Source organism: Peromyscus eremicus, chromosome 8a (assembly GCF_949786415.1).
Source record: "Peromyscus eremicus chromosome 8a, PerEre_H2_v1, whole genome shotgun sequence".
Taxonomy (NCBI): domain Eukaryota; kingdom Metazoa; phylum Chordata; class Mammalia; order Rodentia; family Cricetidae; genus Peromyscus; species Peromyscus eremicus.
The window spans coordinates 46,246,056-46,317,424 of NC_081423.1; the positions used below are offsets into that span (position 1 = coordinate 46,246,056).

The window sequence follows — 71,369 nt, forward strand, 5'->3', positions numbered from 1 at the left end:
TTTCTCTGTGTAGCTTTGCGCCTTTCCTGGAACTTTCTTTGGAGACCAGGCTGGCCTCGAACTCACAGAGATCCGCCTGCCTCTGCCTCCTGAGTGCTGGGATTAAAGTCATGCGCCACCACTGCCCGGCAGATCAATAGCTCTTAAGATCAGGAAAGGAACCGGGCGGTGGTGGCGCATGCCTTTAATCTCAGCACTCGGGAGGCAGAGGCAGGCGGATCTCTGTGAGTTCGAGGCCAGCCTGGTCTCCAAAGAAAGTTCCAGGAAAGGCGCAAAGCTACACAGAGAAACCCTGTCTCAAAAAACCAAAAAAAAAAAAAAAAAAGATCAGGAAAGGAGGGGCAGCCCTGACTTATGTAGCCTCTGCTATTTTACAGCACACTCTATAGAGAAGTGTCTTAGTTAGGGTTTCTGTTACTGTGGAGAGACACCATGACCATGGCAACTCATATAAAGGAAAACATTTAATTGATGCTGGCTTATGTTTCAGAGGTTCAGTCCATTATCATCATGGCAGGAAGCATGGTGGCACATAGACAGACATGATGCTGGAGAGGTAGCTGAGAGTTCTACATCTGAATTGGCAGGCAGTAAGGGGAGAGAGAGACTTGGCCTGGCTTGAGCTTCTAAAACCTCAAACCCCACCCCCCAGTGACACCTCCTCCAACAAAGCCACACCTACTCCAACAAGGCCATACCTCCTGATAGTGCTACTCCTTATGAGCCTATGGGGGCCATTTTCATTCAAGCCACAAGTGAATGTGAACCTAGCTAAGCCTCTTAGATGCTAACTTACAGGGACAGAGGGACCTGTGAAAAAGTCCATGGAGGTGTAATCAGTGACTCCAGCATGTTAGCAATGAGTTTCTTCTATAGACACAAGGAAACAAAGTGAAGAGGAGGTGTAGCCATAAGTTTCTCTGGTCCCATCTGGCTCTGTAGTCCTGTAGCAACTTACAAAATAATCACTCAGAGGCTTAATATTAATTACCAATTGCATGGCCTATGTCAGGCTTCTTGCTAGCTATCTCATAACTTAACCAATTTCTATTAATCTATAAGTTGCCACATGACTGTGGCATTACTGGTCTGCTGGCATCTTGCTGCTCCTTCTGTGGCTACTGGCGTCTCTCCCCTCTCCTTTCTCTTCCTGTTTATCTGCTTGGATTTTCTGCCTGCCTCTAAGCTGCCTTGCCAATCAACCAATCAGAGCAACACATATTCACAAAATACAGAAAGACATCCCACAGCAAGGCGGGGGGACACCTATCCAACTTGATTTGATTGTGTGTCTACCTTTGATATACTTAACCAGAGTCACAGGGCCATGGAGGAAAACACATCAAGACTGAACGATGTGTGTGCTGTGTCACATCCTAGAAGGGAACATTAACCATGAGTTAAACTTCAGCCCTAATCATTTTCCCTGATATTTTTCTGCTTTCATATATAACAAGTGTGAAGGCCAAAGAAATATATCTAAGGCCATTTGGCCAATGACTTGGGGCGGGGGCAGAGAGGCAGGTAGAAGAGCCATGCATGTAGGAGAGGTTGAATAGAGGCTCAGCATGTCTTCTGTGCATTTTGGGGTTGTTACACTAAACGGCTGCTTAAAGATGTCTGGGGAACATGTGTAGAACTTTCCCTGACCTGACCGTTATCTATGCCCCCCCCCACCTCCAGCCCCAAGGCCTCTCCACCCTTCATGGTTTTGTACACCGTCCCGACCTTATTTGGAACATCCTACTCCAGAAAGTGTCCCCTTGTCATAGTTTGTGCTTTGGTTCTTTCCCTAAGAAACTATGTCCTCTAGGACTCACACGCTAGAAATTAGAGCCCCCAAGCCACATTTTGACAGCATTTGGAGGTGGCATCTTTGTAGGGTGACTGGGGCATGAGGATCTGCTCTTGTGAGTGGGCTAGTCCCCCCATAGATTAATGTGTTAAAGGGCTGTCAAGGGAGTGGTTTTGCTACGGAATGAACATTCTCTGACATGCTTGCTCACATAAGTTTGCCATTTAGGATGCAAGAAGAATCCCTCATCAGTGACAATGCAGATGTCAACGTTAGGCTCTTGAACGAACGTCCTAGTCTCCAGAACCAAGAGCTAATGAACTTCAGTTCTCTGTTTCCAAGTTTCCAGTGGTTTGTTATAGCACTAGAAATCAGACTAAGACACCTGGACGACTTGACTCTCGTGTCCCAACTTCTGTGCTTTGTAAAGTGGGAACCAGGACAGTAGATTTGTGGGGTTTTCCTGTGGGGTAAGTTTATGAAAAGGGTTGAGAAAGAGGTTCCTGGCATGGAATAGTCTAGAACCTCTGGACAACAAATTCATTCTGTCTGGAGTGAAGGAAGAAGGCCACGTTCAGTACCTGCCTTTTGGAGGTCACGAGATGCCAGGGATGAGGCCAGTTCACAGTGCACCCCTGCTCGGCTCGACCCCTCTCGCAGCCGATAGAAGCATGTGGTGAGGCTACACACACAAGCATCTGACTTGTGAGGAATTTGCTACCCACAGAGGAAGGAAAAATGCATCTCCCTGGAGCCAGTAGTCAAAGGCCAGGCAAGCCCGTGGGAGGCGAACAACTCAGGCTATAGATTTCTTTTCTTGGTTTGGAGTCTTGCCAGAGGTAACAGAGACACAGACCAGATACGCATCATGGTCCCCTAAAGCACCATGTGCACAAGCAGGCACCATTCTGAGTGGTCCTAGCCTATCCAGTGGTCTGTCATGCCTCTAGGCCCTGGGCCATTTCACACGATATTTATCTGTATAGACATCTGGGCCCAGATACAAGCAGCTGAGCATCCTTCACTCTACAGGAAGGTCGTGGGTTGTGCTTTTTGAAGTTTGTGGGAATCCTAGGACAGTTATCTGCCTGTCTGTTACACTTCTGATCCTATCTCTGCCAGACCTTTGAACACAAGACTGTCCAGTGACTTTCTCAGCCCTGCCAGCTCAACACAAACCTCCCATCTTGGTCTTGACATCAACATTTTCCCAGTTCCTAACATCTGAGCCTCTCTGTGCCCCTCCACACCACCATTTCACACGCTCCTTCCCTTGTTGGAACATCCTTCCCCCGTGTGAAAAGGAGCTTGTTAGAAATACCGAGTGAATGAAATCGAACAAACAAAAAAACAAAAACAAAACTGGGCAGTCACCACTTTAATCCCAGCACTCAGGAGGCGGAGGCAGGTGGATCTCTGTGAGTTCCAGTCTGGTTTACAGAGCGAGATCCAGGACAGCCAGAGATACACAATGAAAACCTGTCTTGAAATGCGCACCCCCCCCCCCAAAAAAAAGGGAACACTGAGTTAAGACCTGGAACTGTGTCATGATGATCCACAATAAAGAGAGCGCTCAGTGAATCCATGGTGTAACTGACCCAGGAGCTGCCAAATGAGAAGGCACTGAGGAAGGACTGGAGTCTAGAGAGAGCTAAGAGTCCAGACATGCAAGCAGAACAGTGAGAGGTCTGCACGGGCTTTGGTTGCAGACGCTGGCGCTGGAGAATCCTGGGGACTGTGAGGAAGGCCAGGTAGTTGCTTTGATGGTAGATCAAGTGCTTGTTTGAGTCTCGAAGGGCAGCTCCATCCTCCTTCTGGACAAGTTGAGGACTGGCCTGAGAGCAGTGGGAAGGATGAACAAGAATGTTTCCCAGTGAGAAACCTTCAGCGGAATCGTGACTGGGGCAGAGGAGTAACTGCAGAGCAGGCCAGTCTCTCTCTCAAGTGCTGTCCAAAGACTTTGAAGATGGAAATCTCTCTACAGCTGCTCTCAGAGTACCTTAACGGGCCAGCTCTTTGTTTCCACCCCAGGTCTGAGTCAGCCGTGTGCATCCTTACTGGCTTTCTAGGTGATCCTAGCACAGAGGAAGTGGACTCTTGAGCTCGCTTCTCTTTGGAACTGGTCCGGTCTGGTTCAGAGTATCTGCTTGTTGGAAGTGAGATGAAAGCCGGTGTCTTCCTCATTCTCTGAGTCTGGACATCCTAAATGAGGTCGTTTACAGCGTGCCTGGCTTCAGACTTCCTGTCTAGGACAGGGATGGTTACCCTAACACTCACCTTTAATGACCATCTGCAGCCAGCCGGACCCCGAGGAAAGGCATAAGGTTCAGGGCAGGAAGCATGGCAACTGTCGATGTCACAATGCCTCTCCTCCTTTTGGATGACCGGCTACTAGACCACCTCAGGCCAGCAGCAAGATCATGGCTGGCTGCAACAGACAGAGGACAGCAGGGGACCTGGGATCTAGTGTTCAGGGGACAACAGGAGACAAAGAATAATCCCTGGGCCAAGAAGCAGCCAAGATATCAAGACGAGGATGTGGAATTTCAGGGACCTCTCAGGTACCATTGACCGGGCCCTCCTCCTAAACCAGACACTTGTGTTGACTAAGAGAGAAGGCTAGGCACATATCCAGATTCTATGGGTCATGCCCTTTTCAGAAGGACAGTTCTGCCACTTGGTGAAAGGAGTGTCCAGTTCTCAGCATTCCTTACCTTCTCCAGTTCACAGTCCACATCACCTGTCACCACTGAGACGTCTAGCCAACATATACTGATGTTTAAAGTCTGACCCTGTCCTCAGGATTCTGACTGTTGCAGAGACCCGAGGCTGGAAGTTTATAAAAAGTGCCAAATGAGAGCCAGGTGTGGTGCACACGCCTTTGATCCCAGCACTTGGAGGCAAAGGCAGCAGATCTCTCAGTTTGAAGCCGTCTGATCTACATACTGAGTTCTAGGCCAGTCAGGGCTACATAGCAGACCTAGTTTCAAAAACAAAAGGTTCACGTGGCTGTCCTATATAGTCAGGGTCAACAACTGCATGTAAACGTAAGTACAAACCAAACCAAAGCACATAAAATCGTATGTGTGCATGGCTCCTGGAGGGGCGGAGGCGGGGGGCTTCTATCATTTAAAAAATGTTTTATTTTTTCTACTCATTTTAGTCTTTGGCTAGAATACAAAGAGATGGGTTTATGATACTTTCATACACATACACATCTGTCTTTACATCTGTACATTTACACTGATACATCATTACACTTTGTTACTTGGAGGGGCATCTACTCTGATGTCCCCACAGGTGCGTGACTGAGTCTTGACAAAATATAGACCCCCCCCCCCAAAAAAAAAGTGTCCAGCCAGACCTGGTTCATGCCTTTATTACTAAGTATCTGTAAAACTAGACATGGTGGTGTACATCTGTAAACCCAACACTCTGGAGGTTGAAGCAGGAGGATTGCCATGAATTTGAGGCCAGTCTTATCAACATGGTAAGTTCAAGGTCAGCCAGAGCTACATAGCAAGAGTTTGAGGCCAGTATGAGCTACATAATGGGGAACACTGTCTAATCCCCTAACCCTACCCTCAAGATAAAGACTCCATAGGAAAAATTAAGATCCAGCCACACATCCAAGAGAGTTTCTTCAAAGGAATAATTAATATTCAGGTTGCTTATTTAGAAATAACTCAAAGCAAGGATTAAAAAGCAATGATAAATCAAATGGAAAAAATGAGTGAGAAACCTTATGATCAACGAGGTACCTTAATTTGTAGATCAGGATAAGGAAAGATGAAGGAGAAAAGACTTCCATCTGTGCAGATGAGGAGACCTGCCTTGGGTTAGGTGAAGGCAGGGCCTTGCAGCCTACCTCAGGGCAGTGTTTAAGGGGTCCAGAGCCTCCCCCAGAACCACCTCTCCAGGTCAACAGCTTCTGTGTGTGTGCACTTGAGCTGTGCTGAGTTAGTGTGAGAAGAGTGGGAAGCAGAGCTGGCCAAGAGCCCAGGAAGTCAGAGCTCTGAGTTCAAATTCAGATGCTGCAGCTTCTCAGGGAGATGCCCCTAACTGGCCTGGGGTAAACAAATCCTGCAGCCCCTGCTTCCCTCTTCTTGCCTGGAGATGTAATGCCGAGGGACCATCCAGGTGCTTAGACCATTGGTGAGTGCTAAGCCTCCTGTTCTGGGACCTGTGCTGGGCAGGGAAAGGCCTTTCTTCTTAAACACATCAATCTACAGATCCTGTGAGACCTGCCTCTCCCCAAGGGCAGCGATTCTGAGGTCGTTCTTTTTTCTGTCCTGCCAATATCTGGGGTTGTGGCCTTAGTGGATGTTCCTGGGGTTCCTGCCTCGTGTGTGTGTGTGTGTGTGCATGTGTGTGTGTGTGTGTGTGTGTGTGTGTGTGTGTGTGAATATGGGAGTTCTCTGCTTGTCTGTATGTGTGTACGTGTGTGGTGCATGTTGGGGTCTGTCTGTACATATTTCTGTTCTGTATCTGTGTGTGTGTTGCATATTTCTAGATATGTGTCCATGTTCGTGTGTATCAGGCTGTTGGTGTGTATGCTGGTATGCCTGTGTGTGCCCATGTGCACTTTTTCAAAATAGTTCTGCAAGGAAAGTGCTCTCTCTCTGAGCTGAATCCTCAGTTCACCTTTACCTTCTGTTTTCCACAGTTTCACTAAGTTAGATAAGTATCCTTAAACTCATACTGTAGTTGGGATCCCAGACCTGTGCCTGGGATGGGAAGTTGGCTCCCTTCTGCACTTTCCAGGGCCCTCAGTGGCTGTCTGTGCTCTCTGTTTAAGGAGAAGCCTATCAGCCGTGCCCTGAGGATGGACAGCCGGCATGGAACCTTGGTGGCTGTGGGGAAAGCTAGCAGATGGTTTAGCCACCCACTAGTGGGCTTGGGACAGAGAACAGGGGAAAACATGGAAGGAAGGCTTGGAGGATGTTTTAGAGGTGACACTTGGGGATGTCTGAGTAGAAAGGAGGGGCACAGTGGAGAGGGACAGAAATGTTGTTGAGAAAACCAGGAGGCAGGGTGCTGTGAGAAGTTGAGGATCCTGAGTCAAGAGAGCAGGGAAAGGACATAGAAGATGGATGCTGGTAGCTCCTCCTCTACCCAGGACCTGTTCTTCAACCATAGTCAGCTATTCCCATAAGCTATAGGATTGCCACTCAGGAGAACTCCCATTATCCCAAAGCTCAGGAAGGGACAGAAACTGCTTAGAGAAGCGGTCAGTCTTTCAAGAGACTGATCGCTCAGAGCACAGGTGTGAATGCTCATTTCCTTTTGGGTAACAAGAACCAAGCTTAGGCCAGGAGGTGGCTTCTCCCTTTGAAAGGCTCAAGAGCTGTCTGGGACATAGAGGATTAACCATCTTAAACCTGTAGGCTTGCCTGGCCTGGGACCTTCACCACACCCTCACCTCCCCCATTCCATCTCTATTTTATGCCTATCCCGAAGCTCACAGGCATATCACTAGAAAAGAGTGAGGCCAGAGAGGACAGGGCCTTGCCTAAGGTCATACAGCTGGTGAATACTAGAATCGGACTCGAACCCAGCACCATCTGATACCAATATCTCAGCAGAGAGCTTCTGTGCCATGTCTTGATATCCTGTGCTCTGACCTCTGACTTGGGCATATTTAAGCTGGAAATATGGCTTGTCCTGTCCTCCTCCGCTTGTACCCTAGCTGATCAAGCCAGCCAACTTGGCATCTCAGCCTAGACTTTGCTCTGGCTCCCACCCCCCAGCTGGACACCAGTCCTTCTGATGCTTCCCGGTCCTGACTGTCCTCAGGCCACTCATATGCCCCCTCTGACAGAAGAACAGTTTGGGAAGGGAGGCAGGACACAGATGCCAGGGGTGGGAAGGAGGCATTTCAAGGTGGAACGGGCATCATGGCTTCAGAAGGGCTGAAGTCACTAGTGGCACGGGGCGGTCACTGCGGAGGAGACAGCTGGAGAACTTACAGGGCGAGGCTGAGCGGAATGTACCAGGAAGTCACTGAGCCTGGAGAGAAGCAGGGCCAAGTTCTAGCAAGTGCCTAGTGGAAGCCAGACAGCAGGAATGTACTGCCGGCTGGGCCCATGCTTGCAAAATATTTGCCTACTCAGATTCTCAGTTTTATTGTTTATTTCTAAAATAAATGTTTGCTTTACCTTTGTAGTTGTGAGGTCTTTAGGAACATGGAAAAGAATGACTTTGTTCGGGGTGCAGAAATATGCTTTAGGCCTCGGAGGCACTTTCCACATTGTGGTCCGCATCCTTGCGTCGGCAGGTACCTATGGTCCATCTGGAATCTTTGTAGTCACGCCCACAAAGGACCTTCCCTCAACCTGGATCCTCCTCCTCTGTGGCCATTCCTGATCTTCTCCCTCCCCTCCATCCCAGGACCTCAGACATGCTAATAAGGCTAGCCAACCACACTAACTCCCACCCCAACCCTGTAACTCTGTCCTGACGCTCTGCAATGGTTGTGGGTCCCACATCACAGTAGCTTTTCTATACACTCTTTCATGTCTCTCCTCTTAGCAACTTTGGTTCTATTCTGTCCGCTCCACTCTTCCCACCTACTCTGCCACCCTCACATTTTGAAAAGGAAAACATTTTAAATTAAATATTTGGGCCAGCAAGACGGCTTAGAAGGCGGAAGCACCTGTTGCTGAGCCCGGTGACTTGAGTATGATCTCTGGGACCCATATGGCAGAGGGGAGAACTGACTCCTAAAGTGTTCCTTGGCTTCCTCAGAGGCTCATCTACTGTTACTGAGTTGGGGTTAACCTGTATCTTAAGTCTAGGAGAACGAAACAGCAGAAGAAGCTCGGACAGGTGTTTAACGCATTTTCATATTGATGGTCAAGTGATGTAACAGCATTTCTTGGCAGTGTGAGCCTGTGTCCACAGCTCTGAGGTACCTTTAGAGCTGGCATCTTCTGGGCTCTCTGTTCAGTGACCTCTGTCTATTTTTATGTTCTGATACCTCAGTATCTAATTACCCCAGCCTTAGAGCAGAGTTTGAAAGCCACGAACAAGTTCACTCAGCCCCCGACCCCCCATTACCTTCCTAATCTCACCCTTTGCTATGGCCATAAGAAGTCTAAATTAATTTGTCAGTTTCTCCAAAAAGAAAAGTAAGCCAGGTATGATTTTGGCTGGGCTTGCACTGAGTCTATGGGCCCCATGTAGGAGAAATGACATTGTTTTGTATTTACTGTTGTGTTTTTGAAATGAACACGGTACATCTCTCCATTGAGTTCTTAATTTTTTGTTCTTGTTTTTAATTCAGTTTCAGTTTTAGTCCAGTTTTTGAATGCCACACTATCATTGAATTTCTTTTTAGAAATTTTATTTTCTTTTTGTTGGTGGAAATTGGAAAAAATTCAAGCATTTTTAGGTATGTGAACCTTGTGTCTGCTAGCCTTGCTGAACCAGGCAATTCCATTCATAGATTATTTTGGATTTCTACACAGACAGTCACAGTGTGCAAGGTGAAAACACCAGTTTAGAATCAGATTGTCTTGGGTCTAAGCTTTAATCTTATCACTTACTAAATGTAGCACTTGAAGGGAGGGACTCGTTTTCTCCTGAAGCCCGTCTCTCTGTCTAAACAATGTGACTTGTAGTGAATCTGAATGAGATGAGGCACAGGTCCTCATCAGCGTCTGGATTCCCACTCAGCGTCTTTGTGACCTCAGCTTCCCTGAGCTCCACCACCTTCTGGCTTGGGTCATTTGTGGAATGCCCTCACTTTTTCTAGCAGTGCTCTCCATGGATGATCTGTCATCAGCTTCCGTGACACGTCTATCTTTGGGTTTCTTGACAGACAGTGGCCTTTAGCATCCACCCCCTCGTGCACCACTTTTGCTGGGCTTCGTGAGAAGCCCTACGTCTGTGGTGGGCCCCACTCCATCCTTCTTTAGATTTCTCTTCGTCCACCTAACCAACATTCACTTCTGATCCCTCTGCCATACTCATCCTATGAAAACAAGAGATAGGATGGTCTTTGATTTCTACCAAGTTTCTATGTCTGGGACTATGACCACTATCCCAGGACACCTGCCCACTAGGGGTTGCTACTTGGATATTCTATAATGCCCAATAGTACCTTAGCATCCTGTCTTTGAACCCACCTTTTCTGATACTTATTCCATCATCTAAGTCAGAGACCCGAGGCCTTCCCAGACCTCTTACTCTTCTTTCCCTTCATGGTTAATTGTGATCACACTTTGTGCCCACCCTTCTCAGTCTCTTGCCCTTGTTGGGAAGTAGCTTTTCAGCAACTGCCCTTCTAGCCTTGCTGAAGTCTCAGTTTTACTAAGTTGAGATTGCATTGATTTTAATTAGACCTCAGAAACCCTCCAAAGGTGCTGTGAAAACTTCCCAGACCCCCAGGGACTTAATGTAAGAGAAATTTATTTCTCACCCTCAAATTCAGCTGGATGCTTTGTGATGGACTGCCACAAGATAACTTGAGAGTTCAGTCCCCTTACCTTGTGTGTCTCTGTGATCTGTTGGGGACCTGGAATTCCTTTGCTTCTAACCTATGAATAGAGAAAGAAACACTAAAGGTTAAAGATTTTATTGAGATGAGTCTACACGGAGGGAGAACTCGACACAAAAGCTCTAGTTGGTTAAAAGGAAAGGAGAAAGGGGTGTGCTGGGAAACAACTCTTAGTTTCCCAGTAAGATACTGGTGGAGTTCAGGAGGCAGATGCTCCTCTTAGATGGATAGACAGCTATAGGTCTCTACGACAAAAATTTTTCTAAAGAGAGCTGATAATGTTAGTCCCTACTTAAATTCGTTCAGCAGTCTCCACAATGCCTGCAAGATACAGACAGAATTCTTGAGTGTGAATGGTCTAGGCCATTGGTTCTCAACCTGTGGGTCATGACCCTTTGGGGGGTATCAAACGATCCATTCATGGGGGTCACATATTAGATATTCTGAATATTGATATTTATTGTGGTTCATAACAGTAGCAAGATTACAGTTACGAAGTAGCAATGAAAATAATCTTGTGGTTGGGGGGTCCCCACAACATGAGGAACTGTATTAAAAAGTTGTGGGATTAGGAAGGTTGAGAATTACTGTTCTAAGCAGAGGAAACACACAGCACAGAAGTCCAACACCCTGAGACCCTTCAGAGTTGACTTTCACTGTTTACACCCCACTTCTTAGCATAGCCCTCTCCCACAGCACAGGGGCGCCCCATGTGTGGGCTGTCACTTTTGAGCTCACTGCTCTGTCCTTTTCTTCAGCCTTTTCATTGTTTTTTTTTTCTTGCTTTTTCTCAGTCACACCTGTTCATCATTCAGAAGTAAATCATGCACCTGTTCCTTCAAGGATTCTCCTCTTGTGTGTCTCTTCTCGGTGCTGTCCCCTCGTATCCTCGGAGCAAATGGCACCCTGACCCTGGAGCTGTGCTCAGCTGCCTTTTGGTGTTCTGGAGTGAGGAAATGGAGTGTTTGGGGGGGCGGGTTCTCAAGGGCTTAGACCAATGACACTGGTTTTCACCTGAGAATTCTTGGCTTTGCCCCAGATCTACTGAATCAGAGATCCTGGGGACCCAGCAGCCTGTATCCTCACAGGTGTTCAAGGTGGTACCAACACTAAGGAAGCAGATCACTGGTCACGTTTGTCTCGGAGACTGGTCAGGTGTGCGCCAGAACATCTGTTACAATGACATGAGCGTAAGTTATCTACCCCAGGAGGCCTTTTAACTTCCTTGGCTGTGTGAGGAGTCAGTCCTCGATGCCTTCACGAAGCCTTATGTCTCCTTCTGCCTCCCTTGTCTGGTGGCTCTCAATCGCTTCTAACTCCAACTCCAGGGGATCTGATGCCCTCTTCTGACCTCTGTGGGTACCTGCATCCACGTGGCATACACTCACCCAGACACACTTATGCATAAGTAAAAGTAAAACAGAAAAAAACCCATCCAAACACAGTGATATGCACTGTACGACAATAACATGAGGTGACAGGATAGTGGTAGTGAGCTGAATGACCCTAACTAGCCACATTGAAATTCGCAGGGTTTGGTGAGTTGGCGGAGGATGAGTGGAAGACCTGAGAAGCGTGAACAGAGGCAGTCATGGATGGAGTTTGGAGCTCCACTCCTAAGCGTCCTGGGGAGGTTCCTGGGTCAAGATATGTAGGTTGAGGAATCACACCACACACACACACACACACACACACACACACACACACACACACACACACTGGTGCCTGTTTTTGAAAGGTCACTCTGGCTGCTGAGTGTATAAAATATGCTCCATGGGGGAAAGACCCGAAAGGAGGAAGCCAGTTTGGGGGCTGTGGACTACCTGGGTGGACACTGAGGCAATAGTGGGAACACGTGTTTGGCCACACGCTCTTGGTGCCAGCTATTTGGATTTGAGTCTTGGTTCCATCGTAATAGGCTTCGAGCAAGTCACTGAACTTTTCTCTGCCTCAACTTTATCATCTGTAAGAGGGGATCGTATTGGCACTCAACTCTTAGTTTGTAGGGAAGACCCAGTAAGCTAATGCAGATAAAAACGGGGCCACCATGGTGTGTTCTTATTCCTATTGTTCTGTTAATAGCAGCAACACTTGTCACTATCAATAAAACAACGGATTTAGGCTGTGTTTGCAAGCTGATTTACTGATACATTGAGTCTTGAGGGGAATGGGAAGGAGAAAAGACTTCTAGGTTTTTACCAACTGACTAATTAGTGGTGTGGAATAAGAGCAAGCCACAGGAGGAGCTGGTTTTGTGGTGTGATGGGATGAGGGTTACCAAGAGTTCAGCTGAGTGGGGGAAAGTCTGAGGTACACGTAACACACTTGAGGTGTCTGGAAAGTGGATAAATGGATGGGCCTGAAGTCCAAAGAAGATCTAGTCTAGAGGCCCAGAGACATACCTCTGGAAGAGTGGGCAGACGGGAAAGCCCAGGGTAGAGATGGGCTAGGAGAAGAAGCCAGTTTGGATCCCAAGATGACCAGCCTGGGAGGTGAAACCCAGTAGGGGCCCACATGGGCTCCACAATGAGCATGGAATGTGAAGCAGATGGTTGAGCTCAGCATCATAGACGGTATTTGTCGTGAGTGAGTGGAGTTTTACATTGTCAGCTGGTGCTTAGAAACCACTCAATTAGACAGGTCTGCTTCTGTACACTTCTTGATGCCAAGAATTAATAAGAGGGCCAGGCAGTGGTGGCGCATGCCTTTAATCCCAGCACTCGGGAGGCAGAGGCAGGCGGATCTCTGTGAGTTCGAGGCCAGCCTGGTCTACAGATTGAGTTCCAAGAAAGGCACAAAGCTATACAGAGAAACCCTGTCTCGAAAAACAAAAAAAAAAAAACCCCAAACAAACAAACAAAAAAAACAAAACAAAACAAAAAAGAATTAATAAGAGGAGAGGAGAGGGAGTATCCTTGAGGGCAGCAGGACAAACACCATTCCCAGCGCTGCCTTGGAACAGGATAGCAAAGCATCTAGGGCAAGTTTGCTACAAGCCGAAATAAACCCCATCTGCTTTACTACTCAGAGTGAAGAAAAGCCTCCTGCCTCCTTTTCAAAATAAAATTTGAGAAATCACCACTAAAGGCCGACTGAACCGAGGCAGAAAATGTCTAAAACTGAGTGAAGAGTTCCCAGTGATGTCATAGTTTGGCACAGCTGCTCTGGGTCCTGGAGCATCTAGACACTCGCTCCTGTGACCTCCCCACACAGGCCATGTGCATTTTCATTGACAAAGAACTTAAGTTACTATAATAAGTGATGGGCTTCATTGTGACATTTAAAATTTTTAATTAAAACATAATTGCATCACTTTTCTCCTTCCCTTTCCTCTCTCCAGCCCCTCCCACGTTCCCTTCTTCCAGCTCCTCTTCATGTCCTAGTCCTTCAACCCCTCCCAAGTCTCCCTCACTCCCTCTCAAGTCGATGGCCTCTTTTTCTTTGATTATTGTCGTATAGATGCAGAAATATATAAATACAGACTGCTGAGTCGCTTAGCGTTGCTTGGTGTATATGATTTCCGGGCTGACCACTTGATGTTGGATGACCAATTAGGTTTTATGAAGTCCCACCTTTCAACTGTTGGCCTTAATTCTTGAGCAAATCATGTCCTATTCAGAAAGTCCTTTCCTACACCTCTGTCATGTAGGTTACTGCTTATGTTTTTTTTCTAGAATCTCCGGTTACAAATTGAGATCTTTGGTCTACTTGGAGTTCATTTTTGCGCAGTGTGATAGATATGGGTCTAATTTCATCCTTCTGCAAGTGGACATCCTTTTCCCAGGACTGTTTGTCGAAGATGCTGTCTTTGCTCCAGTGTGTGTTTTTCCATCCTTGCCAAATCTCAGAGAGCTGCAGTTATGTGTACTTCATTTGGATTTCTGTTTTGTTCCATTGGTATACACGCCTGTTTGGGTGTCAGTACCATGCTATTTTATTACTGTAGATTTGTAAGATACCTTAAACTCTAGAATGGTAATTCCTTCAGTATTATTCTTTTTTGGTAAGGATTGTTTTTTAACTATCTAGGGTATTTTCTAGTTTCATATAAATTTTAAGGACTTTTATTTCTATTTCTGTGAAGAATGTCTGAGGATTTTTGATTGAGATCACATTGAATGTGTAAATTGCTTTTGGTAGGATGGTTATTTTCACAATATTAAGTCTACCAATTCATGAGTGTAGTAGGTTTTTCTATGTTCTAATGTCTTCTTCAATCTCTTTCAGAAATTTGGAATTTTCATTGTAGAGATCTTTTGTTGCTTTGATTAGATGTATTCCAATATATTTATTTGTCTTTTAACAAATTGTCTTTCAGTCTGCAAATGGAAGCATGTCTATGATCTCCTCACTCAGCTTGTGCATTGTTGGTGTGTAGAAAGGCTATTGATTTTTTTGCTATTATTTTTCTTAGGGTCACTCTCTGTAGCCCTGGTTGTCCTGGAACTCACTATGTAGATCAGGCTGGCCTCAAACTCAAGGAGTTCCCCTTCTACTGTTTTTTGAGTGCTGGGATTAAAGATATGCACGCTCATGCCTGGTTAGCTACTGATTTTTATAAGTTGATTTTTGTTCTGCCACTCTGCTGAAATTAATAGTTGTTTCTAGAAATTTTCTGCTGGAATTTTTTTTTTACAACTTCTTATGTACATTATCATATCCTCTGCAAATTGATTTGACTTCTCTTCCCATTTGTATCCCTTTAATTTTCCTTCTCTCGCCTTATTGGCCCAGCTAGTACTTTGTGCACTACATTGAAAAGGAGTGAGGATAGTGGACAGCTCTATCTCATTCCCATTCTAATAGAATTGCTTTGAGTTTTTCCCCATATATAAATGATGTTGGTTCTGGGCTTGTCATATACAGCCTTTGTTATGTTGAGGTATGTTCCCACAAGCCTTACTCTCTCCAGGACTTTTAATACGAAAGCATGTTGGATTTTTGTCAAAGGCTTTTCCTGCGATGTGATGATCATGTGATTTTATAGATAACACTACACTTTGCTCTTATTAATCTCCGGTCCTCTGTCTTGATGGTCCCCTACCTCCCTGCAAACAGTCATCTTGTGCCTTCAAATGACCTCCTTCCAGTTCTGCCCCTTTATTCCTCTCCACCTGCCCTTAAGATCTCATCTTCCCTTCATGGAAGGGACCCGTTATGATCCCCTTTGTGCCTACATGCACACATTGCACACGTGAGCACAATGTATGATATGTGTGTGTGTGTGTGTGCATCTGTGCATATGCACAAGTGTGAGTGGAACTAGGGGTGTGTGTGTGTGTGTGTGTGTGTGTGTGTGTGTGTGTGTGTGTGTGAGACATTAAAGGACAATCTGGGGTATTGACCCTCATCTTCCACGTTGTTTGAGATAGGGTGTTTGCCATTGCGTAGTCCAGGCTAGCTGGCCCAAGGGCTTTGGACGAGTCTCCATCTCTGCCTTTTACTTTGCTGTAGGAGTGCTGGGATTACAGCACTGTTTCCATCTGGTAATTTGAAGTCTTCATTAAGGCTTTTTGAATGTATTTTCACACGCAGATCTACTTTCATTCTTTGAGTGTGGATGGTCAGGTTCCCCAGCACCGTATGTTGAAGAGGCTGCCCTTTCCCCCCAGTATATTTTGGCAGTCAAAAGCTGTGTCTGTGTGGGTGGATTTCTGGACTCTATTCCAATGGTGTGAGTGTCTGTTTCTGGTTCTGTGCTCACACCAGTTCCAGAGCACTGTCCATCACGGCAGGGGAGTTATGGCCATACACACACACACACACACACACACACACACACACACACCTGGTTCTTCTCACACTTGTGCATGTGCACAGATGCACACACATTGAATCCACAGTCAAGCAGAGGCAGATGAGTGCCTGTGTTCACCTTGCTTCCTTCGTTTTCATTCAGAGGCTCCAGCCCCTGAGCTGCCCACAGTGGGTGGGCGGGTGTCATATCACCCCCACCCCCAATTAATCTAATCTAATCAAGAGGATACTTCACAGGCATGTTCTGAGGCTGGACAAATCTAGGCAATCTCTCACAGGTGTGCCAGAGGCATGTCTCCTAGGTGATTGTAGATCCTGTCAAGTTAAAACATGAACCATTACAACCTCATATTGGGGATTAAAAATTTCCTTCCTTCCTCCCTTCCTCCCTTCCTTTCTTCCTTCCTCCCTCCCTCCCTCCCTCTCTTCCTCCCTCCCTCTCTCTCTTCCTTCTTCCCTCCCTCTCTCCCTTCTCTCCTTCCTTCTTCTTTTCTTCCTTCTCTGCTCTCCTCTTTTCTTCCCTCTTCCCTGCCTCCTCCCTTATTATTTCTGATGAGACAGGGCCTTACTTCCAGAACTTCCTATGTAGTCCAGACTGGCCTCTTAACTGACTGCCACGTTGTCTTAATCTCCCAAGTGTTTCATCCCCAGCCCCTCAGGGCTTGAATTTCAACTTGAGCTTTTTGAAGACTTTGAAAACCCAAGGATGGCCACTCGCAGACTTCTTGCATCCCTCAAACTGTTCCTCACTCAGGATTTCGCCTCCTCCTGGGGCTGTGAAAAATCTTGCAACCATTTGTTCCAGCCCTGTGCATCTATGTGAGGGGAATGTAGGCAGCACTTCAGGCCGAGGGACAGAGTGGCAGAAACGATTAAACATGAACCGACTTTCTGGAATCCATTTTACAGCCTTTGGATAAAGCAATTCTTTCTTTCCACTTTCCAGAGTCAGCGGAAGCGGGGCGAGCACCTTGGCTCAGGGCTTTGGAGAAATGGAATTCGTTAAGGAGCAGGGAAAGGGGAGCGCATGTCGTTGGCCCTGTCCTGTCCAGGGAGCACACACACACGCGGGCAGGAGGCAGCTCCTTCGCGTCCACAGAGCCTCCTTTCTTCAGGAAAAGTGACTCTTTCACAGCTCTTGGAGGGAAGGAAATGGAAAGTCCCACAGCATCAGGAGCCCCTCTCCCCTCAAGATTGCTTTCTGCTTCTCAAGGTCAGGGGCGGAGCTTGCCGTTGTTGCATGGAGGCTACTGCAGAGGGTCCCCCTGTCTGTGCAGCCTGGTGCAGGGCGCGGGCCGGGCTTAGCAGGGGGCTTTTCTGAGAGGCAGCTGAGCTCAGACTCTGCCGGCTCCACATTCCTGCATGATGAGGGAGGGATTCCAGTGTTTACTTTGAACAATGTTTTCCTGTGTCTGAACCGAACCCACGACGTGTTAAATTCTTCCAGATTTCTGGCTCCATACTGCAGCTCCAGCGGGACAGAAACAGGTTTACGGCCGTTGGCAGAGGCGCGAACGCAGGGTTGGTCTGGACACCTTCTGCGTCTAGAATTTCCACTCGGTGGATGGAAAAGCCGATCAGCGCCTGGGAGGGGCGTGTGGTCTGGATGTAGCAGCACGCTTGGTTAGGCTAGTGCCTTTCGCATTTCCCACCCTAGAGGGCAAAAGTTAGCGTTTCTGCTTTGAGTGGCATTCGGGAATGAGAACAAGAGAGTTTTGAAGCGTTTTCCTGGGTAGGGTAAATCCGGAAGGAATGCGTTTGGTGGGATGTTAATGACTTACAGTACATTCCAGTTCCTGGGCCTGCTGCTATGTGAGGAGGGACAGGAACACAGGGGTTAGAGATGGAAGACAGACAGGTGCGGGAAGCCCAGTTCTTCCTTCTGGAAGCACAGAGAGGCAAAGTGACATGGGGTAGAAAGCTGGACTGGAAGGGTGGGTCCCCCACCACAGCTGAATAAGAGCATTGGGGAGGGAGTGCAGTAACAACTTCTTTGCTCTTGTGTCTGGGATGATGAGTGATTCAGGGACATTCTCACAGGGCCCTGTGAAGATTTGGGATCTGTTGTGGAGCTCCACACTCCAGGCAGGTGGATAGCTGTCCACCCCAACAGCCTAAGTCCAAGTAGAGCATGTGTCAGGCAGATCTTTTAAGCTCACCCTGTTCTAGAACCTGTGCTCTCAGATGATGGAAATTTACTCCTAAGTCCCCTTCATAATAATGTGTGTGTCTGTGTGTACATGTGTGTTCATGTACAAGTAGCAAAGGAAGATGGACTCTGGTCCTGAAGGCCTAGGTAGAACCCAGATAGTATTTATGTAGCAATATTGAGAAAATAGTCCTGTGTTAAGACCTAGTGTTCTGATCTTGACATTTTCACAAAACCTTTTGGATACCATGTATGTTTACACGATCTTCAGAAAGAAAAAAAAAATCACGAAATTTCTCCTTTTTGTATGCATCAAGGCAAGTGTGAGGCAAGCACCTTAACCATCCAGAGCTTTCCTCTTACACCTGGCTCCATCCCTACTCCAAGCCTGGTCCCTTGGGTAGCATCAGTGCACCTACTGTGTCCACATGGCCATGTCGAAAATCAGCTTTCCTAGCAGGGAGCACAGCTTCCTTCCTGGAGCAGCCCATAGGCTTCAGTTCCTTATGTACATACTAGCTACTCTTCTCATTGCTGTCAGAAACTACCCCCAGAAAAGCATCCTAAGAAAAGGGTTTATTTGGGCCCTCAGGATGAGGGCACAGTCCATCATGGCAGGGAGGCATGTCGTGAAGTGAGGTGGCTGGTTTCATTGTGTCTCCATTCCGAAAACAGAGACATGAATGTTGGTGTCCGGTGATTTCTCCTTTCAGTCTCTTTCGTTCAGTGGTGACCCAGCTTAGCGGATGGTGTCACTCATATTCAAGGTGATCTTTTTTGTTCCTCAGTTAAATTTCTCTGGGAATGGCCTCACATATGTGTACAGAGGTGTATCTCCTAGGTGATTTTAAACCCAGTGAAATTAACAGTGAAGACTGAAACTATCACTCTTACAAGTTCACTTCTTTTGGTAGGAAATTCTGTTGTCCCCTAGAGATGGGAGTGGATGAAGGAGGAACTATCCAATCAACTCTCTCCCAATGCTGCCGGAGTAGGAAGTCTTTCTCTGTCTCAAGGTCACTCCCAGGATTCTTTTCTTAGACCGCCTGGTAAAGGGCCTTGTACTGGCTATTTCTCACTGTGTAACAAGTTACCCTAAATTTAGTTACTTAGGATTTTGTGTTTCTCATTCTATACTTGCAGGGATTTGTAAGATCTGGGAGAAGTCAGGGCAATGGAAGGTTTGGGTAGAATTGTTTTACAAATAAAGACATACATTTGGCATTTGGATTTATACTTGACATTTGATGAGTTATAGAGCCAAGTAACTGTTGATGCCACGTTGAGGGTGTGTGGAGATGAAACGGAGAAAGACTGCAGAAATAACCAATGGAGACTGAGGGGGAAGGTACCGAGAGATTCGGGAAGAGATTGGGTCTGCGTGCTGTCATGAAAGCTAAGTGGGAAAATGTTCCCAAAGTATAAGAATGCTCAGCTCAGCCGGGCAGTGGTGGTGCATGCCTTTAATCCCAGCACTCGGGAGGCAGAGCCAGGCAGATCTCTGTGAGTTCTTGGCCAGCCTGGTCTACAGAGGGAGATCCAGGACAGGCACCAAAGCTACACAGAGAAACTCTGTCTCGAAAAACCAAAAAAAAAAAAAAAAAAAAAAAGAGCTCAGCTCTATCCAAGCCCATTATGTTTTGGGAGATAAGAGAGTAGAGGCCTGGGGCATAAGTGGAAAGTCATTTTTCAATAACAGTAGGGCCACTTCACCCACCTAGTGATGGAAGGCAGAGTGGGTGGGAGCACCTGGGGGCAAGTTGGTAGGGAATTTAGAGGGAGATGAGAGCATTCTTGGATCATGGACTCTTGGATCTTTCTGGAACTAGAAAGGACAGTAGCTGAGGGTGAGGAGGGGAAGCAGACAGCAGGAATTCGAAACTATTTCTTGGGAAATGAGAAAGTGGAAAAGAGCAGCGAAGGGGAGGCCCTGGGGTGGGCTAGCAATGGGACACGCTTCCGAGACTGAGGCAATAAGAAATAAAAGCTTTGGCAGCTCAACAGCCTGAGTGTCAGGCCTAATTCCTGTCACTTAGTAGCTGTGTGCCCTTGGACACACAGGCTACTCCATAGACTCCACAGGCTCTAGTTTCTTTGCCCGTGAAATGGGGGATAAAACGGAACTTTGTCAGAATTAATTAGTTAACATAAGATGTTTAGAGGGTGCTTGATAGGTGGTATGGCGTAGAAACATCAGTTACTCACGTTTCATGGGAGACCTGAGCACGCAGCCAGATTAATCTTCCAGCAAGTCTAGTGGCTGAGGAAAGACCAGTTTTTGTTCAGTTGGTGCTGGGACTTAGTCAGGCAAACATGATAGACAGAAAGGGCAAGGCGGTGTGTTAGTTCCTCTCTTATCCACAGAAAGGCAACGTGACAAGGGTTTGCTTGGGCTTCTGGCTCCAAGAGATGCCCTCCACTGTGGCGAGAGAAGGCCTGGCGGCAGGAGTGTGAGACAGCTTGTCTCATTGCGCCTACAGCCAGCAAGCAGAGAGAGATGGATTCCGGCATCAGCCTGTTTTCTGCTCTTCACTTAGCGGAGGATCTCAGCTCACAGCATGGTGCCTCCCACATTCAGCATGGCTTTTCCCTCCTCAGCTCCTCCTTTCTGGAACCACCCTCAGACAGACTCAGAGGTATGCTTCCATATTGACTCAATCCAATCGAATTGACCACGCTGATTAACCATCACAGGTGGGTTGCTAAGAAGAATCGTTTGGGACCATTGGAGTTTAAACAGGAGTTAGCAGGAAGTGAGGCCACTGTGGCGATGGATAGATAGGTAGACCGACATGGATTGTTGGAGGTGAGGAGTTCCAGGGATGTGGAGGCTAGACGTTTGCATGGAGCTCTGACATGAAGCTCTACACATAGTGACAGCCGGGCCAGTGACAGTGGGCCAGGAGCTAACTGAGGAGTAGGGGCCAGGTCTCAGAAGCTGGCAGTACCTGGTGAGGGGAAGGCTGGTGTAGTCTGGTGACCTGGCCTTCAGAGGAGGGTCAAGGAAGGGAAATGACTTGGAATCACAGGGGAAGAGATCAAGGACCTGCTTTCCGGCAGAAACCGGTGGACTCGGGGTGCAGCTGGTGCAGGGGACATCCTGGGCTTCCTTTCAGGGCCTCAGGGGACTCTCTGTTTTAGGGCCAGGAGACAGGGTGCATTCTTGGCCTTTTTCCAATAAAACAGTCCTGGCAGAACTTCTATAAATTGGTGTGTGTGTGTGTGTGTGTGTGTGTGTGATGTGTGTGTGTATGTGTGTGTGTGGGCTGTGTGTGTGTGTGATGTGTGTGTGTATGTGTGTGTGTATGTGTGTGTGTGGGCTGTGTGTGTGTGTGTGTGTGTGATGTGTGTATGGTGGTGATGGGGAGTGTCCCTAATTTCAGTCCCAGCCTCAACTTCAGCCTCACTTTTCCAGATCTTGAATGTAATTTAATCAGGTTATTCATGGCTTCAGATGAATCCCAAGCCTTTTGATCTCTGATGATCATTCACTATCATGTGGTAAGTGCTATGTATAATGGGGTCATTTCTCCTGCTGCCAGTGACAGGTAGAGTGTGAAGTATGTGTGTGTGCATACGTATACATGTCTGTGTGCACATACACGTGTATTTGTGTATAAATGCGCCCATGTGTATACATGCTTATGTATATTCATGGACACAAGTCTGTACCTATTTGTGCACCTGTATATGTTCAAATACGTATTTTCACCTATATGTAGCTACATGTGTGCATGTGCACGTGTAGTGCGTGTGTGCAGGGCACACTTAACGACTATAGAAGCCAAAATGGGGATTGTCTTAGGGATTCTATTGTTGAGCTAAAACACCATGACCAAAAGCAACTTGGGGAGGAAAGGGTTTATTTCATCTTACAGATTGTAGTCTAGCATCAAGGAAGTCAGATCAGGAACCTGGAGGCAGGAACTGAACAGAGGCCACGGAAGGATGCTGCTTATTGGCTTGCTCTCCATGGCTTGCTTGCTCAGCCTGCTTTCTTATACAACCCAGGACCATCTGCCCGGGGTTGGCACCACCCACAGTGGACTGGTCCCTCCCACATCAATCATTAATCAAGAAAACGCTTCACAGGCAAACTTGTGTATAGGCCAGTCTTCTGAAGGCCTTGTTTCAAACCGAGGTTTTCTCTTCGCAAATGATTAGCTTTGTGTCAAGCTGAGGTAAAATTAACCAACATGGGGATACTGATGCAGTATTAGAGTTTGGTATTCCAAAGCTAGGAGTCTTGCCTTTAATATTTTAGGCAGTGCATAATGAGTTTTAAATAGGAGGGTGACATAATCAGATCTTGCACATTTTCTTCCCCCGTTTACAGTGTCACACCTGTTTAGTGCCTGGTCCGCAATGAGCCATCAGCACATATTTGTTGAAAGAATGAATGTATTTGTAAATGTTTTGACCTGTAGCTTTCAAATGGAGACTAGATCAGAAGAGAATAAAGTAGGGAGACACGTTAGGGGAGCAGATCTTGAGGTGCAAGAGGGAAGGAGGGGTCTAGTTTCCATTTCCACTTGGGTGAGCAGGAAGGATGGCTGTGAACAGAAACTGGCATGGAGACAGAGGAGATCTTTCCAGAAGTATTGTGACAACAGATGTGGACCTGGGTTCTGGACAGGTTCAGTCTGATGAAATGCAGCAACACGGGGAGGAGCTTGTTAGTGAGCAGGAGGAGATGGGAATCCACTCTTAGAAAAGAGATGGGTCGGGGGAATGTATGTACTTTAGTAATTTTCAAGGCGTTAGCGGTACTGAAGACACGGAGTGAGAAGGCTTTGGCAAAGTGGTTAATTCTGACCAAGCTCATTTCAAAAAAAATTTGATTGATAATTCAGTATCCCAATATCATAATGTGCATATACCTATGGGTTACTAAATGTCATTTTCTAGAAGATGGCCTAGTGAACAGTAGCAGAAGAGCTTATTTTCATCAATGTGAACAGATGATGGTTTATCCTTTGTGTGTGTGTTCATGTGCACAGGCATGCGCACATGTGTGGCTGTGTATCTACACACCTGGGCATGTGTGTGGAGGCCAGAGGTCAGTCTCAGGTACTGTCAATAAATTGTTTTGAAACAGCGTTTCTCGCTGACCCGGAACAAGCAGGCCAGGCTGCTGTCCGGTGAGTCTCTCTTTACTTCCCCGAACCGCCTCTATACTCAGATTTTTTACGTGGTTCCTAGGGATCAAACTCTCCTTGTGTTTGCAAGTCAATCTTAACCTACTAGGCCTTCTCCCCAGTCCATGATGCACCCTTTTTATTCCCTTCCTTCTCTGTGGTCAAATACTGATGTTCTCGCATCTGTGGTATCTTCTCCTGATGGAGAGCTGGATAAACTTCACAAACCTTCCTGTACTTCTTTGCTCTCTCCATAGGAAATATGGGACAGAATTCGGCAGTCTCCTCTTTGAGAGCATCTTTATGAGCTATAATGGACATACAGAAGTTAGTTCTTGTTCTTGTGCACACACCTGTGATAGCCTCACTGTAGGAAAGGCACGCACCCATTGGAGCATCCTTGTGCCCCTTGATTGAAATGTGAGATCTGCCCTCAAAAATTTAAGGGAACGAGCATTGTGTTAGCCGTGGGTACAGTGCATCCAGCAGATCTCTAGGATTCACTCCCTCACGTGACTGAAACTCCGCTGCCAACGAACCTCTACTTTCCTCTCCCCACGGCCCTTGAACAACTGTTTCCATGAGCGAGGCTTTCAAATACCACAGAGTGGAATCCTACAGTGTCATTTCTGACACCGGCTTATTTCACTAACTGTAACTTGAGTGACAATTTCGCAGAGACTCGGAAGCTTCATTAAGGGCCTCTGTGACATGCATTCTGTGTGACAGGGCTGGGTTGGCCTCTGTTACTGTGGGGACATGTGAGGCTGGTGGCCTCTTCACTCTAAACAGCTCGTGCCCGCTGTGGTTTTGGTTGGCCTCCCGTGGGTCTTCGGCCCGAGCAGCAGCCACTTGGCATCTTGCCAAACGAGACTTGCGTAGGCTGGGGTCCTTTGCACCCGGTGGTTTGGAGATGGCTTTTGGTGGGCTCCATGTGGCTCCTGCAGCTTGAGCTGTCTTACGTTCTCACTGGTCCTGTTGCTTTTCTTCCTGTCATATCGTGAAGCCCCCAGCTTTCCTGTTTACCTCATGAACCATCCCCTCCATCTGCAGTCTCCCTGTCCACGGTAGACACAGCTACATGAGCTGTCTCTTGGGGTACTTTTGTTTATTGATTGATTTTGCTTTGTTTGTTTCTTGGTACCAGGCATTGAATGTAGGTCTCTGTGTATGCTTGGCAGAGCATATAACCTCCATGAGCTATAACCCCTGAACTATAACCTCCATGAAGGTCCTACTTTCAAATACTTTTTATTTAGAGTCAATGCCTTCCTCAGTTACTAGGCTGACCTTGAAGTTGTAACGCTGCCTTAGCTTCCCGAGGAGCTGGGATTATCGGCCTGAGTCACCAGGTAAAGGGGATCTTCCCAGCTCTTTCTTTGACATGTCTGTGCCAGGAATGACAGCTGGGGGCTTCTGCGGACAGCCCTCCAGCATGCAGATCCTTCCTGGAGGCCTCTGCCTCGCTTCGGTGGTGGTCACAGAATCCATCGTGTCTCCTGTCCTTACTCTTGTTACGGGCTGTCCTGCAATGAGGAGGAGACCTTGAGCTGGTGATCCAGAGCCCTAGACCCACCCGGCAGACATCTCACCTGGTTTCTTTTGTCCGTGAATATGAGGGACGGGGAGGAGGAGGAGGAGGAGGAGGAGGAGGAGGAGGAGGAGGAGGAGGACAGAGCTCACCTCAGAGTGGAGGGGAATTGACTCTGGGCATGTGGAAATCTTTGCCGAGGAGAAACCTTGGGCAGGCAGCCTTAGCTGTGCAGAGCCTCATAAAAACCAGAAAGCTGTTTGAGTTCTGCGTTTTAAAAGACACTGCGCATCACTTCTAGGGGCTAAAACTGGAAACACCTTAACATCCCCAAACAGAGGCGTCATGAATAATGATTCCTTCCTTGGATGGATTGTTGAGTAGCCTCTGAAATAATTATGAGGGATCTTTAACATTATGAACAAGTGCGATATAATGGCTGAGCGAAAGCGATAGGCTGAAAAGGATATATGTAAGGATGGGTGGGACGAGAGTTGCATGATAACATTAGGATTGTGAGATTTAAAAAAAATATATCATTCAAATTTAATTTAATGTTGATATATAATGTCTGTTATAAGAACCCATACAAATGCTTTTGACAAAGCATATACTTAAATTTGGGAAACATATACAAAGAGATAGCCTTCTTCCCCATGGCATGCGTCTCAAATTGCTTTTCTAAGGGGCTGGCAGTTTGGTCTACTTCCTGTTCACAGTTTTCTAGTGACCACGGTGGCAGGCCACAGATGGAAAGCAGCACGGTACTCCACTCACAAGGTAGAGTTTACACACAGCTTTGAACCCCACGTGCTTCACTCCATTTCCTGATTTGCACAATGCTCAGGTTCCCGATCTGAGCTTGCCTTCCTTGCCAAGTGCTCCATCACCCTTGGGTTTAATTTCTATTCTGTAAGTCGTGTTAGGGTGACAGTTATTGCTGGGTATGCATGAAGGGCATTTGTGACAATGTGCAAACTCTTCCGTTTTCAGTATGACAGTTTGGACTGTTGTTCAGTTGTGGGCCATTTCACCCCCAACTACGGGCAGATTGAATCAATCATAATTTGGAGTCACCTGTGGCCAGAGAGTGGAGTGCATGTTGTAATACAGTCTTTTATCACATTCTGGCATGAACTGGGACCCAGCTGTCAATAACAATAGAATAATGGAATCTTACAGGAGTGGGTGATTACTTTAACTCTTTGCTTCTAGAAGAGTCTCAAGTGCCAATCACTCTCTTCAAAGTCTGGGTTCCTAGCCTCCAATCCTAAGCTCTGAGCATTTGAGAGGAGATTGCCTGGGTGGCTGATTGAGATCAGCCCTGGGAAATGCTGGCTGTTTCCCCGTGTGTTCTCTAGGTTCACAATGCCCCATTGTTCCAGTGGGAGCAGGACTTCCTCTTTCTGATTGATTAGTCATTGTGCGGCCATGCATTTTCACAGCTCCATTGCTCAGGAGCCAGCTGTCAGGCCATAAGGGGGTCTCTGGGCACAGACTGCCTAAATCTTTTCATGTTTGGTTTCCTGGGTATGGGCTGTTAGGGTTGTTTCTCCATATCTTTCCTATTTGACTAGCTGATTAAGTCTACCCTAAATGTCCATGCAGGAAAACGTAGAAAGGCTCCTTCATTCCTGTTTGGTTTGTTCTAGAGATTTATTTTTAAGTGGGAACGTGATGTATAGATAACACAGCCCACTTGAGCTTTATGCCTAATAGGTCTTCCTATTACATCTTTCAAAAAGAACAGTATGTTAGATGGAGTATTTCTTGAATAAATATAATATTCAGGTTCATGGTTGTTCCTGAGAGCTGTGCAATGCTCAGAACTTCTTCCGGTAGGGAATTTGGGAAGTGTTGCCTCAACCAGCTCAGCATAACAATTCATGTGCAGAGAGCAGACCGTTTGGAGACAGTAGCAGTGTCTGCCTATGGGAGGAAGAGGGAAGACACCAGGGCTGTCATTAAGACTGAGATCTGGCCATCACTCTCCTTGTCCTTCGGGATTCAGCAGAATCAGTTTGCCTTCTTGATTCCTGATTCCATTTCTCCCTTCCCCATCCAAGGCGGTCTGTCTTCCTCACAGGGCGATGAGCAGTTGCGCTGTCGTCTCTGCTCAGTATCTGGCTGCAGACTGGCTGATGGGATATGTTTAGACTTAGTGCAAGGCTTCTCTGCTTTCCTTTCTGATGACACGGATAGCATATATTAGTCTTGTTTGGTCTCTTGTAAGTATGGGAAACCTGCTTTGCAGATCCTGGACACTGAGAAGGGCAGACACCAGAGCAAGAGGTGAATGTGTGAGTGTGCTCTGGTTCTGGGGCTCTGAGTGAATGCAGGACCCACGCTGTTCAGTACGGTATATGACGTGCATTGCGGATTCAGTGAAACGAATAAACGCTGTGTGTCTGCAGATCCGCAGACTCCGTTTCCATGCTGGGAAAACAAAGCCCTGGAAAGGTAGGACGTTAATCGTTAGAGAACATACGTATCCGATAGCAGTATTAGCCAGAAGCGTAGCTCCTCCCATATATGGTAGGTGGGATTCAGGAATGGCAGGCTGGTTGTTAGAAGATGGGCAGCATTGATGAGGTTTGCATGGCAACACCCCAAATGGAGTAGTGATCCCTGGTTACCCCAAAAGAGATCCATGCCAGAACTTAGCACTGTCAAAGCTGATCTGTAAGAGAGTGTAGTTATGACCTTGTTTCTCATTTTGAGAGTGTGTGTGGAGAGAGGAAGAGGAGGTGACCATGCATTGCCACACAGGGAAAGGAACAATGTTCTTCTTCCCTGAAAGACCAACTTGTCCCTCCCCACCCCTCTGTCTTCATAGTTCTAGGGTTCCTGATGCTCCCCAGCATATCTAGTGACTCTCCGGTATGCCCCTCCTCCAGAGCCCACCGGGGTGGGTAGGGGGTGCTCATGGGACGGGGCAGGTGGGAAGCAGAGAGAGCTGTGACAAGGCAGAAGTTGGTCTGATGTGCCCTCAACATTTCCTCCAGGTGTGAGATGCAGGGACTCTGTGAGGGGCCTTGTTCTGTACAGGGGAGCATGGCAGGCTCCCCGAAGGTCACTCTGGCTGGAGACCAGCCCCTGGATATATGCACTGCCCTGAGTCGATTCCCACCCTGGTACATCTTGGAGATCAGCATTCCAAGACACTTCTGCTCTTAATGGCAGCTTCCTCCTCTGCCAAAAGTAAATGGGCAGTGGCCAGACAGCAGAAGAAGAGCCGGGCCAGGGAAGGAAATGGACAGCTGGGGAAGATAAAATGCAGAGGGGGGAATGAGCCTTTGTGCCAGGCCTCGGAGAGAATGCCAGTCTCCTTCCGAGAAGGACGAGACTTAGGGACAGCCCTGGGAAAGAGGGTGAAAATGAGCCCAGCGCGATAAGCATGCAGATGACAGTGGGAAAGAGAGAAACACTGGGTCCTCATGCTGGCTTGCTCCTCTATGTCTGGATAGTTCTGGGGGCCTCTGAGGAGGATTCCAGAAGGCTGTAGGAAGGACAGAGCCTGCTACGCCCTGAGCATCTTTACCGTTCTGTGCTCTTACACTGTAGCATTCTCTGAGGCGTGCAGTCCTGAAGGCTGGGAAAGGACCTTGTTTAAAAATCCACATGAATGTTTCAGTGATTTCCTAGCTCCATGAGATTCCCTGTCTAATAAATGAATGATCGACATGTCAAAGGCGATTATTCTGCATGTTCACTCTGCAGACAAAAAAAGCAGGTCAACATAAACAAGCCCCCAGAAGTACGGCTGGGAAGGCATTTACTGTGCTGTTTAAACAAACCTGCTTGGCCACATGCCTGCAATCTTGTGTAAAATAGGTCCCATAAATGGTGGCTCTCAGGCTAAATAACCTATAGAGCTGTATGGGTGGCCCTTGTCCTGGACTTTACCCCCTTCTTCTTAAACAGTGCCTAGTAACATTTTGAGAGATTCTTACATCCTACGGGACACAATTCAGGCACCATCAGGTAAAGCTGGCACCTCACTCATGAGTATATACTATCTTACAGCGTCAGGGAAAAAGCCTGCGTGGAATTGACTTGTATCAATGTACTAATCCATTAATCCTGCCTGGAACCACAAAATCCTTTTGTAAGATGGTTTCCTGAGATAAGGGACCAGCTTGTGGCAGACAGAGAGTGAGGTAATGGGTTTTGGAGAATCCCGTCCACACGCTGTTCCCCCATTGGCAGTGCTACTAAGCCACTGGCTGGCTTCCGCCTTTGATCGAAGTCCATCCACCATTGTCACGTGGTTGTGGCCCCATGAAGTGTTTTCAAGGACACTGACATACAGCCCATAGCACGTAAACACAGAAAGAAAGCTGGCGACATAGACAGGCTTCTGGGTCCTGGGTCCTGTCTCTAGGTAGTTAGTGTCACCTGAGAAATGGACAGTGTTTCACAAGCATCCAGTCCTAAGCCCTACTGTGTGTTGGAATCACCTGGTGTTCACCTCATCACTGTTGCTGTGAGAAAATACTGACCCCAAGTAGAAGTCTTTATTTGGTTTACCTGTCCATCATTGAGGGAAGCGGGAATCACAGAGGAGTGCTTGCTGGCGGGTTCATGGGTCATACTTACCTAGCTTTCTTACCAGCTCGAGACTACCTTCCCAGGGATGACACTGCTCTCAGTGGGCTGGGTGCCCCATACAAGTTAAGACAACACCCACCCCCATACTTTCCTCCAGGCCAGTTAGATCTAGGCCGTTCCTCCGTTGAGGTTCTCCTCACAGAGGACTCTAGGCTGTGTCAAGTTTACAGTCAAAGCTAACTCTCTTAAAATGTTTTGGTTAGTAAGTAATACACGCACATGTTTTATTTGTGCCTAACAATGGGGTTCGATGGCATATTTCAATACAACTACATAATAGTGCACTGATCAAATCCAGCCTCCCTTTACCCACCTTCCTCAAGGCCTTTGCCCTTCTGGGAAGCTTTAATTCCTGCTCTGCCTCTCATCCAGGCAAGCCCCCAAGGTTGGGAATGAGAGTTGGCACCATAGTTTTAAAGATCTGCAGCACTCCCAATGTGCAGAAAATCTGAATTGTGCTGCTTTAGAAGCACTTCACTGTCCAGACACCTCAAGACAACTAGATCTCCCTGTGCTGGCTAGTCTCAGGTCAGTTTGACACAGCTATAGTCCTCTGAGAGGAGGGAACCTCAGTTGAGAAGATGTCTCCACAAGACCCAGCTGTAAGGCATTTTCTTAGTGACTGATGGGGGACAGCCCAGCTCATTGTGGATGGTTCCATCCCTAGGCTGGTGTCCTGGGTTCTATAAGAAAGCAGGCTGAGCAAGCCATGGGGAACAGCATTCCTCCATGGCCTCTGCATCAGCTCCTGCCTCCAGGTTCCTGCCCTGTTTGGGTTCCTGTCCTAACTTCCTTCAACAATGACCAGTGGTATGGAAGTGTAAACCAAATTAACCCTTTTCTCCCCAACTTGCTTTTTGGTCATGGTGTCTCATCACAGTGATAGAAACCCCAATGAAGACACTCCCCAAGAGAAGCAGGGCAGCAATTCAACGCTGTCTCATTTCATTAGTAACAACAGAGGCCCTAACAATTTAAGGAACATAATCCCTGCCACAGTTACATCACATTCCAGGACAGTGTCACTCCTTCGAGTCTGAACTCAGCATCTCAGACTAGATTCTAAAAATGTTGTGGTGAGAAATTGAGCGGGGACTGGGGGGCACTCGCCTTGGACACCCAGTTGCTTGAACATGGACCTTGGTGTCTGTGGGAGAAACAAGAAAGCTACTTCAGCGTGGCCTCCCACCCCTCCCATCAATGCTGTTTCTGTCTGGGGACTGTGGCTTTGCATTGCATTTACAGGAAGACAAAATAGAACCTTTGTGCTGGACTTGACGGAGATTGTGAAAGGCCACAGCTTGTCTTCGGACTTATGTCAACTATTTATCTCTTGTTGTTTTCAACAAGTCCTCCCTATGCATTTTGAGACTGTCTCAATCACTGGTTTTCTCCAGTGTTCCCAGTCCCTGTTGCAGCAGGTGTGAGAAAAACCTGCCATGCTCTGTGCTGTGCCACAGAAGCCCAGGGAGATAGTGTGAGGCGCTGCGTTACACAGCACAGTAGTGCTAGGAGAGTGTCCAATAGGAACCAGGCTCCATGGTTGCTCCAGATTTCTTAATCAGAAATTTAGAAGCAAGGATGAAAGGAATTATTCCAGGTCTCCTAAAGAGAGACCATCTCCAAGTGTGTTTCCACCATCAGACGCCGTGTGTGGGGGCACAAATTCTAACAGCTCTACAAACATGTGTGCTAAGTTGAGTCCCCCTCTTTCACTGGAGGTGGACAGGCCAGAGCTGGGGGGCCATTTGGATGCTCTCTGTTTAAGGAAACTTGGGATGGATGACTGTAAAGTTTGAGAACCTGGGGCTGGTCTTAGAAGGAAAACTAAGATGCCTTAAAGTTTACTTTAAAATTATCCCAAGTATCTCTTTCTAGGCTAGAGGACTCTCTGAGCATTATTGGTTCTGCAGCCTCGAAAAACTATATTGATATTATTTTTTAAAGTGCCTTGCCACTGAAACTCAGTGGAGAATCCTATAAGACCTGGATCTAAAAGGTTTGACAAAAACTAGCTTTTTGTCTTCTCTTCCTCCTCCCCTTATTTTTAATATGAACAAATCTCCAGGATGCTATCATGTGTAGGTGTTTTGAATAAAATGTTGAAATTCATGGATAATTTATTTTATGAAAACATCAGAATTTAAAGTTTCTGTTAATGACTTACTCAAATCCCGTAACAGTTCCTTGACTGGGAGGACAAAAGGTGTTGAAACGTGGAACCCTCCTATGTTAGAGGTGGGTGGTCCACATGTGAGCAGGTGGGCATACCACAGCTCACTTCTGCTGCAGCTGACAGAAATGGCACCAACCGCTCACGCTGGGCACAGGGTGGTACTCAGTGTGGTCCGTGCATTGAGAGCATCATCATCATCATCATCCTTTGGAGTTATTTGTGGAAGCAAATTCTCAGGTCCTCCAAACAGATCCACTGGATTGGAACATCTGGGGGTAAAGCTCAGCCTCAGGCTCTGCAGGTTATTCTCGGGATTATCATATTTAGGAAGCACTGACCCTAGGCCAAGAGTTCTCAGGCTGTGGTGCCCAGTAACACCAACGACCCCCAAGAATGCATTAAAAATCATGTGCAGTGCGTTTTCACGGGTCTTTGGCAGGTGAGGGCTGAAAGGCTCCATGACCCTTTCACCTACTTAAGGACCACAGAGATAGAAAAACTGAGTAATAAATAATGAATTCTTGGGGGCAGAGGAGTGATGACTCAGCCAGTAACCTGCTAGCCATGCCAGTGTGAGGACCTGGGTTTGATCTCCAGCCTCTGCCTGCTTGGGCAAGTTCTCCAGGTAGATGGACTTGTGAGGTTGAGAACCACTGACCAGGGTGCCCACCAAATCCTCCATCTTCATGAGCACACAGAACGTTAAGGCTTTCTGATTTCTGCCCCTCCTTGGCGACCTCCTAGGTGTCTCTTGGCTGCTGCCTGACCATCTCTGCCACTTCTGTCCCAGCTGCAGACTGGGAAGTGCAAGTCAGAGGGTGGGGCCCTGCGGTACTTATAGGAACCAGACCCAGACTCTCCAGGACTGCCCAGTGCTCAGACTGTAAAGCCAGGGGATCTGAAAGCAGGACTCCTGAAGGACTGATCATGGTAACTTAGGGAGCTGGAGCAGGGCCACACTAGCGGGCATTAGGACTCACCCTGCTCTCCCTGAAGGGACAGACCACAGGACTTAGGATCCTCAGGTTGGCTACTGATCACTTGTCAGGTCAGCTTTAGGAGGCCCTGTCTTTCACATTTCCCCAAAGCCATTTGGACCTGTGATAGAAAGAAAACTCTAACAATGAGAGAGAACTGGGGCGGAAGAATACAGGAGGAGTCAGGGGATGGGGAGAGGGGGTCTGCTGTTGAGCTGGTAGAAAACACAAGATAACTTAGCAGATGCCATGGCTACTGCTTACTCTGCTTCTGCCATGGTCATGTGAAGATCTTTGCATTTGCTTTGAGGATATAAGGAGGGGCTGGGGAGGAGGTGACATCCAAGTCCGTACTTGGAGCTTCCATAGGTCTTACTTGGTAAAAGGTGGTATCAGGTGAGTTCTTCAGGCAGTGGAATACATGGAACATTTTTTGTTGATAGATCTGTTCCCAGACAAACTCCAGCTGCTCAATGTCTCCAAAGCAGCATGGGAATAGCTGTGTACAGTAGTTCCTGTTCCCCAGGGGATGTGTCCCAAGACACCTATGAGTGCCTGAAACAGCGTATAGCAAGAAACTCCGTATCTCCTACGTTTTCTTTATGTATGAGTACCCACGATGAGGTTTATAAATTAGGCTCACTGAAACTAGTAATAATAGCTAGTAATAAAATAGGAAATTATAATGATATATTATAAAAACTGATGAATTATTTTTTTTCTGGGTATTTCTGCTTAATATTTTCAAGTATTGGAGAGTAACACAGGGCTGGGAACTATTTCTCTCGACTACCACCAATTAGCATATTTGTTTGTCTTTTCTTCTGAACTCAGGTTAGAGATGGCAAGATGAATTTGTTTAACTCTTCTGCCTCCCAAACTCCCACTGAAATGACCTAAGACTATAAAACCAGGGCAAGGATGCGCCACCAGGGAAAATGGGGCAGTGGCAGATGCAGGGGAGGTGCTTGTCATTTCTGGTACACAGAGTACAGCCAAGATTCGAGAAGGAAGGCCTGTCCTGCCCAGGACTCGGTATCTGCTAAGGAACTAGCAAACGGGTAGGTAGAATTCTCCTCAGAGCTCCCACCCATGGTCTCAAACATCAGAACTTCTGGACAGCTGGACAGCAGCCACAGGGAGGAACGTGTTACCGTTGAGTTCAGACCCACCATCAGGAAGCTATACTAACTTACAAGCCTCAGTTCTGTCCTTTGTCAAATAGGGAGGACGTCTACATCACAAGACGCAGTAAGGATGAGAAACAGTGCGCGTTCAGAGACTCAGCCGGAAGGTAACTCGTCCAGAGACTCAGCTGCTAAGGGTTTGGTGCAAGTTATTGCTAATCTGCAAGGAAGCCTTCGGAAAGTGGTCTCATTCTAATCAGGCAATGCCTCTAATGAGGCAACCAGAGTTCTGAGAGGGTGAGACACTTGTTCAAGGTTCATGCTGTTTCAGGTAGAGTAGGCTGATGCTCCAAGTCCTGGACCTAATTTGCTATTGTTTCTGTCCCCCGCCCCCTTCCCCCGCCCGTCTCGCGCCTCCTGTTTGGCAGTTCCTCGTGTACCTCAGGCACTTGTCTCTACTAAGTTCGGGGGTTATAGGCCTAAGCTGCCACACCCAGCTAACACTTCTCTTTTCAGCAGTGCTGGGTCTCAAACACAACACAGTATAATAACCATTCATACAGCATTGACTGTGCTAGCATTTTGTTTTCTAGAGGTAATTTCAAAGCACAAAGGACGACTACTCAGGTTTTATGCAAATACTGCATCGTGTTTTTCCTACTGAAAAAAAAAAAGTCTGTGTAGCTCATTCTGTCCTCAAACTTGTGATCCACCTGCCTCAGCCTCCTGAGTGTTGATTTCACAGGTACGCAACTCCATGTCCAGCACACAGCATTTTTAAATACGGAGCTTAAACACATATAGAGGTTGGTAACCGTGGGGGCTCTGGAATGAACCTCCTGTGAACACTCGGGGATCATTCTGTGACAGTCCTTCAACAGCTTTCTAAGCAGACGTTTAGTTGAAGACAATAGAATTTGGGGCTCGAACCCACAATTAGATAAAAACATTCGAAAGTGAGCCTGGCTCAATCCAAGTCTCTCTCATTAGTAGCAACCTGCTGTTCTTTAATTGACGTCTGTAGAATATCATTCGGTTTATTATCTTTGGATTGGGTTTTACTCCCACTAGATAAACGGGGCGGGGGTGGGTGGGTGGAGGGGAGACTTCAAACTGTGGTCCCAGACCCCGGGAGTTCTTTGATGAAGTGAATTACTGAGTGTGTAAGTGTTTCTAAAGCAATGCATTTCTTTTCCAGTGGAACACACAGAAAACACCGAACTCCCTCTGACACTACTTGAAAAACACAACCCTTGGCCAGCCTATGTCACACACACCTCCCTGGCAGTCAGGCGGCTCATTGACAAGAGCAGAGTCCGCGAGCAGGAGTGCATGCGCGCTGCTGAGGAAAACCACAAGTCCGTGAAACAGAGCAAAACCAGCTTCATGACGCTGAAAAGGAAGAAGTCATCCAAGTTCTCGGAACTCGTGCTGAAGGACGCCCTGTCAGGATCCAGGCTATTCACGTGGGACCATTTCTCTGCAACAAACATGAGTCCCATATTCTTTCCAGAATCTGAGCAACTGCAAACGGAAGCCAGAGAGGGTCCCACGTTCAACTACAACAAGATCATTTTCTCCAAGAGGCCTGCGATGAGGAAGCTCCCATATGGCTTACTACAGGACAGCAAGGAGACAAACGCCAAAGGTTAACAAAGAGCCAGCCCTGCAGCTGTCCCCTGAGGATGTACAACCGCCACCCTCCATTTGCTACAAATTACACCATGTCTCTGAAATTTGCACTTGTTCGTGTTTCTACACAGCTTGGCAGACAGGACCTTATCAGAAAGTGGGCTCTGGGTGGGTGGGTAGACAACCCCACCACTGGAGTTGGTAGGGGTGTGTGTGGGGGGCTGCTATAGCTGCTGAAGGCCCAACTGCACGTGTTTGCCCACACCCAGACAGCAGACAGAAACCACAGCAGTGACTTTACCAGTTCATTTAATAGGCTCTTAAACCCAGTGACTAAAGGGGGCGGAAAGGTAAGAGAATCCAGCTATCAACAGAGGAAGCTCCTGTGGGGAACCAGTGCTGTCCCTGGAGTCACCGGAAGTTAGAGGCCTGCAGAAGAGGTGTGCAGGGAAGCTCAGACTTTCCCCAGGTAGGGGAGGGGGTTTGGCCCAGCTTGTGTTAGGGACTCAGTGCTGAGGAGAGAGCCCCTGCAGGGTGGTATCCCCACCTCTGAGAAGGGGTTCCTCTTCCCCTGGTATCACATCTGTGAGGCTGGTTCAGGGAGTGGTAGAAAACTCAAAAATTGGATTCAAATGCTGGAAGGCATTGCCACTGCCTGGCTGACAGGCAGGAAGGGATCCCAGGGGAAGCCGCCAGAGGTGGGAAGGGGACAGTAGGAACCATCAGGAAGCAGCAAGTGAGTTCTTTCTCCCCCCTCTAACAATGCAGACTTCTGCTAGCGCCCTCTGTGGGCAGGGTGTGGTAAGGGCATAAGGAGGAATGCTGTCAGCTGATTCCCAGCCCTACCATCTCCCAGGCAGATGCAGTACAAAAGGATGATCTTTGAAGCCAACAGAAAATTAGCCCAGTGACTACCAGTGGGGTTTTGATGCTCCCTGTGGCTCCCGAGGCTGGTATTGGAGTGCTTTTCCCTTAGAGGGCTTACAAAATGGTGTGTGTGTGTGTGTGTATGTGTGTGTGTACGTATGTGTGTGTATGTGTACATGTGTATGTGTAGTGCGCGTGCTGAGAAATGGAGGATTCTCCTCCATTAAAAAAAAAGATTTTTTTTACTTTACTGTGTGTACATGTATAAGTGTGCCATGGTGCTTGTGCCGTGGCACACATGGGGAGATCTGAAGACAACTTTGGGGCAGTTGGTTCTCTCTTCCCCTCATGTGAGTCTTGGAGACTGGCCTCAGGTTGTCAGACTCAGCAGCAAACATCTTCACCTACGGAGACATCTTGCTGACACTCTCTTGTCCTTTTTTTTTTTTTTTTTTATCTTGGGGAGCAGAACTGATGTGAATATGGGGGAACGATTAGGATTTGGGGGTGAGTTCCGGGCTGGACACTAGATGTTACTTGTCAGATGACAGCTGGAAATGGCCCCACTCATGCTCTGAATTGGCTCCAAAGTAAGTAAATCCTCCTCAGTCACCAAGCCACCAAGCTTTGTCTTCAGGCGCAGACAGCCTCCTGTTTGGGTTTACCTGTTATCGCGGATGACCCTACCCATACTTCTGTGTATTTTCAAGGCAGCTAGTGCCTGTCTCCTCCAGCGCCCGGTGCACAGGGTGTGAGGTACTAACAGTTGCACCTGCCTTGTGAAAAAGCCCAGCTCTCCTTGCAGTGCTTTTTCTCTTGATTGTAAACGCTCGGCATGACTCACGGGTGCAGGTTTTTAAGTCTCTGGCTCTTGTGCAGGGTCCGTCTGAACACTAGTCAGTTAGAAGCTCCCAATCCAATCCTGGGTTCTTCACCCTCGGCCAGTATGAGTTCTGCAAAACCATAGCTATTTCCCAGTGAATCTCAGTAAGTACAGTTTGTGTCCTGGAGACACAAAAGAATTCTTCTAAGGGGAATTTTTATCTAAAGACTGTGATGTAGTGGTAATTACATCTGTAATTCAAGCACTCAGGAGACTGAGGTAGGAGAATGATGGGCTACATAGACCCTCGTCTCCAAATAAACAAGTTAAAAACAAAAAGCAACACAAAACAAAACAAAACCCACAAACACCTCTTTTATCCCTTCATGGGCATTTCTGCCCGGGTCTGTCTGGGAGAGCGTGGGCCACAGCATCTCTTTAAATGTTAACAGAGGTCTGAGGTCACTGTGACTATTTCTCCTAATTCCTTTAAGGACAGAGTGATGTGGCATTTCATAGGCATTTCAGGTTCGTTTTCTTTGTGTTTAATATATTCTTTAACCATGCACTCTGTAGTAGTTGATTTTTAGCTAGCACGATTTAGAATAATTTCATTCTCAGTCTAGTGTAACAACATAGGCATGATCCAGGGATGTCATGCACAGCTTCTGCCCTGATCGAAAGGGCCTGGGATTTGGGCATTCAAGGTCTCACGGGGCAATTTTAAGACTGAAAAAAAGAAATCAATTCCTTTTGAAATGGAGGACTCAGCTTAAGTCTAGGTTGGGGACACATGGGTCTGGCCACTTGCTATATTTACAGGAGAACTGGGGTTGCTGCTGGGAAAGAATTATGCCAGGGAGGAAATTGAGCAGGACTAGCTGGGTGTGTAAGAAAGCTTTGGCCACTGGGTGCAAGACGATCCTTACCCTCAGTGACTTACAGGGTGCCATGCTTTGATGTGTCCACTGGTTCAGACTTTCCTGAGGGCTATGGGGATGAGGACCAGTGAGTCCTCCTCCAAAGATGGTTTGACTAAAGTCCCGGAGGCCCTGGAGTACCAAGACAAAGAGAAGATGTCTTTGGCTTCACAGCCCACCAGAACACAGGTCCCACTGCTCTAGGTATGGCCTTGAAATCTCCAGGTCTGGGAAAGCCCAGAACATACTTGTTGGGACCAGCTTTGTTCATCCCTAGTGTTTCCAGAAATAAACATGGCTCCTTTCCAGGACCCTGACATCCATCCGGAGCAGGCAGGGCATGCATGAAGTGGAATGTGGATTATTTCCACGTAACCTTATCTGCTTGTTCAAACCAAGGAATCCCGGAGCATCTCAGGTTACTCTGAGCAAGCGAATGACAATCTTGAAGAAGGAACTGGCTTTCTCTGATGTTCACAGCCTATAGCCTCCTCTCATTTATCTCCTCAGTACGAGGTTTTTTTTTTTTGTTTGTTTGTTTTTTTTTTGTTTTTTGTTTTGCTTAGAGTTTCTGCTGCAATGGGTTTGCTTGCTTTTGTAGTCTGTGTCGAGCCAGAATGTGTACTTTGTCAGCCGTCTGTGTTGCTGGTAACTAAGGCCACATTCTGACACATTTCATTCAGCCGTTTTACACAAATTCCTTGGCTTCCTGTGCACAATGTGATATTTACCATTTGCGAATTCCAAACGGGTGTCAGACAGTTGATGTTTAACCTCTGTGGCCTATCCGAGCCTCTGTTCAGTTTCGCTTTGGACACCAAGCAGTTCTGCATTCTGCAGCTTCCTTAGCGGGAGCGGGGAGGGGGGGGGGCTGGGGCTCATCTTGATGGAGATTAGGCCTGCTTCACTGATAAGAGGCTGCAGGAATCTTCAGGGCAACTTCCAGAACAGAGGTCCTGGTTATGGGTGTGGCAAAGCAGACATTTGGGGGTGTCACCTGAGATCTCTCTAACTGGAATGGGAGGTAGAGGTGAGACCTAAGCAGATAGGATATATATGTTTTGCGGCATGCTAAAGCGAGGCGGATGCGGCGTGCTCAGTGTGCATACTCTCTTTTGTGGTCCAGTGTCCTTATGCAGGAGGACTATCACACAGTTTTGTAGCTTCCCTCTTTAGGATATGGAGAATATAACAGGTAGAACGTAACTCAAAGCAGATGATTTCTGGGCCTTGCCAGGGCTCTTTCAAGGGATCTAAGCAGTCATGGGAAGTAGAGGATCCAGCATAAGATAGAGACCAGGTCCCTGCACTGGAATCCCAATCAGCTACTGACATGCGTCTGTGGAGATAAAGAACAAGGCTCACAGGCCCCAGCACTCCAGCCACTCCCTCTGTGTGCCGGCAGCTGTAGTAAAAAGATTATAAAATGTTTTGTAAGCTGTGTCCAAGCAAACAGGGCCATCCATCCACACCACACTGTTCTTTTCGGCTTTAACTCATGTTTCCCCCACCCCCACCCCCGTGTATGTACAGACCAAAGGGCACATTTTTAGAGGCCCCAAGTTATCTGTGGCAGATAGAGCATAGACTGAGAAAGCCACAGAAAGGGTGTTGGGGAAGGGAAGTAAACAGAAACCTGATTGGAGCTCAAAGCTGAGTCTCTGTTTGTTGAAAAATCTCTTCCTACCTCCTACCCCTCCCTGGCCCATATCCCTTATCTGGGACCCAGGGCCTCAGTCAACTTCTTGGAAGCTACAGGGTGACATTACTAAACCTGTAGGGCATAGCTGGGTTCTTGGGAAGAGCCAGGAGACAGGTACAGGGCACCTGTATTACTGTGTCCTCACGGGGCCCTGATGCTTGGTGCACGTTGGTAGGATTCCTGGCAGCGCACCGCAAACATGGAGCAAGAGAAAAAGTTAAGTGTGAAGTTATATTCCTTCTGGTAAAGGCCACAGAGGGAAGGTACACTTGGAATTACATCACCCCATATTCTATGCCACCTTACATTCAGGGCCTCACTCTAACCGTGACTGATTTCTCCATGCCACAGGGTGAGATATGTAGATGTGCAGCTACCTCCTGTGGGTACACAAGCCAAGTGCATGACCTTAACTTTAGATTCCAGAGGCAATGAAAATTTCTACCCCGCCTCTGGCGTTTCTAGGCAGTTCTTTCACCAAGGGCCCAGTGCAGCTTACATAAGGCATGCATTCACTTCCTGTCTCTGTTCAGTTTTTCAGCGACCCAGAGCAGCCCATTATTTTTAGTAGCTATAGGGACCCGAGAAGACCCAGAATTTCAGACAAGTTGGGAACTTGACTCCTGGCACGGTTTCTGCACACGCGCCCAGTGAGCGTACACTTCGTAGAGAACAGTTGATTCGAGAGCCAGCTGCGGCTGGAGAGAAACCGGCCTCAGTGTGGCTTGACTGTTCACACTTTTGGAACCTGTCTGTATCCATTTTACTGTTCAGAATCCTGGGGCATGCTTACCTGGGTAAGTGGATGATGACTGAAGTGGGAGACCCTTGGCTGGCCTCCAAGCCATTCAACACCCAGTGTGGGATCACTTCTGTAGTTAGTACTTACCCTGCCCTCAGACTGCCTTGGAGTTTTTCAGTGACAGTCCTGCTGGGGTTTGGTCTGTGACTGCTGAGCTCAGGGTACATTGTAAAGCAGTTTTATTTGAGACCTTTCTTCACATGGTCAGCTTGCTCTGTGCCTGTGGCCCCACAAGCCTGGCCATATTCTCCTAATTTCCCCCCCGGAGTCTGGTGTGTGGTCTGGCCCGGAACTGGTGCTCAAGTATTACTTAAGTAAGGCGTTTATAAGAGCAAGCCCTACAACTCAAAACAGAAGTACTGAGAAGAGAGTTCTTCAGGGACAAGAGGCTGGTAAACACATTTTTTGCAGGCAGGAAGAGGCAGCCTTGCTGTGGAGTTTATTCATCTTAATACTATTATTCGAGCAAAGTATACAATGGACACCTTTTATGTGCTTTTTCTTTTTTAGGAGCCTGGAAAAATAGAAGGAACACGGGACCCAGAATCATAAAACATCCGGTTATTCTGTTCCTTTAAAACAGACCAGCTCAAGCCCGTGTGACGAAATTCCAAGTTTATTATTATTTTTTTCTCTAGCCTTTATCAGAAGGGACATAATTTCACAACCCTAACACAGCATGTTGACAGGCATCCAGCAAATGTGTGCCGAGTGCTTCCTTGTGCCAGGCAGCATGCCAGGCCCGGGGTGGACACGGCAGACATGGAATTCTATTTTTGTGGTAGAGACACTGGACAAGCATGCCATCCCGGCACAGGGGAAGGCGTGCTATGCAGGAGCTCGGGGTGCTGCTGAGAGTATATTTGCTGAGGGCTCGTGACCGCCCTTCCTCAGGCAGAGGGGATTATGGAAGGAGGCAGGATTAGCGTCAGGACAGCTGCTCATAAAAGAGAGTGAGGTCATGTCGAAGCTGCGGCCAAACTGAATTTTCGTGGCTGGGTGAGTTTTTCAAACTTTGCAAAGCCGTCTTCGGTTGATAGCCAGCCCTGGTTTCCATGTTTGTTTCTGTAGCACCATGGAGCTGATCCCTAGTTCAGGCCGACTTTCCGAGAGAGCATCTCACTTTCTGCTCCTGGCGACAACACAGAGGAAGTGCCAAGCGTTTGCAGCTTGTCCCAGGGCTTACTCTCTGCTTCATTTTCTGTCCTGGAGGCCTGGGCTGGGCAGCAGCAAAGGAGGCTCTTGAGTGCTCGCCCCAGACCTGGGAAGGTGCCAGGCCCCAGCCTCCAGTGTCCTTCAGAGTCCTGCCTCCATTTCCCTTGTTCTCTCACACCAAAGGGCCAGTCCTGTCCTTCGTGTCTTCTCTGTGACGGGAACCCTGCAGCCTGCCTGCTTCTCCAGGTCTCTGTACCTGGAGCCTGGGGTGCGCTTCAACCTTGACATTACTACCGTGGTTCTTTCCTTTTTTTTTTGTCCCTTCCCCTCTCCTTTCTTCCTTCTTTCCCTTCCTCCTCATCTACTTCCTGCTCTCCCCTCCTTCTCTTCTTGTCTACTTCCTGCTCTCTCTTCCTTCCTTCCTTGTCTACTTCCTGCTCTCCCTTTCCCTCCTTCTCGTCTACTTTCCTGCTCTTCCTTCTCTCAGTGTCTACTTCCGGCTCTCCTTTCTCTTGTCTTTTGATCTCCATTGTCTTTTTTTTTTTTTTTTTTTGTAATTGCAAAATAAAATGATGCTGCTTGTAAGTAACTGGTTTTCTTACAATCTGGCAAACAGGATTCTGACCTCTGCAAACTTGAGGAAGGCATGTTGTTTCCATGATCAGTTTTTAGGTGTAGGAGTCTTCATCCTGAGGACAACAGGAAGTTCCCAAGCACTTCCAGTGAAGCTCTGAGAAATGCTTGCATATTAGACAAAACTTGTCGCCCTGGCAACCTATCCCCTCCTAGAAAAAGTTATCTTTCTTTACCTCAACATAGCCGTTGGGGCCCTTGTAGCTTCCCAAAGCACAGCCCTGACAGGGTATAAAGGCCAAATCTTGAAGGCCTGGGAGAAGAGCAGCACAATGCTAGTTGCTCCTATATGGGATTACTTTCAGGCGGCCATAACCTAAGCTTGATTTCTGTTGTCTGCTGAGGACCAGCTCTACCTTGAATGTGGATCTCAGTACATCCATGTTCATTCTACCCCGCCCCGCAATTCCTCTGTTAATCTTAGAGATGTTGTAGCCACTTACGCCCCATTTTCTCCTACTAATAGCTTCATTTATTTTTCCATCACAGACACAATGCCATTGCTAATACTGATGCTTTATTCCTAAGATGTGTCTAGTTCTGTGACCTGGAAAAGACAATGACAACACTCAATGGGGTATTTCCGGTTGCCTACCTTGTCCCATCTAGCATAACAGAGCAGCTGGGGCTCCATAATGGCTTAGTGGAACAGAGGACTCTATCTGGTCCTCTATTATACTTATGTCACCTCTAGATTATAAGCATGATAATGTCAGATTATGTAAATGTTACTCTTCTGTGTGGTTGGTGAATAACAACAACAAAAGTCTCTGGGTGTTCAGCATTTTTTAAAATATTCTTAAAAATATTGCCTATGGAGTCTGTTCAATGTGGATCCAGTACCTATGGATATGAAGGGCTATGTCTATATGGAAGGACACACAACGTGTTCAGTTTTCTCATTTGATGCCAGTAGCAAGGGACAGATACTGGGGGAAACGCATCTCTGGGATTCAGAGACCTATCAGACTGCAAGCTCCCGCACGTAGAGAAATGAACCATTCATCTGGACCTCAGTCTTTCTCAGTAGATACACAGCCTCACTACGTGGGCACCGTCACCCTCCCAGCCCCACAATCCTCACTCTGGATCCTCCTCAAGCTGGCAGATCACAGCCCTTCCAAAGAAGACACAGTACAGCCACCACCCAGGACATGTGCCCAGCAAGCAGGCATGGCATTATTCTGACCTGATTAGAAGCAGAACTCACATTTATCAGCATTTCCAGCTGCAGGAAGCTCCATGCAACCTGAAGCATAGTGAACTCATAGATTTGGGCTGAAGGCCCATGTGGGGGGTAGACAAGGGAGGGTCTCTGCGTTGAGTCCTAGGACTGGCAGTGGGCTGTGTAAGGTGGGTTGTAGGACTCCTGAGGTAGGGCTCCAGTTGGGATCTGACCTCACATATCAATGTTGCATATTGGAATTGGAATTGGACTGTACCTTAAGTAGGGCTTTTTGGTCATGGGCTGAAAAATTGTTTCAATAAACACACGAATTAAGAGTGACATGGGGTAGATGATGCCCTTAGAACTGTATAATCAACAGGTCTGCAGCTATACAGAGCTCTGAAAGGAGACACTTTCTCTCTGTGTGGAAGGGTAAGGAAGAGTCTGTCTTCTGTGTGTGTACCAGTGTGTGCACACGGAGGTATTGCACTTAGGAAAACAGCATCGCGAGGCTGGAGAGATGGCTCAGCAGTTAAGAGCACTGGATGCTCTTTGAGGATGCAGGTTAGGTTCCCAGCACCCTCATGGTGGTTTACAGTGGCAACCTGAGCTAATGACGACTCTGCAATTGTGAGGAGCCCTCAGAGAGATGTGTTAGTTACCTTTCTGTAGCTGTGACAGAATAGCTTTGCAAGCTGAGAAGAGAATGGGTTTATTTCTGCCCACGGTTTCAGAGGTCTCCGTACAGGCTGGTTCTGAGTCCGAGGAAGCTCACTAGTACCTCATGGTGGCCAAGAGACAGAGAGAGGGAAAGAGAAGGGGAGAGAAAGGGAAAGAGAGACAGGAAGAGGGAGAGGGAGAGATTGATTCCAAAATTCTAGGACAAAATACAGTCTTCACAGGCACACAACCAATGACCTGCTTGAACTCATCAATAGCTTAACCCATTGATGAGCGAGTACCCTCATAATCTCAGCAGTACTAGGGACAGGGGGACAAAGCCTTCAACGTGAGGATCTTTGGACACATTCCAGCTTTGATCTGTATCAGAGCCACTCAGTGAAGTGACTGCCATCAGAAACAGAGATAAGCACTTGTCTCCAGTAGTTTAATCTCACAGTAATTTGTTCTGTCCTATGGCTAACGAATGCAGGTAGGAGGTAAGGTCAGCTCATTCAAGGCACAGACACGAGAGACAAGTGTATATGTTTGATAAAGAAGCATTCTAGGGTGATGGCTGAGTTGGTAAATTGCCTGCTGTGTGAGCATGGATCCCCAGTGATGTGCATCTGAAACTCCAGGGCTGGGCTTAGAGTGTGGATGTGGAGACAGGTGGATCCTTGGAGCTCATTGGCTGGCCAGCCTAGTCCCGTAGTAGGCTCCAGGTCCAATGAGAGATGTCTCAAAAACCAAGGTAGACTTTCAGGCAGCCCCTTCCCCATTGGGTGGCTCTACCTCCTTGTGCATATGGGCAGCACTGATTGGACTCAAGAGATTATTAAAAAAAAAAAAGGCATGGAGTTGGGAGGGGGATGGTGTAGGACAGTACTGGGGAAAGCTGGAGGTGGAGGTAGTGCTGGGTGGATGTGATCAAAATACACTATAGATGTATGAAAAAATCAGAGAATAAATAAAATATTGAAAGATAAGGTGGAGGGTGACTGAGATATGCTCACTTCTGGTCCCTGTAGACACTGACACACATGTGCACATGCACTCACATGAACACACACACACACACACACACACACACACACACACACACCAATAAATATAACACAGTGGAATTCCCAACCTGCCTTCCCTCAGCCCTATTCAGCCTCCTAAAGACAACCATCATTAATGGGTTGATGTGCATCTTTTCTTTTTTCTTTTTCTTTTTTTTAGTTTTTCGAGACAGGGTTTCTCTGTGTAGCTTTGCGCCTTTCCTGGAACTCGTTTTGGAGACCAGGCTGGCCTCGAACTCACAGAGATCCGCCTGGCTCTGCCTCCCGAGTGCTGGGATTAAAGGCGTGCGCCACCACCGCCCGGCAATGTGCATCTTTTCTTAGTCTCTTTTCAGAACTTGGTAAATCACTTCACACACCCTTGAGGTGAGAATCCAACGAACAGCTCTTCACCTTTCTTGTACCTCTCTCAGCTTCAAGTACCTCTGCTCAAGCCCCTGTGGCCTTGCTGAGCCTCATCCACACCAGCAAGCTCCCTCATCAGGCCTTCCTACCTGCCCTCCTTCTGAACCTTCTAGAACCTTCCTCCAGCCGCCTGGTTCTCTTCCCTGCTCTCCTCAAGTCTCCGCTCACGTGCGCTGCTCACCGGGGCTGTTTTCCGAGTGTCTCATTGAGAGTTGCCTTGCTTCTGCTCTTCTTCACACATTCATTTTCTCCACATCTCTGCACCGTAGGGCACAGCTTAGGTTCTACTTGTGTTCACTGTCCTTCTCCTTCATGGAATGACACACCACGAGAGCAGAGGATTTGTCTGTTCTGTTCACTGCTGCGTCCATAGTGTGCGGAACAGTGCCTGACGCACAGGAGTTGCTTAGTAGAGCATATACCGGTGAATGCACACACGACCCTGCCTGACATCCACATACAAACACAGTCTATGATACACAGCGTTCTACTCTTGCTTTTCCAAGCTCTTTGAAATCTCTGTTGCCTCTGAACATAGAGAGTCATCTCATTTTGTCTAAATGCCTGCTAGGGTTGCAATGCTGAGAATGTTTAGCTATTGGTCTTTTTGATGAATATTTGGATTTCAATTCCCTAGCCATTGTGAGTGGTGCTCTAGAAAGCCCTTTAGCCTGTCTGGCCCCTTCTTTCTGCCTGTGCAGAGAAAGGACCCTTTGCAAACCGAGCAAGTACTTCACCAGGCCCCTTCGGTTTTCATTTCTACACCCCTTCCAATTGTTTTGCTCATTAACATAATTGTGGCTTTGGCCTTGACTTGTGGACTTCAAGTCTGGTCTCTGCATTAAGTCCTTTGTATGCCAGCCCCTTGCTCATACTCTGCCTTTTAAACATCTTGCCCACCATTTTACTTGTACTCTGACATTTTAGTGTTATTGTATAGATTTACTGTCAACCTCGTTGGTACTTCTATTTGTGACTTCTTAATTCTGCCTCCATTTTAAAGGCTTTGCTCACATGCAAAGATTACCTCACATTTCTTCTCATACTCTTGTTGATTTTTTTCCTTTCATTTGAATGTCTACTTTTATCCATCATCTTTTATATAAATGCACAACAGAGGTTTGCTTGACTCTCCCCTACCCCATGCTTAGCCAGCTTTACCAACAATATTTATTGAACTGTCTTTCCTACTGTGGTGTGCGTCTTGCTTCATATCCAATCCTAGACTTTCTAGTTTGCCCTCAGACTATTTCAACTCGTTAATCTAAGTCCCAGAATTAAACTGCTTCACTAACACAGCATTATAATCTTTTTTTTCCTGAGACAGAGTTTCTCTATATAGCTCTGGAGCTCTCGCTGTCCTGGAACTCACTCTGTAGACCAGGCTGGCCTCAGACTCCGAGATCTGAATGTCTCTATCCCGAGTGCTGGAATTAAAGCAGTGCACCACCATAGCCCAGCTTGCATTATAATCTCTTAATATGTGGAAGGAGTAAGCCAGAAGGACTTTCTGAAGTTTTTTTGCTCAGCGCCCCCCCCCCCCCCCCCAGCATTTGGCAGGACTGTAGGCAAGTTTAGATGGCAAAATCGCCATCTTTTTTCTTAGGTGATGGGAACGCTGAGTGGAGCGCAGATCCCCGAGGCCGTACACTGGCCAGCTCTGTCTTCCTGCTGAAACTTCATAATCAGAGGATGGGAAGGTACTATGGTTTGAATGGGAACCGTCTCTCACAGGCCCATGTCTTTGAGCCCTTCCTTGGTCCCCAGTTGGAGGAGCTGTTTTGGGAGACTGTGGAACCTTTGAGGCTATGGCCTAGCTAACAGGCCTTGAAAGTGATACGGACTTCGGGTTCCGGCCCCTGATCTGTCTGATAAGATGGGAACAAATCATGCTGAAAGCTTCCTTCCACTGCCATGGACAAAGTCACTCTAGTCACCAGGCTCTCCCTGTCATCACGGACCGTACCTTCTAGAACGGTGAGCCTGATTAAACCTTTTCTCTCCAATGGCTTCTGTCGGTGTTTGTGAGGAGGAAAGAAACACAGAAAGTGGCAGTCTTCCTGCCTGCCTTCAGTTCTCCTGAGGTCACAGCCCTGCTGTGCTGAGAGTGTTGAAGAGGTGCTGAGGATTGTTACCTCCAGCAGGTATGAAAGGGAGGGTCAGGATTTGAACTTCCCGACTTACGTAGCAGCCTCAAGATACTGTTCAAACAGAAGCAAGCAAGCAAGCAAGGAAAGAAGGAAGGATAGAAAACGCAAATCAGAAAAAAGGAATCTCACCCTCGGTACCCTTGGTGTTTGACTGTTGCACAGGACACACTGGATAGGCTGTGAGGCCACCCCGTGGCCCCAGCTAGTGCAGATACACTGTCTTTAGCCTGTCTGCACGGTCCAGGGCTTCCTGTGGTCCTCAGATGCAGTGGGAGGTTGGTATGAAGTTAATGTTCGGAGTGGGTGAGTGTAGGAAACAAAAGCAGATCTTTAGACATTTTTCCTTCTCTGATTCTTTCTTGCAGAGTCTTAAAGCGTCCGCAGAAACAGGCTCCCATTGTGCGCCCCTGTCCTGGGCCTTCTGCAGTCTCTTTGAGAGGACTGGGAAGTAAAACTCCATGCTGTGGAGAAGCAGCTACAAGGGAGCCTGACTCACCAGGACTCTCACCTGGGAACCACTGGAGTCACATCTTAGATGCCCATTCCCCTCCTCCAAGCATCTATTGTGGCACCACAAGTACTTAGACTTTGCTTCTTGTCCAGGATGAGCTCAGTCAGCTTCACACATACACCAGAGGCAATGTACAGACCCTGGGGCCCTTGCCTTCTATTTTCAGAGACCAGTCTGACATGCAGGGACAGGGGGTCACGAGGCTGGGAGTGCTTTGATTTGAGTGAGAAGAAAGTCACCTGCCTTCAGCCCAGAGCATCCTCCCTAGGAGTTCAGTGTCAATCACATCTCCCAGGTGTCCTGTAGGGCTTGAACCAGGGCTGAGCTTCCTGGCCTATGGAACGTCACCACTGGTGTTGGTGCTACAGACGTACGTGATCCAGGGCTCCGGCAGTCTGGGATGCCCTGTGCTTAATTACTCTGCACTCTTCCTTTTAGTTTCATGTTCTTCTCATTGCAGAAGGTCCTCTCACTTGAGGAGCATTTCTATCCTCTTAGAGTTCACCACTGCATCAGGCTCAGGGGAGTCTTGGAAATCAGAGGCTAGGATGAAAAGATGGAGGGTAGCATTGCCCTCTTCCGTGGACCAGATGGAGGCTCAGGGTCTTGGCTCCATCCACAGTCATGCCCACCAGGGCAGGGCTCCTGTCATCTGTGAAGTGGAGATTTGCTTCTCAGACAAGGGGAAGTGATAATTATGGCTGTGTGTGTGTCAGACACTGCTGTAGACCATGACGTGTGTCTTACCTCCTTCAAGCCCCACAAGCATTGTGAGGCAGCTGTTCATATGATCCCCATTTTTATCACAGCGACATGCAAGGATTCAGTGAGTCTAAAAAGGTCTCTAGCTCATTGTAAAATCTCATTAAAAGTGGTGGCAATCGTACACATCAATCAGAGACATTATGTTAGTAGCTTAAAATTGCTCACCATCGGAGCAGCCACACTCCGGAAACTGGCCATCACGATAATTCAGGTGTTTGTGTGCATGTGTTGGTATGTGTTTCATCGTCCCCCCCATATTAAAATCTGTATCCTAAAGGAGGCCCTCCCCAAATTCTTTAATAGAGGACAGGTAGCTCTGGAGCTTGCTGTCACCATGTGGATCATAAAGTCCAATCAGAGAAGAGTTTGACTTCAGTGGACTTGGCCTGCATGGACCTTGGCAGGAAGGTGGGAATTATTGTGATGGACAAGTGGCCTGGGGAACGCTGGGGTAGTGTTTGGCAAGCCGGTGTGGTTTGCCGTCACTTGGAAGCAGGCGCATGTGCCCTGCCACAACTCTTCTCCAAGTCCTCACATGCAAAAGTGATGCCCAACAATCAGATCACTTGAAAGGAGCTATGCAAGGTGAAGTTCACTGCAACTCCAGGATGTGCTGAGGCGGGAGAGCTGCTGGGAGGAGAGGACTCAGCACAGGATAGCCGGCGGATCCGGTTCCAGTTCTGCGGGAACCCAGGATAGGTACCAGGAAGCTCTGCTTCTGTTAGTGAGAAAAGGTGGTGAAGTGTACAAAGAACCCCCGTCTAGCCGATCACTGGCCCACACATGACGCTCTGCACAGGATGCCACGACAACATTTTCTCTTATCATAGCCTAAGCCAGCACGTGTACTGTATGGACTGAAAGCCGACTTGGGGTTTGAATGAAATAGCTCAAAAACAGAGAAAGAAAAAGTATCTTGTGCATGTTGTTTACCAAGCAATTAAATGCTTATGGTGAGTATCTATCTGTCTGTCTGTCTACCTATTATCTATCTATCTATTATCTGTCTGTCTATCTGTCTATATCTATCTATCTATCTATCTATCTATCTATCTATCTATCTATCTATCGATCTATCTGTCTGTCTACCTATTATCTATCTACTTATCTATCATTTATCTATCTGTCTACCTATTTTTTATCTATCTATCTATCTATCTATCTATCTATCTATCTATCTATCTAATCTGCTTGTATATCATATCTCTACCAATTATGTATCTGCTTATCATTTATCTATTCACCTATCTATCTGTGGTAGTATGAAAGAAAATGGCCCCAAAGGGAGTGGTATTATTAGGAGGTGTGGCCTTGTTGGAGGAAGTGTGTCACTGCGGGGGCGGGCTTTGAGGTCTCTTTTCCTCACACTTTCCTCAGTGTGACTGTCAGTTGACTTCCTGTTGCTGGTAAGATGTAACACTCTCAGCTTCAGCACCATGTCTGCCTGTATGCTGTCATGATGATAATGGACTGAACCTCTGAACTGTAAGGGAGCATCCCCAATTAAATGTTTGACTTTATAAGGGTTGCTATGGTCATGTTGTCTCTTCACAGCAATAAAACCCCAACTAAGACACTATCCATCTATTATCTATTATTATTTATCTTGCGGTACTGGTTTGGGAATATAGGGACTCACATATAATAGCAAAATTGCAAAATTCTCTACCTCTTAGACGCACAGTAAGCCTGGACCTGTATTAATCAACTCTCACTTGTGTGTCACTGTTCTATCTTGTCCATATTCCCCAGTCTTGGTTACAGTTATAAGTTGGGCATCTTTAATCTAAAATTCCCAAATCCCAAATATACCCAAATTGGAAATATTTTACATGCTAGCATGACTCCACAAACAGATAGTTCCGTACCTGACCTCAAATAATAGGCCACCATCAAAATACAAGTGCACTAAAACTATTAGGCAGTGCAGAAAATGAAAGGAAAGAAAGAAACAAACATACATGAACTTTATGCTTACCGGTCTGTCTTAGTTACTTTTCTATTGCTATTTATTATAAGATGCCGTGACCAAGGCAACTTACAGAAGAGTTTATTGTGTGCTTACAATTCCAGAGGGGGAGAGTACATGACCATCATGGAGGAAGGCATGGCAACAGGCAGGCAGGCACAGCACTGGAGCAGTAGCTAAGAGCTTACATCTTGATTCACAAGCATGCAGCAGAGAGAGCTAACCAGGAATGGCGTGGGCTTTTGAAATCTGAAAACCCTCTCTCAGTGACACACCTCCGTCAACAAAGCCACGTCTCCTAATCCTTCCCAAACAGTCCCACCAACTGGGGACCAAGCATTTAAATACAGGAGCCTATGGTGGCCATTCTCATCCAAACTTCCACGGGGTCCCATCCCTTAGATACCTTATCCTATATGCGACTATTCCAAACCTCTAAGAAATCTAAAATTGGAAGCAATTTGACACCAAGTGTAATGGTTGGCATCATTACTCACCCCCTACAGGTTATAATTTTCCATTCTCTTGTATGGATGAGACATTTTAGGATAAGACTCAAAGATTGCCTTCATTTCCCCACTCAGCAAGCATGCACTGAAAACGACAATTCACTTCAAAGGAGACCTGTGAAGGATAAAACCAAATTCCTCACTGCTGGGGCCTGCCAGGAGAATACATCAGAGGAACCCAAGGCAGGTTAGGGTGGTATGCTGGAAGTGCTCACTGATAAGAAACAGACCAAATGCCAAAGAAGCTGATAAGGGGACAGGGGTTGGAAGACACTTGGGGCTGAAGGTGGCAGTGACCCTGAGGGAGATCAGTAGAGACACACGCTCCTTTACTCCTATAAACTGTGACTTCCAATGCACATTTAGTGATAGGGGACCCTCCTGGATCATGGGAGAAATAAAAACTAGTGCAACTGAGCTTAGAATCCTCCAAGACTTCTGAAAGCCTCTCCAGGTTGAGCTGATGGAGACAAGGCAGCCCAGAGCTCCTCTCTAAGATTAGATGACCACAGACCCATCAGTGACAGAGAGAATGGAGTGCTGAGGACACCATATGCTTTATTCTGTCTGACCAGTGGGCTCTCTCTGCCACAGGAGGTACATGCTGTCCCCCAAGAGTGTATTCAGAGTGACTGCTAGCAGCTGGCTGCTTGGGTACACCACTGCCATGCAACCTGAGGCCTTGGAATGCCTATGCTTGGGGCCTTAGGCATGCTGAACAAGCTGGACACACAGACTGTTGCTCCCTTGGTAGTCACGCTCCTCAGAGCTGGCGGCAGGCTCAGAACTACAGACGCCTCACATGGGAACCTAGTAGTTCTCCCATGGGGCAACAGTGTCCTGTCTCAAGGGCATTCAAAGGAGCCATTCAGTGAGTGAGTCTCAGAGGGCTTTAACAGGATCAGGTCAGCGCCCAGCCAGTTGGAGGCAGTGCTACCCCCTGGGCAGATGGTCCTGGGCTTTATAAGAAAGTAGGCTGAGCAAGCCATGGGGAGCAAGCAGCATTTCTCCATGATCTCTGCTTCAGTGGCTGCCTCCAAGTCTTTGGGTTCCTTCTTTAGTTGTCTTCCATAATGGATTGCGAACTGTAACATGGAATAAACCTTTTCTTCAAGTTGCTTTTTGGTTTTGGTCTTTATCACAGCAACAGACAGCCAAGTGGGATACCTAGAAATGATAAATGGGCACAGAGGATGTATATAAATTATATGCAAATGCCATGCTCTCTTGCAGAAGGGACTGAAACATAGATTTTAGTGTCCTTGGGATGTCCCTGGACTAACTCCCAGTGGATACCAAGAGAAGACTGGACGTTGAACGACTTTATAAGCATTGAGAGCTCATTAGCTAAAGCAAATAATATGTATATTTGCATGTGTGTGTACGTGTATGTGTTTACTTTTTGTAATTATGGAACTTTTCTGCCAAATGAAGCAAAAATGTGGACATCTGTCACAGTGAATAGATGAAGGATGGGCACCTTCATCTTGGGTCTGAGAGTGGTAGTGGGGTGCTGGTATGTGCCAAGGGGCCACAGTTCCATTTCCCTCTTCCCTTTCATTGAAGACAGCTACAAGTGACTGCAAGAAGCTGGGTATGTGTGAAAAGAAAGGGGACAGTCCCCAGAAGTAACCTCCAAGGTGGCCACTGTGGAAACAAAGTTGAACACAGGCTACAGAAGGGTCTGTTGCTTCCTCAAATTTAAATGCCAGTGTCCTAACCCCTGGTATGTCAGAATGTGACCTTATTGGAGATAGAGTCTTTATAGAGATAACTATGTCAATGTGACCATTAGGGTGGACCCTACACCAGTGCGACTAACATGAAAAGGGGGAGCTTGGATGCTGAGGCAGTGTATAGGGAAAGCACCAGGGGAACGTGGAGAAATCTGTGTATACGTCAAGGAGAGTACCAAAGAGAAGCCCTGCCAGCATCTTGATCTAGACTTCCATCCTCCAGAATCATGGATACAGCAAACTCCTGCCTGAGAGCACCTCTTCCTTTGTGGATCTTCGTACAACAGCCTCAGGGAAGCCTGCAATCAGGACACCAGCCAAGTTGAAGCTCTGATCCAGAGTCTCAGGGAAGATAGTGGTGCCCTTGGGGCCACTGGGAAAAACTTGTTCTGGCTGCCCCACAGTGCTCAGTCAAGAAGAGATTGCTGCCCCGTGCTGTCTGGTACTGCCCAAGGGCACCATCTTATCTGCTAAGCCAACTGGACTTCCAATCTAGCAGACTAGAACAGTTCCTGGACTGGCTAAATTTGGGCCTTCTAACTTTAGAGGTAGGTCTCATTGCTCAGCTAATCCATTCCAACGAGGTGCAACCCTAATGTCCTAAACCTTGGAGAGGAATAGAGCTTTGCACTTAACGTTTTCCAGAAGTCAAGCCTGTGGGATACTGAAGTTCCTGACTAACGTGGCCGGCTCTTCTCTCCACTTCTTCATGTCTGCCTGTCCAGGGACACAGCAGCTGTTCAAGCAGCTTTACTCTGCGTTCTTCCTCCTTTTGCAAAACCAAAAAAAAAAAAAGGAAAAAAAAAAAAAAAAGAAAACCCAAACAGCCCAGCAACCCAGCTGCACTGGCTTTCTCCAGCTCTCCCACTTCCTTCCTTGTGTCTGATTTCCCCCTTTCAGTAGCATCATGTTCTTTCATGTGTACATGGATTTAGCTTCTCATAGCATTTTTTTTCTCTAGGCTCTTTATCCTGGTAAGAATAATAAAGGCAGGGAGAGCCTGGAGTCAGTGGCCGGGTAGAGGACTCCTTGCTCATTTTCAGTGAGCTTGCAATGATATCTGGTTATCTGTCTGGCTATCTATCTATCTATCTATTTTATTACATATCATCCATCTATTGCCTGTCTCTTTAAAATTCTAGTGTTCTACAGCATGGTGGGATGTCTACAGGCCATAACAGCCCATTACATATTTTCTAAAGAATGGGAAGAGAGAAGTTTTAAGGCTCCAGACAAAGTAATGGAGAGATGAACGTTAACCACCCTGATTTCATCGGGACACGTTGTATGCATGTTCTGAAATAGCACAATTTCTTCCACAAAAACATGCGATTATTACATGTTGGTGAAAAAGAAAACTAAGATCTAAAACTTTATAGATGAAGGGGCTGGAGAGACGGCTCAACAGTTAGGAGCACTTGCTGCTCTTGCAGAGGACCTGGGTTTGGTTTCTAGTGACCACATGGTGGCTCATCTCTAACCCCTGTCCCAGGGGATCTGACATCTCCTTCTCACCTCCACAGGCACCGGACACCCATGTAGTGCACAGACGCATATGCAGGCAAAATATCAACATACCAAAAATAAAAATTAAAAAATATTTATAGATTAAAATCGATACAGTAGAGACTTGTACACATACACGTATTTTGTCCCAATCACACGGGACAATATAAAGCCTGTCCTTCCCTGGTAATCTTTCTCCTGCATAGGCCTGAGATGTTCATGCCGAGAAGCCCATAATTTGAACCAAAACTCTGAGCTCTCCAAACTACAGATGCATGGGAACCTCTTCCAGGGGCTCCAGATCTGCCATGGGCTCCTTCCAGTTCCACTGCTTTTTCTTAAGACATTTTTAGTTTTCAGTTTCAGATTCAATACACAGTTACTCCCCAAAAATGTGCATAGAGAAGCTGAAAGGAAAGAAAACTACTTCTATTGCTTAGAAATCACCATAAACATTTTGGCATGCACACTTGTGGGTTTTGCTTTACTGTGCTACACACACATCTAAAAACACGTTTATCGAAGCAGAATTCAACACACATTATGAGTTTTCAAGGAGTTAAAATCAGTACATGACCACATCCCTGAAGAAAGGTTTCTCAAGGACAAGTGATTTATTTGGGACTAATTACAACGGCTTTCTACGAGGTGTTTTAGCATAGCAGAGCATTGTCTCATCGACTCTGCCAGCTTGGGCTTGTGGTCCATGTTAATTTCTAATCTTAAAGTCTTTCACCAAAGAGTCAGCCACCTCCACTGACTACTGAGAGCATCCATGCATCCCCAGGTTATCTTTGGGGGAGGAGTGCTTCGGTGGGGAACTTACAGTTTTATATTTTATGAACAAGGACTATTTAGCAAATACTAACAAAGTTGAGGAACCACCCACAATTTAGGGAACTCTAAAAAAAAAAACTTTCTGGGATTTATACATCACCACACAAAAATTTCCCATGGCATTATGCAGCCAAGAGGAAAACAATGCTGTTTCTCATAAACAGTTGAATCTCTTGGCTCTGGAGACAGTAGTGGCGGGAACATCACCCAGTGAGCAGAATCCTACAGAGAGGCCTGCGTGTTCTGTGTCAGGGCCAGGGGGACAGCCTCAAACTGCTGACTGGTGATGGCTGCCGTGCTTAAATGTCGAGCATAGAGCTACAGCCTCTCTCAGTAAATGCCTCGATGGCCAGACATGATGGCTGAGGTAGCCGGTGATTTAAACATACATTTCAGGCAGTCCAGAGGCTTCTGGTCAGGTTTTATGACTTTAAGGGGCCAGAAGAAATTTCCTTTGAGAATGACCCCATTACCCAAAATGGACCCTTGCCTTGCACTGTCTCCTTGCTCTCAGAGTCACTCAGCAGAGCATGCTGAACTCACCTTCTTTGCTAGCCAATCTCTTGCATGGGGGTGGGGGGAGGTGCAGATAGCTTCCCCAATCTTACTTATGGGATTCTTTTTATAAGAGTTCTACAATTATAAAACTCAGGGCTACTTCAGTGGTGAGTTGGGGAGCTCATCTGTGCAGTAAAGCCCCTTTCACAAGGGTATTGAGAATGATGTTGGATGGTGCTCACGTCTCTGTGTGTTGCAGTACGACTGATTTGCCTGCCCCAGCCTCTCTAGGCCTGGGCACCTTCACACAGACTTTAGGCTTCCTGACTCTCACATTTACTAACATTTCTGATGAACACTAACTCTGTGGTAGAAGGTATACTTCTCTCTTTGGACAACACAAGAGAAAAAGCCATCGGGGTGCTTGACTTTCTCAAGGCGAAGCCTGGGCACTGTAGGTCAACATGGCCCCACCTCCCCAGCACCCAGGATCAAGCATGTGTGGTGTGCTCAGCCTCTGCCTTCTCACAGATGGCTGACCCAGGAGCTGGAGGTCTGCTTAGTTGCAGTGAGCATATTCAGTAGACCGGTGGTTCGTCTCCCTTGAACAGAGTGAACCATAAAAGCAAGCCGTCTATTTTTCAGACTGGTTGGCTTTAAATTTCAAAATACATTAAAATTTGTGATAAAATACATATATCATTAAAGTATTATTTTTTAAGTTAGAATGCCAAGTAATGGGTTTAATAATGACATTTTCATACACTTTCTTCTTCTCCTTCTTCTTCTCCTTCTCCTTCTCCTCCTCCTCCTCCTCCTCCTCCTCCTCCTCCTCCTCCTCCTCCTCCTCCTCCTCCTCCTTCTTTTGAGACAGTGTTTCTCTGTGTAGCCTTGTCTGTCCTGGAACTCACTCTGTAGACCAGGCTGGCCTTGAACTCTGAGATCCACCTGCCTCTGCCTCCCTAGTGCTGGAATTAAAGGTGTGTGCCACCACCACCAGACTTACATTTTGTTTTTTGTTCCCCTTCTCCATTGACCCCTCCCCCCATCTTACTGGTCCTCCTCTTCCCCTCTTAGCCCTCCTCCTCCTTTCACGTTGCACATATTCCATTTCTTTCTGTTTTTTCCTTTCCTCCTTCCCCACTTCTGTAAGATCTTGTCTTGGCCACTCCCATGCTCCCCTTTGAAGTTTCACGATACAGGATTACATATACATAATTATAAACATATAAATCTAGGATCCACATATGAGGTTGAGGTTTGTCTTTCTGCGTCTGGCTTATTTCACTTAACATGATAATTTCCAGGTTTATCTGCTTTCCTGAAAAATCTCATAATTTCATTTTTCTTTACAGGAGAATAAAAGCCCTCTGTGTACTTATACCAACTTTTCTTTGTTTAAGCATCTGTTGATGGACATCTAAGTTAGTTCCACTTCTTAGCTATTGTGGACAGCACATCACTTAACATGGATGTGTAGATATCTTCTTGGTATGTTGGTCAAGAGTCCTTGAATATGCACTGCAATAGTATAGCTAGGCCATACAGAAGGTATATTTTTAGTTTGCTTTAATTAAAATACTTTAGTGTGTGTGCGTGTGTGTGTGTGTGTGTGTGTGTGTGTGTGTGTGTGTGTTTATATGGACATGAAGGTGTGTGTCCACAGAGGCCAGAGGAGTTGGAGTCCTCAGAAGCTGGAGTTGCAGGTGGTTGTGAGCTGCCTGGTGTGGGTGGGTGCTGAGAATCAACTTGGGTCCTCTGGAAGAGCAGTGCTCTTAACTGCTGAGACATCTCTTCAGCTCCTATTTTCAGTTTCCGAGGAACTTCCATACCAGCTTTCGTGGTGGCTGCATCAGTTTGCATTGGTATCAGCAGGGGATAAGGGTACCCTTTCCCCCACATCCTTGCCAGCACCTGTTGATGTTAGCTACTTGATGCCATCCGTTCTGACTGTGGTGAGATGGAATCTCCAAACGGCCTTGATTTGAATTTCCCTGATGACTAAGGATGTTGAATCCCTATTAAAATATTCATTGGCCATTTGTGTTCCTTCTTTGGGGAGACTGTTTGTTCAGTTCATGAGTCCATTTACTAACTAGACGATTTAGTTTGGCTATATACTTTCTATAGTTCTTTATATATCTTGATTAACTCCTCTGTGGTATATTTGTAAAAGATTTTCTTGCATTCTGGAAGCTGCCATGTCATTCTGGTGACTGTTTTGCTGTGCACAAGAGTTTTAAACATCATGCAATTCTTTGATTTGTCAATCAAAGGGTTATGTCCTGTGCTTTGGAATTCATTTCAGTAATTGCTTGCCTATGCCTCCATCTTGATGTGTTTTCTCTGTTTTCTGCATGCAGTTTCAAAGTTTCAGGCCTTACATTAAGATCCGTGATTTATTTTGAACTGATTTTGTACAAAATGAGGGCTATGGATCTAGTTTCATCTTTCTATGTATAGATATTCAGTTTTCTGGGTACCATTTATTGATGAAGTGGTTTTATTCTGGTGTAGATTTTTGACACCATTGCCAAATAGTAGATTGCTACATCTATATAGGTTTATGGGGTCCCCTATTCTGTTCAATCTACTCGTCTGTTTTTGCATGGTTACCATGTTTTGTTACTATGGATCTGTTTATGGATAGTATAATTTGAGATCAGTTACTGTGATATTGCCAGCATGCTTTTTCTTGCTTAGGCTGTTCAGAGTCTTTTGTATTTCCAAATGAATTTCAGAATTCCCCTATCCCAATTTCTGTGAAGGATACCACTGAAATTTTGATGGGGACTGCGTATAATCCGTATATAGTGTATTCAGTAATATAGCTATTTTCACAACGTTAGTTCTGCCAATCCTAAAGCGTGGAAGATCCTTCCGTCTTCTAGTATTTTCCTCAACTTATTTCTTCAACTGTTTAAAGTTTTTCTTGTAGAAGTCTGTCTCCTCTTTGTGTAGGTTTACTCCTAGGTATTCCTAGTGACCACTTACTACTGTCTATCTCTATGAGTCGTAATACTCTATAACCTCACGTAAGTGGAGCTTTGCACTATTTGCCCTTCTGTGTATAACTTCATTTAGCATGTTGTTCTCAAGGCTCATTCAAGCATTTGCTTCCCTTTCAATGCTAAACAATATTCTCCATTACACATATATACATATTTCATTGGCCACTCATCTATCAATGGACACTTAGGTTCTTTAGGCTGCTATGAACAATGCTGCTTCAAACATGGTGCACCAGTATGGCCTTGAACTTTGGGACAGTTATAGATTCACATGTATTGGTGGGAAATAATACAGGTAGCACACACAAAGAGCACACGCGCTTGGTTCTATTCAGTTTTGGCATCTCTGTACGTTCATAGACCCACCTCAGAAAAGGACATAGAATAAAGAGTCATTGTATTATTAGGCCATGTGTTCAGCCCCAGATTTCAAGTCTGTTTCCAAAGCATGAGAGAGAAGCAATAAATACCTCAGCCCTCATCAGAAAAACGTCTTGTTCCAGGTGCTCCCCCTGACTCTACAATGGCAGTAGCTGAGGGACCTGCTGAGACCAGGCTGTGGCTCTTCAGCCATGGCTTCCAAAAGGGCGAATGAGGCAAGGGCCTGGGATGATGCCAGCCTCACGTCCGGCATCATCTCCATCCCACACATATTTACACATTTTATTCTGGTCAGTAACTAACAGGCATAATTATGCCACCCGTCACCACATTGCTAGCCCAATCCCAGACAACACTACTGGAGTTAGATCCCAGGGAGTGGCTCCTTAAATGAGTCACTTCCACAAGAACAGTGATGTCTGATAAAAAAAGAAACAGTTAAAAATGAACTTCAATGTCTACTTTATTAAATCCAGCGTAAGACTAACATTATCACCTCAATGTGTAAATAATGTTGATTTCAATGTAAACATTTCACTGGGCCATTTGCATTTTTTTGTTTGTTTTAGGCCTTGGATTTCTGGCATGTATTCTGTAATTACAACATGTCTTAATTTGACCTAGCCTATGTGACCACCTGCTGTCAGAGGAGACCGTTAATGCTATCAGTGTGAGCATCTGGCTTGACAGGTACTCAGAGGGGCCAGCTAGTTGCTGGCGATCTACCAACTTTGCTTGGGGGCTCTGTTACCTTAGTAACCTGCTCTTCAGCAGTCCTGGTAGATTCACCAGTTCAGTGACACTGACAGGAGACCTGCCTTAGAGGCTCCGAGAAAGAGCATGTGGTCCTGAGATGCACATTAACATTTACAGAGAAGGTGGAGGCGAAACCAGCTGGAGACAGTGTTTAAGGGAATCCCAGACTGCTGAAGAGGGGTGGATTCCCAGAACTTGACAGCTCTGGATGTCGGCGTAATTCCCCGAGCCAAGGGGCTTTGGCATTCCACTTGGTCATCTGGGCTGACCTCTCATGTCCTCCAGTGTGAGGCAGTCTCTCTTCCCCCCAGGGCATTTCTGTTCCAGCATTCCACCCGGGAGTCGGCCGTGCCGCCCACATCTAGCCACCTAACAGATAGATGGAATACCAGCTGCCCACAGCCGTACTGTGTCAGCTAAAAGCACCCTCAAAATGGGTGGCTGGATACAAAGTCCTCTGTCTGTTGCGGGCTGGGACAATGTCTACCACAGCCCACACTTATATTGTGGGAACATTTCTCGCTATCGTAACGCCCTGGAGAGACTACAGAGTTTCTGCTAAATGTGTAGCCTCGTAGGCCTACAACTGGTGGCTCTCTTTGGAGAAGCCTTTCATGGTGGTATGCAGAGTCTGCCTTCTTCCCACCCACCCTTGCCCCAGCCATCTCTTCTCAACCAAGTCCAGCAGGCACACAGAAGATTTTAACGTAGCAGCTTGAAAAGTGTGCACAGAGAAATCTGGTATATTTCGCATGTACCAGAATAGGTGTCCCGCATGACTAAGGCCAACATTACCTGCTGTTTTTTTTTTTTTTTTCCTTCGCTTTTGTCCTGTGGCTCTCTGAAGGTTTAAAACTGCAGTATTGTGGACATTGTGTTATGACTTCTGGTTTCAGAGCCACGGCATTTAAGTCCCTATGTCGTCTACAGCACTTGAATCCCAAAAGGCTTCAGTTTCCCCTTCTATAAAGCAGCAGCATTAAACTACACAATATCTACCAACTTCCAACTCTTCGGCTATGCTAGCAAACTGGATAAACTAGAATAAAAATATGTTTGCATGCTCTCAGCCTCCATGCCTGCAGAAGGATGAGGCTCCGAAGACAGCCACCTTACAATAGGTTAAACAGCAGAGGGCAGGATGTATGGTTCTTACATAGGCATCCATACCTCCTGGTTGACCTCCCTGAGGCGGGTGGTCCTTTCAGAATCCCAAGATCTCAGCACAAGACTCATATGAAGGAGGCGAGCCGGCCTGCTGCTCGGCAATCGATTGCAGAGCAAGTGAGTGTAGGCATTAACTGCTCTTCCAGGAACATTGTCACTGAACATCTCTTAAGAGCTGTGGAGAGGATGTACTTGAGCTCTTGCATTGTTTATGCATTCAAATATCCAGATAAATATTTCAGATGAGCAGACAGAAGGAGCAGGGTTGCTCACTGGTCCCCTATGTGATCACTGATCTGTTCTACCCCTGCCCCCTGAGTCCCCATCTGTTTCCAGCATCTGGTTGGTCCCTTCCTTGCCTTACAAACCTTGTGACTTTCATTTTCAGTCCCTGCACCCATGCCCACATACCTGCGGGGCACTGTATGGTAATTTGGTGCGTGTGTGTCGTGTAACAGTCACGGATTGCAATGGGATTGCTCTTTCCACGGGAGCAGAGCCTAGTCACACTTTCTCTTTTCCTCCTTGCTCTACCCCCACTTCCCTGCCTCTGCTTCCCCCCATTCCAGGTAACTTGTCTTTTTCCCTGTGGTCCGGCCCTGCTGCAGGTCACTGCCTCTGTCGCTGGCCTCCGTCTTCCTGCATCAAGAGTCTCTCCCCTCCACCCACACCAGTCCCTGGACTCCGTGTGGCTCCCCTTGCTCTGTCTTTCCTTTTGGACGTGCTTGTGTTTTCCTTGTCTGACTTCTCTGTGGAGCCGTTCTCACTCAGGAGGTGGCACGTCCTGGGAGAGCTATGGATCCAGCCAGTGCACTCTGGAGCTCAAGGGATCTCTTCCAGGCTAGCTTCCTTGCTCCTCAGGGGCCAGCACCTTCCCTCCCATGCCCATAGCACATTTTACCCGTCTCTGTCAGCACCCTTCCAGTGGTCTGTGTGGGCTGCTCTCTGTAGTGAGGTGACTTCAGCAGAGAAATTAGGTTTCTCACAGTCTGGGAGGTTGGAAGTCTGAAACCCACATTATGGACAGGATTGATTTCTTGAGACCCTGTCTCCTTGGTTTGTTGATACCGTCTCTTCCCCGTGTCTTCAAATGGTCACCCCTGTGTGGTTCTGTGTCCCACTGGGCTCTTCTTATAGTGACATCGGTACTGGTGGATTAAAGCCCACCCTCACAGCTCCACTATAAAAGCCCTTCCTGGAACTGTAGGCATACTGAGGTAGCAAAGGGACCAGGTTTCAACACGTACACTGTGGGGTAAAGAATGCAATGACCTTTGAATTGTAGGGACTTAGGTGAGTACCTGCATCCTTTCTTCACTAACAGAGACTGAATCAGCCTTATGTCCCGCTGAAAGTTATATTCAACCACGACTTTTGAGGTGACCCTCCTTTCTGAGCATCTCCACCCCTGGGTTGTCTGTGTAGTTGGAGGCTGGGACGTGGCTGCTTCCCTGTCTGTGCAGCTGTTTAGAGGCCTGCAAGAAACTGGGTTCCAGTGAGACACTGGCGGCCAGCTCTGCGGCTAGAAGAGTATCAGAGGTCTAGGGGTCTGGTGGCCTTGGAACTAGGACCGGAAGAGAGGCAGCAGATGGGCAGGGAGACTGAGCTGTAGACTGAGGAGATAGGAGGCCTCTGTGTCTCAGAAGCGATGGCCCTGTGGTGAATTTGCAGGCTGCTATGGTCCTCGACATGAGTTTATGTGGGAGTTCAAGGGACTCACATTCCACTCCATTAGTTCAGTCAGGCTCGGTCTGTAGTGCTCTGGAGATCAGTCTGAGGCGATGGATTTGCTTGGCTTCGATGAAGCAACACTACACAGATACAAAGAGGAGCTTGTTAGTGGGAGGAGGAGCTGAGAAATGGCTGAAGTCAAGTCCCAGCACTCTCTCTCTCTCTCTCTCTCTCTCTCTCTCTCTGTGTGTGTGTGTGTGTGTGTGTGTGTGTGTGTGTGTCTGTCTGTCTGTCTCTCCCCAGTCCTCAGACAGGGTCTTATTATAGCCCTGACCTGGAGCTCACACAGAACCTGCCTGCCTCTACCTCCCTAGTACTGGGATTAAAAGGCCTGACCCAGCATTCCCCCCCCCCCCCCCCCCCGTCCCGTGTTGCAATTTAACTAGAGCTAATCTGGCTGAGTATCAGGATTATGTTTTGGTAAATGTCACCACACAGACGCCAGCGAGAATCATCTCCAACATCCATACTCCACCCTGCTCCTCACCTTCAGTGAATTAATCCCATAGCCCACCTTCTTTCTGAGGACCTCCAAGGCAATTTATCTTGTATTTGCTAACCAGAGACAGTCTCCTGTGAAGAGCAAGTCTGTCCCAGGTCCAGGTCTTTGTGTGACCTTTGAGCCTCTCTTACCTACCACCATTCTACCACAACCCTGTAGTTTGGCCCACATGGAACAGGGTTAGAATTCGGCTTCTAGTTTGGGCTTCTCCCTGACCCTGGATTTGCCACGGTCTCTCTCATCATAGAAATCAAAGGTGTGAAGGCTGATCTTGGTGGTCAACTCTGACGCCTCTGGGAAGTGAGAACCCAGCTGAGGACTTCCTTCTATCAGTTTGTCCTGTGGGCATTTCTTTGAGGTTCTTTTCTTGACTGCTGGTTGAGGTAGGAGGGACCAGCTCACCGTGGCCTGCGCTGTCCCTAGGCAGGTGGGTCTGGATTGTATAAGAGAGCAGGCTGAGCAAGCCAGAGAGAGGGAGCCAGTAAACAGTGTCCCTCCATGGTCTCTGCTTGGGTTCCAACTCTGACATCCCTGTGACAGAATGTGTCCTGGAAGTGTAAGTCAAACCCACCCCCTTTCCCCCCAAGTTCCTTTTGGTCATGATGTTTATCACAGCCACAGAAAGGAGCTAGGACAGGACCCTGCATTTAGCAGGAGTCCTCGATCACTCCAGAGATCAAAGCTACTCAGCCTGGCATATGTCTGCCACGGGAATGGTGCCTATTTACCTGTTTGCATTTTCTATAGATTTTAGGCTTCCATAGGACAGGACAAACTGCTTTCCTAGCACCAACTCTTGTGCCTTCAAGTCTAACCCAGAGTTTGTTCAGAGAAGGCTCTCCACACACTCTCCTCAAATAAGCAGTAGGCTGCGCATTCCTCTGTGAAACTACGTACGTGAGGAACACTCTGCTTCTGTCTTTTCAGGCTGGACTTCGAGAACACAGCTCTTCACAGTCAGAACAGACCTAATGAAGATTGAAGCCTACAGTTTTGGTTATTTGAATCAAGGCCTCTAACTCTTCACACTATGACTAAATCCAGCAATCGCAGTAGATAGGAAGGAATCGCCCATGCTCCTGGATAGGTTCTTCCTTTTCTCCAATGTACTTGGCAGGTGAGAGTGCCATGCAGGAAAGATGTGAACCTGGACACGAAGAAAGCTCAGAGCAGAAGTGGAGTTTGGTAACTCCCCTGTTACTGAGAAGTAGCCCCCCTTACCATGGTGTTATCGGGGTGGGTCCTGTGGGGGTGGGGCTCTGTCTGTTGTGTTACAGCCCAAAGGATCTCTTCTCCCCACTGGGAACTGAGAACACCTAGGCTAAGGGCTGGGTTTGCCCTGCTGACACTGGGTATCTCCAAACCAACAGGAACCATGACCTAGTAGGAAACACATGACATGACAGAGAATACTGCACAATTCACCCCATGCTTTGCCCATGTAAATGCATTAAAGGATGCAGCCTCTTGTTTCTATGTCTTCAAGGTAATTGTATCCCATGGGGGGGGCCCAGTGATTGATTGATTGATTGATTGATCTGAGCTCTGTAATGTAGCTGGGGACAACAGATACAGTTGGGCAAGAAAGGCCTTAACTATGAAGGACAAATGGCCAGTTGGGGTATCTATTTAAGAAGACAGGTGGGGTCTGGGGATGCAGCTCAATGGCCAAGTCCTTACATAGCGTACACAAGGTCCTGGGTTCAATCCTACACTGAAAAGGGGAGCAGTGTGGGAAACGGCATTACGTCTCACCAGTGTTAGTTAAGAGAGACCAAAGAAGAAGGCAGGCAGCTGTAAGAATAAAGAAAATGGGGAGAAGAGTATATGTTTTAGAAAGTCCAACATGTGTGGACAAGTAGGAACATATTTGTTAAACGTAGCGAGTTTATTTCTAATCTTACAGGAAAAAGGGGGAAAAAAGGAGTCATTTATACCAGAGAAACTTCCAACAGTCTGGAAGGGCAGCAGTACCACGTGTTTCTAGAAGTGAGAATCAAAGAAAGGAAGAAGCCCAGGGAAACCAGTGAAGAAGTCAGATGCTTCTCCACTCCCTCATCACCTCCACTCTGCTGCCAGGTGACCACCTGGCCCACATGCTGATGGAGAACCAAAAAAACTGTCCCTCTGAAAGAGACTGGAGGTCTCTGGCCTGAGGGACACTTGTACGAGGAACCAATCCTCAAATGGCCATTTTGGAACATTTCCTGAAGGCAAGCTGCCCTGTGTGCAGGAGGTGGTGGCCCTGCATTGATGGGGGTTTGGTAACGGGAGACGTGAGTCATGACGAAGTGGATGCCAGAAAGGCCAATTGTCTGCCAGTTCTCGGAGACGGACTCGGCTAGTGCTTATGGGAAATGGTAAGAGTGGACCAGAATGAGAAATGCAGAGGCAGAGGGCTGGGAGGACAGTGAGGATGCCAGAGGGCAAAGATTCAGAGGGAAAGACCCTTGCTGGGTTATTCAGAGGATGAAACACTGGCTGCTGTATTGGAGGAAGGCTTCTGCACCTGGATGTCTGGAGAAGCTAGGACCAGGCAATCCAGGTTTCTTCTGGACTTTATCTGTAACTAAGGGGTCTGGTAGTTAGGGTCTAGGACGATGGATGGATTCTTTGGGAACAAAACACACACACAAAAGCCTTTTCCTTGTCCAGGGCAAGGACTAATCACAGTGGTTCTCAACTTTCCTAATGCTGAGACCCTTTAATACAGTTCCTCATATTGTGGTGACCCCCAACTATAAAATTATTTTCATTACTTCATAACTGTAATTTTGCTACTGTTATGAATCATAATGTAAATATATGATATGCAGGATGTCTGATCTATGACCCCTGTGAAAGGGTTGCTCAACCCCCAAGGGGTTGTGACCCACAGGTTGAGAACCACTGGCTTATCAATTCCTGTAGCTGGCTCATTCCCTCCCAAGGAGGCTGGGGCTCTTCAGCAAAGCAAACACTTTGGGCAAGTTAGAACAGTGGATTCACAGCCATGTCCCGGGTCTTTGAATTCTTTGGAGGAATCTTAGTTGAAAAGCAAACTGGGCTTTACAAGGAAACACATATTCTCTTAAGCAATTTCTTGAATGTTATCAGTCTTCAGCCAATCACAGTCCTGGACTCACAGTTTACTGCAAGAGACCACCCAGGAAGGCAGCCAGTCAGTCCACTGGGCCCACTGAATAGCCATCCTGTAGTCTTGCTCCTCTGCCCTGTCCTGGCTCCTCCCTAAGGCTGGCCCCAGCACTTCAGCCCCAGCTGATAAGCACAAAGCCAACCATGGCGCCTTGCAGGGAGCAAGAGCTCAATAAATCCCAGCTGTTATCTTTAATAATTATGATGGGTGCCACATGTCGAGTGGCCTGACAGTTCGGAGCTGGTCCTGTGGTGGGAAGGCAGAGAATGCTGTTGGTTGACTTTTTTTTCATCCCTCTTTGCTCAATTTTCAAGGCATGCCTTCCCACAACAGAGGTATTTCTTTTGCCTGGAATCTAAAGGGGGATACTGGGGGTCCTTCTTCTGGTGGCGTTGGATGCCTCTTGTGTTTGACTATGTTGTTTTATCTAAACCTCCTTTTCTACTGATTTTTGCTTTCTTATAGTCATGTCCACATGGCATAAAATGTATACATCGTTTTAGTCAGTTTTAAAGGTACAGTTCAATGGCATGGATATATTCAGATTGTGCATCTTGAATTCCTAAACACAGCTTGCTGTCTCACTGACCAAAGAACCATCATCCCAGTTGTTATTCGGGGGCACCAAGGAACTTAGAACCAACCCCCCCATCAGATGTGACACCTTGCCTCCTAACCTCTGGTCCCCAGGCGGCTTTCTTCTCAGCCTGAACCCTGATGTTCAGATTGTAGGGGGCATCCTGGGCCACTTGTAGGCTGTTGCAGCCAATAGCCTCTGGGTAGCAATTACTTTCCAGTCCGTGCTCAGCCTAGCTGGGCACATTCAAGAAGATGCTTTTCTGTTTCACAGGAATGTTCATCAGACCTTGGAAAGGTTACCAGGAGCAGAAATGCCTCTGGTGCTGTAGCCAGACAGATCTGAGGCCAGATGGAAAACAGTATTAGAAATGAGTTGTGTTCTTTGACCTCATTCCTCTTCAGTAGAATGAGTATCACAACCTTAGGTTATAGTGTGGCTGAGAAGTAATGCACAAGACGTCTCCAGAGTTATTCATGGAACACAACTGACTCTGGAAATCATCTCAGTGCAGAGACAGGAAGGAGCTGTCCACCTGCATGCCAGCATTGTCCCTCAACTTCCCTCATGGGACTGGTTTCTATTTGCACAACAGAATCAACCAGTCCCTCTGCTGTCATTAGATGTGACTTCACTGAGGAGTCCATGGTTATTTGTTCATCTATCAAAAACTGTTCTGCAGTAATCCTGACCAAAGATCCACACAGCTGGTAAATTGGAAGCAATCATTATCCATCCATCCAATGTTTATCACACTGTGTATTTGCACAGAACAAAAGGCTTTGGGTGTTGTTTATATTATAGTCTATGACTATTTATGTGACAGCCCACGATTACACAACTTCTTAGAAGCACAAGATGGAATTCAGAGAAGTCCATGTATGGGGGTGGGTGGGCCTGGTGAATGCAGATTTACCAAAGGCTGAAGGGCATCCTGGGAGGGGGCCTCCTCTAAAGGCACGAGGAGCCAAATATGGTGAGGCTTTCTATAACTGTTGGAAGAGGAGGTGACTTCGTGTAAGCATTCTTTAAATCCACCCCCATCCAGCTCATGTGTTGCCCGAAGAGGACAACTAAGCTGCTTAGACATTGCTCCAACATGACCCCCAGCATATTAGTTCTGAGAGTTTTATTAAGAAAAAAAAAAAGAATCAGGAGACCCATTAGATCCTGGGTACCAGAACAAGGGGAGGAGAGGCCACCTGAAAGAAGGTAGGGTACAGTAAGTGACACACTACCACCATACCGGCGAGAGGCTCTCTGGTTTGACTCCTCACGTGTGATCAGTCTTCATGGCTGGTGGCCTGTGAGCCGTAAACCTGCATGCATTACTTCAAAAAATTTAGAGAACACTGCCCGTGGCAGTTTGAATGTAATTGGCCCCCATAATCTCATAGGGAGTGGCACTATTGGGAGGTGTGACTTTGTTAGAGTGACTATGGCCTTGTTGAGGAAGTATGTCACTGTGGGGGTGGGCTTTGAGGTTTCCTACGCTCAGAATACCACCCAGTGTCACAGTCTCCTTCCTGTTACCTGCAAGAAGTAGGACCCTCAGCTACTACTCCAGCACCACATCTGCCTGCATGCCACGGTGCTCCCCATCGTGATGATAATGGACTGAACTGTAAGCCACTATCTCAATGAAATGTTGTCCTTTATAAGAGTTGTTGTGGTCATGGTGCCTCTTCACAGCAGTAGAAACCCTAACTAAGACACTGCCCAAATTCATCAGATGAGAGAGGCTAGCTGATGCTTATCATCAAAAGGTGAGAAGATCCATTCAGCTCTTCCAGAAGAATCTTGCAGAAGGACGTAAATGGAGTCACTCCAGCTGGGGGAAAGTGAGTCATGCTGACTAGACTCAGTGCCTAATGTCTCAACAGATATGGGTTATAACAGTGGGCCTACCTGGAAAGACCCATAGTATCTTTCAAGAAACTTCTGTTTTACTTTCAAGGACCCTAGGATCTAGTGTCCAGGAGAATTGTGTGGCTCTGAACTCAGAACCTTGAGAATTAGTCTTGCTGGCAGCTTTGCACTGATCGACAACAGGTATGCTCCTGGGCCACTGTTACACCCGTGGAGAACTGGGACACTTGTCTGTGAGTTGCATCTCTTCCCTACTTCCTTCCACACGGCTGGATAAATACAGACAGGCTTTCTAGACGCTAGTTGGACCACCCATCTCTGGCTAGAGCGGCTCTCCTTGGCTGGGACACGGTTCTGAGCTCATAGCATGAGTCACATCGCTTCACTGGGTTGACACTTCCTCTATAAAGTCAAGGGCCGGGCCTCTTCACTCTGAAGTCCACTCTGGCTTTCTCACTCTAGCACACTGCCAGTGGATCTTACCACCTAGAAGCATCCAGATGAAGTGTCCTCCGCCTGGTCCTGAATGTAAAGGAGCACTAGGCGCAGATAGGCCAGACTCGGGGAGCTGAGCCAGCCTTGACCCATCCTCTCTGCGCTTAGGGAGGTAGCAGCCAAGAGATGTTGTTGGCAGCCATCACTGTGACAGTTTCCTGGGAGTGATGACCGTGTTTCAGCCACTACAGCCAGAACACTCCTTGATTCCGAGTATAGCCCAGTCGTCCAGCTTCCAAGAGTCCCCGAGGTCCTTCCTTCCCTGTTAATAGATTTTGACTGGAACTTTCCAGAAACGGCTAGCTAGAAGAAGCTGAAGTAAGCCTAAGATATTCCACACCTGGCCCTCTCCGTGCGTGTCCGTGAAACTACATGAATGCCCAAGTATCTTACCATGCAAATGTGTTCTTGCTATGTGTTGCTGCCTAAGAGCCTCGCCTTGGCCCCCTGCTTCCTTCTCCCCAGGGAACGTAGGCGTGTTAAAAACCACGGTAGAGCCTAGGCTGGTAGAGCACGGCTCTGGCACAGGCGACGCTTTCTGTTGGCCTAGTGGTTATGGACTATGTCTGTGCCCCTGACGCTGGCACTTTCTGGATCTGTCTGTCGACAGCAGTGTGCCAGTTCCTGGCATCCATCCAGATCATAGCAGTGACACCTTTCTCATCCCTTTCTCTGGCGTTTACATGCTAGGCCTCTGCTAGTGTCCAGCATTGTAAGATGAATTTCTAAACAGTCTTATTAATTAAAAAACCTGGAGCCAGGTATTGGGGTGAAAACTGAGAGATCAGAGGAATAGGACAAGCCACAGCCAACCTCGCCTTACCAACCCTCGGCTTCCAGAGAGAGCCATTTCCTGTATACTCAGGCCTACATCCTTTCTGTCCCTGCCATCTCACTTCCTCTCTCTGCCCAGCGACATCACTTCCTGTTTCTGCCCAGCTCTGTCACTTCCTGTCTGTCTGTACAGACTTCCAGACCTTTATGGTTAACTAGTGTTGGAATTTAAAGGCATGTGCCACCACACCTGGCTCTATTCCCAGTGTGGCCTTGAACTCACAGAGATCCGGATGCTAGGATTAAAGGCGTGTGCTACCATTGCCTGACTTCTATGTTTAATATAGTAGCTGGCTTTTTCCTCTGATCTCCAAGTAAGCTTTATTTATTAGAGCACAAATAAAATATCACCACACAGCATGTTGACCACTATGTGATGAGGCATCTGCTGGTCAGGAGGCCCATCCCCCTGCTTTAGAGATGCTCACATAATGTCGATGGCACAGTGCACATCTTCTGCTCTGGGCTGTCATGTGCAGATGAGAGGTTAGCCTGGTCTAGAGGACAGAGTCTAAGGAAGGTTGGGGTCACTCTGGGCTAGTGTAATGCTTAGTGGGGCTGGGGTAGGCACGACAGAAAATGAAAGGCCAACATCTCCCCTATGCTCAGTCTTTGCTGGGCATTGCCTGTGTCCCCAGAGCATGGCCCCTCTGCTTATAACCTCTTCTCTCAAGAGAGTTAATATCAAACAAAAGTGGGAATAGTGGAGGGCCTTCAATCTCAACATATAATCACAATTTTTTTTATTCCTGGCAGTAGGAAGTGCTACCATTTATTGGAGGGAATAATTTTATTAAGTGAGCTTGTTTACATTAAAAAAAAGGAGAGTAGTAA

The 71,369-nt window shown here is 47.1% G+C and overlaps 1 protein-coding gene across 4 annotated transcripts; it reads left to right on the forward strand.

Moving 5' to 3' along the window:
- Nucleotides 1–4,157: 4,157 nt before the first annotated feature.
- Cdrt4 (CMT1A duplicated region transcript 4) lies at nucleotides 4,158–35,497 on the forward strand. 4 transcript variants are annotated; one of them, XR_009380634.1, is made up of 5 exons: nucleotides 4,158–4,356; nucleotides 16,999–17,265; nucleotides 20,682–20,837; nucleotides 33,469–34,058; nucleotides 34,960–35,073. XR_009380634.1 is itself a non-coding variant. In XM_059270911.1 (4 exons), exons 1-4 carry the CDS (start codon nucleotides 4,332–4,334, stop codon nucleotides 21,673–21,675), a joined length of 507 nt encoding a protein of 168 aa, XP_059126894.1. In that variant the 5' UTR covers nucleotides 4,162–4,331; the 3' UTR covers nucleotides 21,676–21,703. The 4 variants fall into 4 exon arrangements, 2 of the variants coding, with proteins under 2 accessions (XP_059126894.1, XP_059126895.1); XM_059270911.1 differs by lacking the exons at nucleotides 33,469–34,058; nucleotides 34,960–35,073 and adding an exon at nucleotides 21,617–21,703 and having other exon boundaries at nucleotides 4,162–4,356; XR_009380635.1 differs by lacking the exons at nucleotides 20,682–20,837; nucleotides 33,469–34,058; nucleotides 34,960–35,073 and adding an exon at nucleotides 20,566–20,674 and having other exon boundaries at nucleotides 4,161–4,356.
- Nucleotides 35,498–71,369: the final 35,872 nt, after the last annotated feature.

What these genes read in the sequence shown, in the direction of transcription:
- Cdrt4 (XM_059270911.1), top strand. Translation starts at nt 4,332, where the DNA reads ATGTGGAATTTCAGGGACCTCTCAG. An exon ending in GAATTTCAGGGACCTCTCAG is followed by an intron (nt 4,357 to 16,998) that starts GTACCATTGACC and finishes TCCACTTTCCAG; the next exon opens with AGTCAGCGGAAGCGGGGCGA. An exon ending in ACCCTCAGACAGACTCAGAG is followed by an intron (nt 20,838 to 21,616) that starts GTATGCTTCCAT and finishes TCACTTTTCCAG; the next exon opens with ATCTTGAATGTAATTTAATC.